This window comes from Cetorhinus maximus, unplaced genomic scaffold, assembly GCF_964194155.1.
Source record: "Cetorhinus maximus unplaced genomic scaffold, sCetMax3.hap1.1 HAP1_SCAFFOLD_558, whole genome shotgun sequence".
In the NCBI taxonomy this organism is placed as follows: domain Eukaryota; kingdom Metazoa; phylum Chordata; class Chondrichthyes; order Lamniformes; family Cetorhinidae; genus Cetorhinus; species Cetorhinus maximus.
This window is the reverse complement of record NW_027596500.1, coordinates 192,065-262,017: the sequence shown is the minus strand read 5'-3', so window position 1 is coordinate 262,017 and position 69,953 is coordinate 192,065. Positions and strand designations below refer to the sequence as shown.

The following is a 69,953-nucleotide window of genomic DNA, read 5'->3' as shown; positions in this document are numbered from 1 at the left end:
TAATAGTGGGGAGTGTTGAAGGGGGTAATAGTGGGAGTGTTGAAGGGGGTAATAGTGGGGAGTGTTGAAGGGGGTAATAGTGGGGAGTGTTGAAGGGGTAATAGTGGTGAGTGTTGAAGGGGGTAATAGTGGGGTGTGTTGAAGGGGGTAATAGTGGGGAGTGTTGAAGGGGGTAATAGTGGTGAGTGTTGAAGGGGGTAATAGTGGTGAGTGTTGAAGGGGGTAATAGTGGGGTGTGTTGAAGGGGGTAATAGTGGGGAGTGTTGAAGGGGGTAATAGTGGTGAGTGTTGAAGGGGGTAATAGTGGTGAGTGTTGAAGGGGGTAATAGTGGTGAGTGTTGAAGGGGGTAATAGTGGGGAGTGTTGAAGCGGGTAATAGTGGGGAGTGTTGAAGGGGGTAATAGTGGGGAGTGTTGAAGGGGGTAATAGTGGGGTGTGTTGAAGGGGGTAATAGTGGGGTGTGTTGAAGGGGGTAATAGTGGGGAGTGTTGAAGGGGGTAATAGTGGGGAGTGTTGAAGGGGGTAATAGTGGGGTGTGTTGAAGGGGGTAATAGTGGGGAGTGTTGAAGGGGGTAATAGTGGGGAGTGTTGAAGGGGGTAACAGTGGGGTGTGTTGAAGGGGGTAATAGTGGGGAGTGTTGAAGGGGGTAATAGTGGGGTGTGTTGAAGGGGGTAATAGTGGGGAGTGTTGAAGGGGGTAACAGTGGGGTGTGTTGAAGGGGGTAATAGTGGGGAGTGTTGAAGGGGGTAATAGTGGGGAGTGTTGAAGGGGGTAATAGTGGTGAGTGTTGAAGGGGGTAATAGTGGTGAGTGTTGAAGGGGGTAATAGTGGGGTGTGCTGAAGGGGGTAACAGTGGGAATTGTTGAAGGGGTAATAGTGGGGAGTGTTGAAGGGGGTAATAGTGGGGAGTGTTGAAGGGGGTAACAGTGGGGTGTGTTGAAGGGGGTAATAGTGGGGTGTGTTGAAGGGGGTAATAGTGGGGAGTGTTGAAGGGGGTAATAGTGGGGTGTGTTGAAGGGGGTAACAGTGGGGAGTGTTGTGAAGGGGGTAACAGTGGGGAGTGTTGAAGGGGGTAATAGTGGGGAGTGTTGAAGGGGGTAATAGTGGTGAGTGTTGAAGGGGTAATAGTGGGGTGTGTTGAAGGGGGTAATAGTGGGGAGTGTTGAAGAGGGTAATAGTGGGGTGTGTTGAAGGGGGTAATAGTGGGGAGTGTTGAAGGGGGTAATAGTGGGGAGTGTTGAAGGGGGTAATAGTGGGGAGTGTTGAAGGGGGTAATAGTGGGGTGTGTTGAAGGGGGTAATAGTGGGGTGTGTTGAAGGGGGTAATAGTGGGGAGTGTTGAAGGGGGTAATAGTGGGGAGTGTTGAAGGGGGTAATAGTGGGGTGTGTTGAAGGGGGTAACAGTGGGGAGTGTTGAAGGGGGTATTAGTGGGGAGTGTTGAAGGGGTAATAGTGGGGTGTGTTGAAGGGGGTAACAGTGGGGAGTGTTGAAGGGGGTATTAGTGGGGAGTGTTGAAGGGGGTATTAGTGGGGAGTGTTGAAGGGGGTAATAGTGGGGTGTGTTGAAGGGGGTAACAGTGGGGTGTGTTGAAGGGGGTAATAGTGGGGAAGGGGTAGCTGTATCTTTGCTCTGTCCTGTTGCCTTTAGCCTGCCAGCCCCTTGTATAACACAGTCTCCTCCTCTCTCTCTCTCTCTCTCTCTCTCCCTCTCTCTCCCCTCAGGAATCCCGCTGCTCTTCTTCCTCTTCCTGCTGCCCCTGGCCATCCCCTGGTCCCAGATCACCGTCCCCTGGCTGGCGGTGGCTCACTACCTGGCCTGTGTGTCCCCCCAGCTCGGCAGTGTGCTGTACCACCTCTTCATGAACCACGAGGGCGGGGCGCCCATCTACCACACGCTGCTCACCGTCGACATGTGCGGAGTCTGCATGATCAACACGCTGGGTAAGCAAGGCGCTTGGGGGGGTGCGGGGGCTGGTCACCAAGGGGCTCACTGGGTTCCCGAGCATGAATGAAGCAGGCGTCTGACACACGCCCACCCCCCCTATCCACCTGGTTTCAGCTGATATCTGTATCTTGGCTGTTATGGTCTCTCAGTCCCTACCTCTGGAGGCGTCTCACTATATGACTTTGTCTCTCTCTCTCTCTCTCTCTTCCTTTCTCCACCTGTCTCCCTGTCACTGCCTCAGCCTCCCTCAGTCTCAGTTTCCCTCCCCCTCCGGCCCTCTGTCTCCCCCCCGAGCCCTCTGTCTCCCCCTCCAGCCCTCCGTCTCCCCCTCCAGCCCTCCGTCTCCCCCTCCAGCCCTCCGTCTCCCCCTCCAGCCCTCCGTCTCCCCCTCCAGCCCTCCGTCTCCCCCTCCAGCCCTCCGTCTCCCCCTCCAGCCCTCCGTCTCCCCCTCCAGCCCTCCGTCTCCCCCTCCAGCCCTCCGTCTCCCCCCCCCAGCCCTCTGTCTCCCCCCCCAGCCCTCTGTCTCCCCCCCCCAGCCCTCTGTCTCCCCCTCCAGCCCTCCGTCTCCCCCTCCAGCCCTCCGTCTCCCCCTCCAGCCCTCTGTCTCCCCCTCCAGCCCTCTGTCTCCCCCCCCAAGCCCTCTGTCTCCCCCTCCAGCCCTCTGTCTCCCCCCTCCAGCCCTCTGTCTCCCCCTCCAGCCCTCTGTCTACCCCCCCCCAGCCCTCTGTCTCCCCCCCAGCCCTCGGTCTCCCCCCCCCCAGCCCTCTGTCTCCCCCTCCAGCCCTCTGTCTCCATTCCCCTCCCTCCCTCTGTCTCTCTGTCCCGTCTCCATCTCTCTCTCTCTCTCTCTCTCTCTCTCTATCTCTCCCTGTCTCTCTCTCTCTCTCTCTATCTCTCTCTCTGTCCCTCTCTCTCTGTCTCTCTCTCTCTCTATCTCTCCCTGTCTCTGTCTCTCTCTCTCTCTCTGCCTCTCTCTCTCTCTCCCCCTCTCTCTCTGTCTCTTCCCCTCTCGAGCTTACAAACAAGGAGCAGGAGTAGGCCATTCGGCCCCTCGAGCCTGCTCCGCCATTCAATAAGATGGTGGCTGATCTGACAGTAACCTCAAATATGCATCCCACCCACCCCCCGATAACCTTTCACCGGCCCCCCGACCTTGCTTATCAAAAGTCTCTCCACCTGTGCTTTAGAAATATTCAAAGACTCTGCTCCCACCGCCTTTTCAGGAAGAGAGTTCCAAAGACTCACGACCCCCAGAGTGAGAACGTTTCACCTCGTCTCCGTCTTAAACGGGCAACCCCTTATTTTTAAACAGTGATCCCCCTAATTCTAGATTCTCCCACAAGAGGAAATGCCCTCTCCACATCCACCCCTGTCCAGACCCCTCAGGATCTTATATGTTTCAATCAAATCACCCCTCCCTCTTCTAAACTCCAGTGGATACAAGCCTAACCTGTCCAACCTTTCCTCATTAGACAACCCACCCATTCCAGGTATTAGCCTGATAAACCTTCTCTGAACTGCTTCCAACGCATTTACATCCTCCCTTAAATAAGGAGACCCGTCCTGTCCACAATACTCCAGATGTGGTCTCACTCGTGCTCTGTACAACTGAAGCATCACCTCCCTACTTTTCTATTCAATCCCCCTCACAATAAATGATAATATTCTATTAGCTTTCCTCATTACTTGCTGTACCTGCACACTAGCCTTTCGCGATTCATGCACTAAGACACCCAGATCCCTCTGCATCCCATCTCTCTCTGTCTCTGCTCGACTCTCTCTCTCCTCTGTCCGACTCTCTCTCTCTTCTCTGCCCGACTCTCTCTCTGTCTCTGCCCGACTCTCTCTCTCCTCTGTCCGACTCTCTCTCTCTTCTCTGCCCGACTCTCTCTCTGTCTCTGCCCGACTCTCTCTCTGTCTCTGCCCGACTCTCTCTCTCCTCTGTCCGACTCTCTCTCTCTTCTCTGCCCGACTCTCTCTCTGTCTCTGCCCGACTCTCTCTCTGTCTCTGCCCGACTCTCTCTCTGTCTCTGCCCGACTCTCTCTCTGTCTCTGCCCGACTCTCTCTCTGTCTCTGCCCGACTCTCTCTCTGTCTCTGCCCGACTCTCTCTCTGTCTCTGCCCGACTCTCTCTCTGTCTCTGCCCGACTCTCTCTCTCTTCTCTGCCCGACTCTCTCTCTGTCTCTGCCCGACTCTCTCTCTGTCTCTGCCCGACTCTCTCTCTGTCTCTGCCCGACTCTCTCTCTGTCTCTGCCCGACTCTCTCTCTGTCTCTGCCCGACTCTCTCTCTGTCTCTGCCCGACTCTCTCTCTCTTCTCTGCCCGACTCTCTCTCTGTCTCTGCCCGACTCTCTCTCTGTCTCTGCCCGACTCTCTCTCTGTCTCTGCCCGACTCTCTCTCTGTCTCTGCCCGACTCTCTCTCTGTCTCTGCCCGACTCTCTCTCTGTCTCTGCCCGACTCTCTCTCTGTCTCTGCCCGACTCTCTCTCTGTCTCTGCCCGACTCTCTCTCTGTCTCTGCCGGACTCTTTCTCTGTCTCTGTCCGACTCTCTCTCTGTCTCTGTCCGACTCTCTCTCTGTCTCTGTCCGACTCTCTCTTTCTTCTCTGCCCGACTCTCTCTCTGTCTCTGCCCGACTCTCTCTCTGTCTCTGCCCGACTCTCTCTCTGTCTCTGCCCGACTCTCTCTCTGTCTCTGCCCGACTCTCTCTCTGTCTCTGCCCGACTCTCTCTCTGTCTCTGCCTGACTCTCTCTCTGTCTCTGCCTGACTCTCTCTGTCTCTGCCTGACTCTCTCTCTGTCTCTGCCCGACTCTCTCTCTGTCTCTGCCCGACTCTCTCTCTGTCTCTGTCCGACTCTCTCTCTGTCTCTGCCCGACTCTCTCTCTGTCTCTGCCCGACTCTCTCTCTGTCTCTGCCTGACTCTCTCTCTTCTCTGCCCGACTCTCTCTCTTCTCTGCCCGACTCTCTCTCTATTCTCTGGCCGACTCTCTTTCTTCTCTGCCCGACTCTCTCTCTGTCTCCCCCACTCTGTCTGCCTCTCCCCCACTCTCTCTGCCTCTCCCCTACTCTCTCTGCCTCTCCCCCACTCTCTCTGCCTCTCCCCCACTCTCTCTGCCTCTCCCCCACTCTCTCTGCCTCTCCCCCACTCTCTCTGCCTCTCCCCCACTCTCTCTGCCTCTCCCCCACTCTCTCTGCCTCTCCCCCACTCTCTCTCACTGTTTCATCCCCTCTCCCTCTGTCTCTGCCCGACTCTCTCTGCCTCTTCCCCACTCTCTCTGCCTCTCCCCCACTCTCTCTCTCTGTTTCATCCCCTCTCCCTCTGTCTCTGCCCGACTCTCTCTGCCTCTTCCCCACTCTCTCTGCCTCTCCCCCACTCTCTCTGCCTCTCCCCTACTCTCTCTGCCTCTCCCCTACTCTCTCTGTCTGTTTCATCCCCTCTCCCTCTGTCTCTGCCCGACTCTCTCTGCCTCTTCCCCACTCTCTCTGCCTCTCCCCCACTCTCTCTGCCTCTCCCCCACTCTCTCTGCCTCTCCCCCACTCTCTCTGCCTCTCCCCCACTCTCTCTGCCTCTCCCCCACTCTCTCTGCCTCTCCCCCACTCTCTCTGCCTCTCCCCCACTCTCTCTGCCTCTCCCCCACTCTCTCTGCCTCTCCCCCACTCTCTCTCTCACTGTTTCATCCCCTCTCCCTCTGTCTCTGCCCGACTCTCAGTGCCTCTCCCCCACTCTCTCTCTCACTGTTTCATCCCCTCTCCCTCTGTCTCTGCCCGACTCTCAGTGCCTCTCCCCCACTCTCTCTCTCACTGTTTCATCCCCTCTCCCTCTGTCTCTGCCCGACTCTCAGTGCCTCTCCCCCACTCTCTCTCTCACTGTTTCATCCCCTCTCCCTCTGTCTCTGCCCGACTCTCTCTGCCTCTCCCCCACTCTCTCTGCCTCTCCCCCACTCTCTCTGCCTCTCCCCCACTCTATCTGCCTCCCCCACCCCGCCGGCTCGGCCTCTTACCCCTCTCCCCAAGGGAGAGGCAGAGAGAGAGATACAGAGCTCGACAGGGGAGGGGGTAAAAGAGGAGGAGGTATTGCATTATTAGTTAAGGAGTCGGTTACTGCAGTAAGGAGAGATGATATCTCGGAGGGGGCATCGAATGAAGCTTTGTGGGTCGAGCTTAGGAATAAAAAAGGGGCAGACACATTGTTAGGCGTTTATTATAGACCCCTAGATAGTCAGCGGGAAATTGAGGAGCAAATATGTGCACAATTCGCGGAGGTGTGTAAAAACGATAACAATAGGGTAATTTATATTAGGTGATTTCAACTTTCCCAACATTAATTGGGATAGACATAGTGTTAAGGGCTTGGATGGAGTGGATTTCTTGAAATGTGTACAGGAGAACTTTTTAGGTCAATATGTAGAGGGTCCAACAAGGGACGGCGCATTGCTGGACCTAATTCTGGGGAATGAAGCCGGACAGGTGGCTGAGGTGGTGGTGGGGGAGCATTTTAGCAATAGCGATCACAGCATGGTACAATTTAAGCGTGTTATGGACAAAGAAATCGACAAGTTGCAAAAAAATGTTTTGGATTGGGGGAGAGCGGATTTCAGTAAAATAAGGCAGGATCTGGCCAAGGTAGACTGGGAACAGCTACTTGCGGGGAAATCTACAGAGGAACAGTAGGGGGTGTTCAAAAAGGAAATGGGGAGGGTACAGGCTCAACGTGTTCCCTCTAGGGTGATAGGAAGGAGTCACAAGCCCAGAGAACCATGGATGGCCAGAGATACTCAGGATACGATGAGAAGGAAAAGAGAGGTTTTTAGCAGGTATAAGGGGAGCAAATCAGTACAGGAAGTGCAGGGTGGAGCTTAAGAAAGCAATTAGGAGAGCAAAGAGGGGATATGAGAAAGCTCTGGCTGGTAAAAGTAGGGAAAATCCCAAGATATTCTATAAGTATATCAATGGGAAGAGGATAACCAGGGAAAAAGTAGGGCTATCTGTCACTTGCTCGTCCTGCTTTCTACCCTTAATGTCACCATTAGCACATTCCTCAGCTAATATCACCACCGTCTACACCCCTTTGTCCTTTTGTCTATGACATCTTTGGCAATCTCTTCCTTGCCTCCACCTATCACTGGCCCTCTATCCAACTCTACCTGTCCCACCCCCCTCAACCAGCTTATATTTCACCTCTTTTCTATATTTCCTTAGTTCTGATGAAGATTCATACGGACTCGAAACGTGAATTGTGTTCCTCTCCGCAGATGCTGTCAGACCTGCTGAGTTTTTCCAGCTATTTTCGTTTTTGTTAAAGAGTAGGGCCCATTAGGCACCAAGGGGGCAACCTATGGTTGGAGCCAGAGGACATCGGTAGAGTGTTGAACGAATACTTCACATCCATCTTCACCCAAGAGAATGAGGATGAAGGTATCGAACTCGGGGAGAGAGACTGCGAGGTTCTTGAGCAAATTGATATAGGGAGTGACAAGGTATTGGGGGTGTTGGCAGGGTTAAAAGTGGACAAATCTCCAGGTCCTGATGATTTGTGTCCCAGACTGCTGAGGGAGGCAAGGGAGGAGATCGCAGGGGCTCTGACCCGAATTTTTAATTCCTCTCTGGCCACGGGGGAGGTGCCAGAGGACTGGAGAACAGCTAATGTGGTTCCGCTATTTAAGAAAGGTTGTAGAGAGAAGCTAGGGAATTACAGGCCAGTGAGTCTCACGTCAGTGGTAGGGAAACTATCGGAGAAAATTCTGAAGGAGAGAATCTATCTCCACTTGGAGAGGCAAGGTTTGATCAGGGATAGTCAGCATGGCTTTGTCCGAGGGAGGTCATGCCTAACAAATTTGATTGAATTTTTTGAGGAGGTGACCAGGTGTGTAGATGAGGGTAGTGCAGTTGATGTAGTTTATATGGATTTCAGCAAAGCCTTTGACAAGGTCCCACATGGGATACAGGGTAATTTGATAAGGTGGATTCAAAATTGGTTTAGTTGTAGGAGGCAGAGGGTGATGACAGAAGGATGCTTTAGTGACTGGAAGCCAGTGTCCAGTGGCGTACCACAGGGATCTGTGCTGGGTCCCCTATTATTCGTCATTTATATAAACGACATAGATGACTATGTAGGGGGTAGGATTAGTAAGTTTGCAGATGACACAAAGATTGGCCGGGTGGTTAACAGTGAGGTTGAGTGTCTTGGGCTACAGGAAGATATAGACGGGATGGTCAAATGGGCAGATAAGTGGCAGATGGAATTTAACCCTGAAAAGTGTGAGGTGATACACTTTGGAAGGAGTAATTTGACAAGGAAGTATTCAATGAACGGCATTGGGCACTAGGAAGTTCTGGGGAACAAAGGGACCTTGGAGTGTGTGTGTTCATAGATCTCTGAAGGCGGAGGGGCATGTTAGTGGGGTGGTGAAAAAGGCATGTGGGACACTTGCCCTTATCAATCGAGGCATAGATTACAAAAGTAGGGAGGTCATGTTGGAGTTGTATAGACCCTCGGTGAGGCCACAGCTGGAATACTGTGTGCAGTTCTGGTCGCCACATTATAGGAAGGATGTGATGGCACTGGAGGGGGTGCAGAGGAGATTCACCAGGACGTTGTACCTGGGATGAAACGTTGAAGTTATGAAGAGAGGTTTGGATGGACTTGGGTTGTTTTCGTTGGAGCAGAGAAGACTGAGGGGGTGACCCTGATCGAGGTGGACAAGATTATGAGGGGGCATGGACAGGGTGGATAGGGAGCAGCTGTTCCCCCTTAGTTGAAGGGTCAGTTACGAAGGGGACATAAGTTCAAGGTGAGGAACAGGAGGTTTAGGGGGGATATGAGGAAAAACTTTTTTACCCAGAGGGTGGTGAGGGTCTGGAATGCGCTGCCTGGGAGGGTGGTGGAGGCAGGTTAGCCTCACATCCTTTAAAAAGCACCTGGATGAGCACTTGGCACCTCATAACATTCAAGGCTATGGGGCCAAGTGCTGGTCAATGGGGTTAGGTGTTTCTCACGTGTCGGTGCAGACTCGATGGGCCGAAGGGCCTCTTCTGCACTGTGTGATTCTGTGACAGAGAGACACACAAAATGGGGGAGAAAGAGGGAGACACAGAGATCGACAAACATGCAATATGGGGGAGAGACAGAGAGCGACAGAGAGAGAGGGGGAAGAGCGGGAGAGAGAGTGAGGAGGGAAGAGGGAGAGAGAGGGGAAGAGGGAGATAGAGAGCGAGAGGCAGAGATTGACAGAGAGAGAGAGAGACATGAGAGAGGGGACAACGAGGGAAAGGCAGAGATTGAAACACGGAGACACAGAATGAGAGAGAGAAAGAGAGATAGGGAGGGACTGGGAATGGCGGAGGGACTGGGAAAGGCGGAGAGACAGTGAGTGTGAAACCTGGAGCTGTTTGAGTTGTACTCAGGCTGCCCCCTTGTGCTGACTGCCAGTAGAGTGAGTGTTTGTATGTGTGTGTCCCTACAGGAGCCCTGTCCATTAACTACTGCACCCTGCTGTGTGACCCCTCACTGAGTGAGTGTGTGTGTGTGTGTGTGTGTGTCTACAGGAGCCCTGTCCATTATCTACTGCACCCTGCTGTGTGACCCTTCACTGAGTCAGTGTTTGTCCCTCTACAGGAGCCCTGCCGATTATCTACTGCACCCTGCTGTGTTACCCACCGCTGCGCAGTGTGGCCCTCCTGATCTACATCTTCCTCTCTTCGTACGTCATCTACTGCGCTGTCAGCGCCCAGAGCAACATCCGGCGTCTGCGCTCCTTCGCCTGGCAGGCCTGCTACAGGTTTTTCTTCTTCTACCTGCGCTGGATTAACGTAGGGGCAGGAAGCCCCACTTCTCTCCGTAACTACCTGGTGATGGACAGCCTGGCCATCCTGGGAGGCTTCATCAACATCATGCGCATTCCCGAGCGCTGGATGCCTGGAAAATTCGACTACTGCTGCAACAGCCACCAGATCATGCACGTGATGGTGGTCGGGAGCATCCTCTACCTGCACTGGGGAGTGGTGGACGACCTGGCTTGGATAAGCAGCCCCCGCTGCTCTCCTGAATGACCCTCCCCCTGCCCCTTCCCCCACCTCCTTCTCTCTTCCTCCTTCCCCACCTCCTTCTCTGTCTCCCTCCCTCTCTCCCCCTTCAACACCTCCATCTCCCTCCCTCCACCTTCCACCTTCCCCCTTTCTCCCTCCCTCTTCCCTCCCTCCCTCCCTCCACCTTCCCCCTTTCTCCGTCTCTCTTCCCTCCCTCCCTCCCACCGTCTCTTCCTCCCCCTCCCCATTTTGCCTCTATCTCTCCCTCCATTCCTCTCTTCCCGTCCCTGCCTCCACCCTCCGCTGCCAACCACCCCCTGCACCACTTGCAGCAAATCCTGCTCTTCACCTTCATCCCTTTCTCCACTCCTCCCTCCCTCTCTCTCCCTCCCTCTCTCTCTCTCCCTCCCTCTCTCTCTCCCTCCCTCCCTCTCCCTCTCTCTCCCTCTCTCTCTCCCTCCCTCTCTCTCCCTCCCTCTCTCTCCCTCCCTCCCTCTCTCTCTCCCTCCCTCTCTCTCCCTCTCCCTCCCTCTCCCTCTCTCTCCCTCTCTCTCTCTCCCTCCCTCTCTCTCTCTCCCTCCCTCCCTCTCTCTCCCTCCCTCTCCCTCCCACTCTCTCCCTCCCTCTCTTTCTCCCTCCCTCCCTCTCTCTCTCCCCCTCCCTCCCTCTCTCTCTCTCTCCCTCCCTCCCTCTCTCTCCCTCCCTCTCCCTCCCCCTCCCTCTCTCTCTCCCTTTACCCCACCAGAACTCTCGATCCTTTAGCTGACGTCAGCGTCCACCCCCTGCCCAGGGCGTTGGGCCCACATTCCTTTGCCAGTCGGCCGCTGCAAAACTGCACTGAACAGTCAAACACTGAAACCCCCTCCTCCCCCTCCTCCTCCTCCCCCCTCCTCCCTCCCCTCCCCTCCTCGGACTCGGGAGAGCACAGGACAAAAGCGAGGCTGCAGGAGGGACCAGCCGGACCAGGTCCTGGCCCTCCACTCGCTCTCCGCTTAACGTTCCCGGGTCCGCCCACCTCCCGCGTTCTTTAAGGGCTTTTCAATAAACCAACGCGGAGAAGTATTATCGAGAAAGGAACACGCTGGATAAAGGAAAAAAAGAAACACGGCAGAAAGGGCAGAGACGAGAGTGAAGACGGACACTGAACAGTAGCCTGGTCGATAACTCGCAATGCTGCTTCTTTTTAATTCCATAGAGCCAGACTTCGCTTTTTTTTTGTAAGAAACCAGGTCGACGGCTGGGTCGCAGGTTCTCGACCTCCAGCTGAATCAATCCACGGGACTCCCGCCCTCCCTCACCTCACCTCACCTCCATCGCCAAAACCCCCTCCCCGCCAAGTCACCCACCCTCGCTCGCCAGATGGTGGGTGGTGCAGGAGTGGGATTGTGAGCTCAGCTCTCTATCCCTCCCTCTCTCTCTCCCTCCCTCCCTCCCTCCCTCCCTCCCTCTCTCTCTCCCTCTCTCTCCCTCCCTCTCTCTCTCTCTCTCCCTCAGCATCTCTGCTCGGAGAGTTTGACTCCCCTCCCTCCCTCTCTCTCTCCCTCAGCATCTCTGCTCGGAGAGTTTGACTCCCCTCCCTCCCTCTCTCCCTCAGCGTCTCTGCTCGGAGAGTTTGACCCCCTCCCTCCCTCTCTCCCTCAGCGTCTCTGCTCGGAGAGTTTGACCCCCTCCCTCCCTCTCTCCCTCAGCGTCTCTGCTCGGAGAGTTTGACCCCCTCCCTCCCTCCCTCTCTCCCTCAGCGTCTCTGCTCGGAGAGTTTGACCCCCTCCCTCCCTCTCTCCCTCAGCGTCTCTGCTCGGAGAGTTTGACCCCCTCCCTCCCTCTCTCCCTCAGCGTCTCTGCTCGGAGAGTTTGACCCCCTCCCTCCCTCTCTCCCTCAGCGTCTCTGCTCGGAGAGTTTGACCCCTCCCTCCCTCTCTCCCTCAGCGTCTCTGCTCGGAGAGTTTGACCCCCTCCCTCCCTCTCTCCCTCAGCGTCTCTGCTCGGAGAGTTTGACCCCCTCCCTCCCTCTCTCCCTCAGCGTCTCTGCTTGGAGAGTTTGACTCCTCTCCCTCCCTCCCTCTCTCCCTCAGCGTCTCTGCTCGGAGAGTTTGACTCCCCTCCCTCCCTCCCTCTCTCCCTCAGCGTCTCTGCTCGGAGAGTTTGACTCCCCTCCCTCCCTCCCTCTCTCCCTCAGCGTCTCTGCTCGGAGAGTTTGACTCCCCTCCCTCCCTCCCTCTCTCCCTCAGCGTCTCTGCTCGGAGAGTTTGACTCCCTCCCTCCCTCCCTCTCTCCCTCAGCGTCTCTGCTCGGAGAGTTTGACTCCCTCCCTCCCTCTCTCCCTCAGCGTCTCTGCTTGGAGAGTTTGACCCCTCCCTCAGTGTCTCCGCTCAGAGAGTTTGACTCCCCCCTCCTCCCTCCCTCCCTCAGCGTCTCTGCTCGGAGACTCTGACCAGGATCGGATGGTGTCGCTCTGGCGATAACGGAGGGACAGAGTTGACCGACCCTGCCGCGTTGGTATGGGGATCGGCTGGGGAGGGGGGTCAGTCTGCTCCGGATCATCTCCTCCTCGAGCTGGGCGCGCAGACCCCAGAGCTTTTCCAGTCCCAGCGGGAGCAATGGGCTAGTCCATCACCCTCCCCCATCCCCACCCCACCCAGCTGCTGCTCCAAACCGGGCGGGGTGAGGGGGCTGGTACTGCACAGGTGATGCCACAGGGCACAGGGAGGGGGCAGCTTTCTCTCCCTCTCTCTCTCCGCCGTTCCCCCTGTCCCCCACACCAGCTTCTGGGCCACACACCCCACCCATTCCCTCCAGCCTTGGCTCTGTGACCATCTCCACAACATTCCCCCTCCTCTCCCACTCTCCATACGGGCGTCCCGATGCTTTGGAAGCAAAAAAACGAAACTGAGGAAAAAAAAAATCAATAGATATGTTTACAGATCCAATAGGATTTCAATAAATTTAATATACATTTCAGCTTGGCAGCTGTGGTGTTTGATGGGGACAGTGTACAAGGAGCTTTACTCTGTATCTAACCCCGTGCTGTATCTGTCCTGGGAGTGTTTGATGGGGACGCTGCAGAGGGAGCTTTACTCTGCACCTAACCCCGTGATGTACCTGTCCTGGGAGGGTTTGATGGGGACGGTGTAGAGGGAGCTTTACTCTATATCTAACCCCATGCTGTACCTGTCCTGGGAGCGGTTGATGGGGACAGTGTGGAGGGAGCTTTACTCTGTATCTAACCCTGTGCTGTACCTGTCCTGGGAGTGTTTGATGGGGACAGTGTAGAAGGAGCTTAACTCTGTATCTAACCCCGTGCTGTCCCTGTCCTGGGAGTGTTTGATGGGGACGGTGTAGAGGGAGCTTTATTCTGTATCGACCCCCATGTTGTACCTGTCCTGGGAGTGTTTGATGGGGACAATGTAGACGGAGCTTTACTCTGTATCTCACCCTGTGCTGTACCTGTCCTGGGATTGTTTGATGGGGACATTGGAGAGGGCATATTACTCTGTATCTAACCCCTTGCTGTACCCGACCAGGGAACGTTTGATAGGGAAAGTGTAGAGGGAGCTTTGCTCTGTATCTAACCCCGTGCTGTACCTGTCCTGGGAGTGTTTAACTGGGACAGTGTAAAGGGAGCTTTACTCTGCATCTAACCCCATGCTGTACCTATCCTGGGAGTGTTTGATGGGGACGGTGTAGAGGGAGCTTTACCCTGTATTGAACCCCCCGCTGTACCTGCCCTGGGAGCGTTGATGGGCACAGTGTAGAGGGAGCTTTACTCTGTATGTAACCACATGCTGTACCTGTCCTGGGAGCGGTTGATGGGGACAGTGTAGAGGGAGCTTTACCCTGTATCTAACCCCGTGCTGTACCTACCCTGGGTGTGTTTGATGGGGACAGTGTAGAGGGAGCTTTACTCTGTATCTAACCCCGTGCTGTACCTGTCCTGGGAGTGTTTGATGGTGACAGTGTAGAGGGAGCTTTACTCTGTATCTAACCCCGTGCTGTACCTGTCCTGGGAGTGTTTGATGGTGACAGTGTAGAGGGAGCTTTACTCTGTATCTAACCCCGTGCTGTACCTGTCCTGGGAGCGTTTGATGGGGACAATGTAGAGGGAGCTTTACTCTGCATCTAAACCCATGCTGTACCTGTCCTGGGAGTGTTTGATAGGGACAGTGGAGAGGGAGCTTTGCTCTGCATCTAACCCCGTGCTGTACCTGTCCTGCGAGAGTTTGATGGGGATGATGGAGAAGCAGTTTTACTCTGTATCTTACCCCGTGCTGTACCTGTCCTGGGAGTGTTGGATGGGGACAGTGTAGAGGGAGCTTTACTCTGTATCTCACCCCATGCTGTACCTGTCCTGGGAGTGATTAACTGGGACAGTGTAGCGGGAGCGTTACTCTGTATCTGACCCCGTGCTGTACCTGTCCTGGGAGTGTTTGACGGGGAAGGTCTAGAGGGAGCTTTACTCTGTATCATACGCCGTGCTGAAGCTGTCCTAGGAGTGTTTGATGGGGACAGTGTAGAGGGAGCTTTGCACTGTATCTAACCCTGTGCTGTAGCTGTCCTGGGAGCTTTTGATGGGTACAGTGTAGAGGGAGCTTTACCCTGTATCTAATCCCGTGCTGTATCTGTCCTGGGAGTGTTTGATGGGGACAGTGGAGAGGGAGCTTTACTCTGTATCTAACCCCGTGCTCTACATACCCTGGGAGTGTTTGATGGGGATGGTGTAGAGGGAGCCTTACTCTGCACCTAACCCCATGCTGTTCCTGTCCTGGGAGTGTTTGATGGGGACGGTGTAGATGGAGCTTTGCTCTGTATCTAACCCCGTGCTCTACATACCCTGGGAGTGTTTGATGGGGACGGTGTAGAGGGAGCTTTACTCTGCACCTAACCTCATGCTGTTCCTGTCCTGGGAGTGTTTGATGGGGATGGTGTAGAGGGAGCTTTACTCTGCACCTAACCCCATGCTGTACCTACCCTGGGTGTGTTTAATGGGGACGGTGTAGAGGGAGCTTAACTCTGTATATAACACCGCGCTGTACCTGTTTTGGGAGCGTTTGATGGGGACAGTGTAGAGGGAGCTTTACTCTGTATCTAACCTCGTGCTGTACCTGTCCTGGGAGGGTGGATGGAGACGGTGTAGAGGGAGCTTTACTCTGTATCTAACCCCGTGCTGTACCTGCCCTGGCAGTGTTTGATGGGGACGGTGTAGAGGGAGCTTTGTTCTGTATCTAACCCCGTGCTGTACCTGTCCTGGGAGTGTTTGATCGGGGATAGTGTAGAGGGAGCTTTACTCTGTATCTAACCCCGTGCTGTACCTGTCCTGGGAGTGTTTGATGGGGACGGTGTAGAGGGAGCTTTACCCTGTATTAAACACCGCACTGTACCTGCCCTGGGAGTGTTTGATGGGGACGGTGTAGCGGGAGCTTTACTCTGTATCTAACCCCATGCTGTACCTGTCCTGGGAGTATTTGATAGGGACAGTGGAGAGGGAGCTTTACTCTGTATCTAACCCCGTGCTCTACATACCCTGGGAGTGTTTGATGGGGACGGTGTAGAGGGAGCTTTACTCTGCACCTAACCCCATGCTGTACCTACCCTGGGAGTGTTTAACTGGGACAGTGTAGAGGGAGCTTTACTCTGCATCTAACCCCGTGCTGTACCTGTCCTGGGAGCATTTGATGGGGACGGTTTAGAGGGAGCTTTGCTCGGTATCTAACCCCATGCTGTTCCTGTCCTGGGAGTGTTTAACTGGGACAGTGTAGAGGGAGCTTTACTCTGCATCTAACCCCATGCTGTACCTGTCCTGGGAGAGTTTGATGGGGATGGTGGAGAAGCAGTTTTACACTGTATCTTACCCCATGCTGTACCTGTCCTGGAAGTGTTGGATGGGGACAGTGTAGAGGGAGCTTTACTCTGTATCTCAACCCATGCAGTACCTGTCCTGGGAGTGATCAACTGGGACAGTGTCGAGGGAGCTTTACCATGTATCTAACCCCGTGCTGTACCTGTCCTGGGAGTGTTTGACGGGGAAGGTGTAGAGGGAGCTTTACTCTGTATCATACCCCGTGCTGAAGCTGTCCTAGGAGTGTTTGATGGGGGCAGTGTAGAGGGACCTTTGCTCTGTATCTAACCCTGCGCTGTACCTGTCCTGGGAGTTTTTGATGGGTACAGTGTAGAGGAGGCTTTACCCTGTATCTAATACCTTGCTGTATCTGTCCTTGGAGTGTTTATCTGGGACAGCGTTGAGGGAGGTTTACACTGCATCTAACCCCATGCTGTACCTGTCCTGGGAGTATTTGATAGGGACAGTGGAGAGGGAGCTTTACTCTGTATCTAACCCCATGCTGCACCTGTCCTGGGAGTATTTGATAGGGACAGTGGAGAGGGAGCTTTACTCTGTATCTTGCACCGTGCTGTACCTGTTTTGGAAGCGTTTGATGGGAACAGTGTAGAGGGAGCTTTACTCTGTATCTAACCTCGTGCTGTACCTGTCCTGGGAGCGTTTGATGGGGACTGTTTAGAGGGAGCTTTACTCTGTATCTAACCCCGTGCTGTTCCTGTCCTGGGAGTGTTTGATGGGGACGGTGTAGAGGGAGTTTTACTCTGCACCTAACCCCATGCTGTACCTACCCTGGGAGTGTTTAATGGGGACGGTGTAGAGGGAGCTTTACTCTATATCTAACACCGTGCTCTACCTGTTTTGGGAGCGTTTGATGGGGACAGCGTAGAGGGAGCTTTACTCTGTATCTAACCTCGTGCTGCACCTGTCCTGGGAGCGTTTGATGGCGACTGTTTAGAGGGAGCTTTACTCTGTATCTAACCTCGTGCTGTACCTGTCCTGGGAGGGTGGATGGAGACGGTGTAGAGGGAGCTTTACTCTGTATCTAACCCCGTGCTGTACCTGCCCTGGCAGTGTTTGATGGGGACGGTGTAGAGGGAGCTTTGTTCTGTATCTAACCCCGTGCTGTACCTGTCCTGGGAGTGTTTGATCGGGGATAGTGTAGAGGGAGCTTTACTCTGTATCTAACCCCGTGCTGTACCTGTCCTGGGAGTGTTTGATGGGGACGGTGTAGAGGGAGCTTTACCCTGTATTAAACACCGCACTGTACCTGCCCTGGGAGTGTTTGATGGGGACGGTGTAGCGGGAGCTTTACTCTGTATCTAACCCCATGCTGTACCTGTCCTGGGAGTATTTGATAGGGACAGTGGAGAGGGAGCTTTACTCTGTATCTAACCCCGTGCTCTACATACCCTGGGAGTGTTTGATGGGGACGGTGTAGAGGGAGCTTTACTCTGCACCTAACCCCATGCTGTACCTACCCTGGGAGTGTTTAACTGGGACAGTGTAGAGGGAGCTTTACTCTGCATCTAACCCCGTGCTGTACCTGTCCTGGGAGCATTTGATGGGGACGGTTTAGAGGGAGCTTTGCTCGGTATCTAACCCCATGCTGTTCCTGTCCTGGGAGTGTTTAACTGGGACAGTGTAGAGGGAGCTTTACTCTGCATCTAACCCCATGCTGTACCTGTCCTGGGAGAGTTTGATGGGGATGGTGGAGAAGCAGTTTTACATTGTATCTTACCCCATGCTGTACCTGTCCTGGAAGTGTTGGATGGGGACAGTGTAGAGGGAGCTTTACTCTGTATCTCAACCCATGCAGTACCTGTCCTGGGAGTGATCAACTGGGACAGTGTCGAGGGAGCTTTACCATGTATCTAACCCCGTGCTGTACCTGTCCTGGGAGTGTTTGACGGGGAAGGTGTAGAGGGAGCTTTACTCTGTATCATACCCCGTGCTGAAGCTGTCCTAGGAGTGTTTGATGGGGGCAGTGTAGAGGGACCTTTGCTCTGTATCTAACCCTGCGCTGTACCTGTCCTGGGAGTTTTTGATGGGTACAGTGTAGAGGAGGCTTTACCCTGTATCTAATACCTTGCTGTATCTGTCCTTGGAGTGTTTATCTGGGACAGCGTTGAGGGAGGTTTACACTGCATCTAACCCCATGCTGTACCTGTCCTGGGAGTATTTGATAGGGACAGTGGAGAGGGAGCTTTACTCTGTATCTAACCCCATGCTGCACCTGTCCTGGGAGTATTTGATAGGGACAGTGGAGAGGGAGCTTTACTCTGTATCTTGCACCGTGCTGTACCTGTTTTGGAAGCGTTTGATGGGAACAGTGTAGAGGGAGCTTTACTCTGTATCTAACCTCGTGCTGTACCTGTCCTGGGAGCGTTTGATGGGGACTGTTTAGAGGGAGCTTTACTCTGTATCTAACCCCGTGCTGTTCCTGTCCTGGGAGTGTTTGATGGGGACGGTGTAGAGGGAGTTTTACTCTGCACCTAACCCCATGCTGTACCTACCCTGGGAGTGTTTAATGGGGACGGTGTAGAGGGAGCTTTACTCTATATCTAACACCGTGCTCTACCTGTTTTGGGAGCGTTTGATGGGGACAGCGTAGAGGGAGCTTTACTCTGTATCTAACCTCGTGCTGCACCTGTCCTGGGAGCGTTTGATGGCGACTGTTTAGAGGGAGCTTTACTCTGTATCTAACCCCATGCTGTTCCTGTCCTGGGAGTGTTTGATGGGGACGGTGTAGAGGGAGTTTTACTCTGCGCCTAACCCCATGCTGTACCTACCCTTGGAGTGTTTCATGGGGACGGTGTAGAGGGAGCTTTACTCTGTATCTAACACCGTGCTGTACCTGTTTTGGGAGCGTTTGATGGGGACAGTGTAGAGGGTGCTTTACTCTGTATCTGACCCCATGCTGTACCTGTCCTGGGAGTGTTTGATTGGCACAGTGTAGAGGGTGCTTTACTCTGTATCTAACCCACTGCTGTTCCTGTTCTGGGAGCGTTTGATGGGGACAACGTAGAGGGAGCTTTACTCTGCATCTAACCCCATGCTGTACCTGTCCTGGGAGTGTTTGATAGGGACAGTGTAGAGGGAGCTTTGGTCTGCATCTAACCCCGTGCTGTACCTGTCCTGCGAGAGTTTGATGGGGATGATGGAGAAGCAGTTTTACTCTGTATCTTACCCCGTGCTGTACCTGTCCTGGGAGTGTTGGATGGGGACAGTGTAGAGGGAGCTTTACTCTGTATCTCACCCCATGCTGTACCTGTCCTGGGAGTGATTAACTGGGACAGTGTAGCGGGAGCTTTACTCTGTATCTAACCCCGTGCTGTACCTGTCCTGGGAGTGTTTGATGGGGACGGTGTAGAGGGAGCCTTACTCTGCACCTAACCCCATGCTGTTCCTGTCCTGGGAGTGTTTGATGGGGACGGTGTAGAGGGAGCTTTACTCTGTATCTAACCCCGTGCTCTACATACCCTGGGAGTGTTTGATGGGGACAGTGTAGAGGGAGCTTTACTCTGCACCTAACCTCATGCTGTTCCTGTCCTGGGAGTGTTTGATGGGGATGGTGTAGAGGGAGCTTTACTCTGCACCTAACCCCATGCTGTACCTACCCTGGGTGTGTTTAATGGGGACGGTGTAGAGGGAGCTTAACTCTGTATATAACACCGCGCTGTACCTGTTTTGGGAGCGTTTGATGGGGACAGTGTAGAGGGAGCTTTACTCTGTATCTAACCTCGTGCTGTACCTGTCCTGGGAGGGTTTGATGGAGACGGTGTAGAGGGAGCTTTACTCTGTATCTAACCCCGTGCTGTACCTGCCCTGGCAGTGTTTGATGGGGACGGTGTAGAGGGAGCTTTGTTCTGTATCTAACCCCGTGCTGTACCTGTCCTGGGAGTGTTTGATCGGGGATAGTGTAGAGGGAGCTTTACTCTGTATCTAACCCCGTGCTGTACCTGCCCTGGGAGTGTTTGATGAGGACAGTGTAGAGGGAGCTTTACCCTGTATTGAACACCGCACTGTGCCTGCCCTGGGAGTGTTTGATGGGGACGGTGTAGCTGGAGCTTTACTCTGTATCTAACCCCGTGCTGTACGTACCCTGGGAGCGTTGATGGGGACGGTGTAGAGGGAGCTTTACTCTGTATCTAACCCCATGCTGTACCTGTCCTGGGAGTATTTGATAGGGACTGTGTAGAGAGAGCTTTACTCTGTATCTAACCCCGTGCTCTACATACCCTGGGAGTGTTTGATGGGGACGGTGTAGTGGGAGCTTTACTCTGCACCTAACCTCATGCTGTTCCTGTCCTGGGAGTGTTTGATGGGGATGGTGTAGAGCGAGCTTTACTCTGCACCTAACCCCATGCTGTACCTACCCTGGGTGTGTTTAATGGGGACGGTGTAGAGGGAGCTTAACTCTGTATATAACACCGCGCTGTACCTGTTTTGGGAGCATTTGATGGGGACAGTGTAGAGGGAGCTTTACTCTGTATCTAACCTCGTGCTGTACCTGTCCTGGGAGGGTTTGATGGAGACGGTGTAGAGGGAGCTTTACTCTGTATCTAACCCCGTGCTGTACCTGCCCTGGCAGTGTTTGATAGGGACGGTGTAGAGGGAGCTTTGTTCTGTATCTAACCCCGTGCTGTACCTGTCCTGGGAGTGTTTGATCGGGGATATTGTAGAGGGAGCTTTACTCTGTATCTAACCCCGTGCTGTACCTGTCCTGGGAGTGTTTGATGGGGACGGTGTAGAGGGAGCTTTACCCTGTATTGAACACGGCACTGTACCTGCCCTGGGAGTGTTTGATGGGGACGGTGTAGCTGGAGCTTCACTCTGTATCTAACCCCGTGCTGTACGTACCCTGGGAGCGTTGATGGGGACGGTGTAGAGGAAGCTTTACTCTGTATCTAACCCCATGCTGTACCTGTCCTGGGAGTATTTGATAGGGACAGTGGAGAGGGAGCTTTACTCTGTATCTAACCCCGTGCTCTACATACCCTGGGAGTGTTTGATGGGGACGGTGTAGAGGGAGCTTTACTCTGCACCTAACCCCATGCTGTTCATGTCCTGGGAGTGTTTGATGGGGACGGTGTAGAGGGAGCTTTACTCTGCATCTAACCCCATGCTGTACCTACCCTGGGAGTGTTTAACTGGGACAGTGTAGAGGGAGCTTTAGTCTGTATCTAACCCCGTGCTGTACCTGTCCTGGGAGTGTTTGATGGTGACAGTGTAGAGGGAGCTTTACTCTGTATCTAACCCCGTGCTGTACCTGTCCTGGGAGCGTTTGACGGGGACGGTTTAGAGGGAACTTTGCTCTGTATCTACCCCCATGCTGTTCCTGTCCTGGGAGTGTTTAACTGGGACACTGTAGAGGGAGCTTTACTCTGCATCTAACCTCATGCTGTACCTGTCCTGGGAGAGTTTGATGGGGATGGTGGAGAAGCAGTTTTACTCTGTATCTCACCCCATGCAGTACCTGTCCTGGGAGTGATCAACTGGGACAGTGTAGAGGGAGCTTTACCATGTATCTAACCCCGTGCTGTACCTGTCCTGGCAGGGTTTAACTGGGACAGGGTAGAGGGAGCTTCACTCTGTATCTGACCCTGTGCTGTACCTGTCCTGGGAGTGTTTGACGGGGAAGGTGTAGAGGGAGGTTCAGTCTGTATCATACCCCGTGCTGAATCTGTCCTAGGAGTGTTTGATGGGGACAGTATAGAGGGAGCTTTGCTCTGTATCTAACCCCGCGCTGTACCTGTCCTGGGAGTTTTTGATGGGTACAGTGTAGAGGAAGCTTTACCCTGTATCTAATACCTTGCTGTATCTGTCCTTGGAGTGTTTATCTGGGACAGCGTTGAGGGAGGTTTACACTGCATCTAACCCCATGCTGTACCTGTCCTGGGAGTATTTGATAGGGACAGTGGAGAGGGAGCTTTACTCTGTATCTAACCCCATGCTGTACCTGTCCTGGGAGTATTTGATAGGGACAGTGGAGAGGGAGCTTTACTCTGTATCTTGCACCGTGCTGTACCTGTTTTGGGAGCGTTTGATGGGGACAGTGTAGAGGGAGCTTTACTCTGTATCTAACCTCGTGCTGTACCTGTCCTGGGAGCGTTTGATGGGGACGGTTTAGAGGGAGCTTTACTCTGTATCTAACCCCATGCTGTTCCTGTCCTGGGAGTGTTTGATGGGGACGGTGTAGAGGGAGCTTTACTCTATATCTAACACCGTGCTCTACCTGTTTTGGGAGCGTTTGATGGGGACAGTGTAGAGGGTGCTTTACTCTGTATCTAACCTCGTGCTGTACCTGTCCTGGGAGCGTTTGATGGCGACTGTTTAGAGGGAGCTTTACTCTGTATCTAACCCCATGCTGTTCCTGTCCTGGGAGTGTTTGATGGGGACGGTGTAGAGGGAGTTTTACTCTGCGCCTAACCCCATGCTGTACCTGCCCTTGGAGTGTTTCATGGTGACGGTGTAGAGGGAGCTTTACTCTGTATCTAACCCCGTGCTGTACCTGTCCTGGGAGTGTTTGATTGGCACAGTGTAGAGGGTGCTTTACTCTGTATCTAACCCACTGCTGTTCCTGTTCTGGGAGTGTTTGATGGGGACAGTGTCAAGGGAGCTTTTCTCTGTATCGAAACCCAGTGCTGTACCTGCCCTGGGAGTGTTTGATGGGTACAGTGTAGAGGGAGCTTTTCCCTGTATCTAATCCCGTGCTGTATCTGTCCTTGAAGTGTTTATCTGGGACAGCGTAGAGGGAGGCTTACTCTGCGTCTAACCCCATGCTCTACCTGTCCTGGGAGTATTTGATAGGGACAGTGGAGAGGGAGCTTTACTCTGTATCTAACCCCGTGCTCTACATACCCTGGGAGTGTTTGATGGGGACGGTGTAGAGGGAGCTTTACTCTGCACCTAACCCCATGCTGTTCCTGTCCTGGGAGTGTTTGATGGGGACTGTGTAGAGGGAGCTTTACTCTGTATCTAACCCCATGCTGCACCTGTCCTAGGAGTGTTTGACAGGGACAGTGTAAAGGGAGCTTTAATGTGTATCATACCCCGTGCTGAAGCTGTCCTAGGAGTGCTGATGGGGGCAGTGTAGAGGGAGCTTTGCTCTGTATCTAACCCTGTGCTGTACCTGTCCTGGGAGCTTTTGATGGGTACAGGGTAGAGGGAGCTTTACCCTGTATCTAATCCCGTGCTGTATCTGTCCTTGGAGTGTTTATCTGGGACAGCGTTGAGGGAGGTTTACTCTGCGTCTAACCCCATGCTGTACCTGTCCTGGGTGTATTTGATAGGGACAGTGGAGAGGGATCTTTACTCTTTATCTAACCCCGTGCTCTACGTACCCTGGGAGTGTTTGATGGGGACGGTTTGGAGCGAGCTTTACTCTGTATCTAACCCCATGCTGTTCCTGTCCTGGGAGTGTTTAACTGGGACAGTGTAGATGGAGCTTTACTCTCTTTCTAACCCCGTGCTGTCCCTGTCATGGGCGTGGTTGATGGGGACAGTGTAGAGAGAGCTTTACTCTGTATCTGACCCCATGCTGTACCTGTGCTGGGAGTGTTTGATGGGGACAGTGTAGAGGGAGCTTTACTCTGTATCAAACCCCATGCTGTACCTGTTCTGGGAGTGTTTGATGGTGACGGTGTAGAGGGATCATTACTCTGTATCTAACCCTCTGCTGTACCTGTCCTGCGAGTGTTTGATGGGGACGGTGTCAAGGGAGCTTTTCTCTATATCTAACCCTGTGCTGTACCTGCCCTGGGAGTGTTTGATGGCGACGGTATAGTTGGATCTTTGCTCTGTATCTAACACCGTGCTGTACCTGTCCTAGGAGCGTTTGATAGGGACGGTTTAGAGGGAGGTTTACTCTGTATCTAAGCCCATGCTGTTCGTGTCCTGGGAGTGTTTAACTGGGACAGTGTAGAGGGAGCTTTACTCTGCATCTAACTCTATGCTGAACCTGTCCTGGGAGCGTTTGATAGGGACGGTTTAGCGGGAGCTTTACTCTGTATCTAACCCCATGTTGTTCGTGTCCTGGGAGTGTTTAACTGGGACATTGTAGAGGGATCTTTACTCTGTATCTAACCCTCTGCTGTACCTGTTCTGGGTGTGTTTGATGGGGACGGTGTCAAGGGAGCTTTTCTCTGTATCGAAACCCAGTGCTGTACCTGCCCTGGGAGTGTTTGATGGGTACAGTGTAGAGGGAGCTTTTCCCTGTATCTAATCCCGTGCTGTATCTGTCCTTGAAGTGTTTATCTGGGACAGCGTAGAGGGAGGCTTACTCTGCGTCTAACCCCATGCTCTACCTGTCCTGGGAGTATTTGATAGGGACAGTGGAGAGGGAGCTTTACTCTGTATCTAACCCCGTGCTCTACATACCCTGGGAGTGTTTGATGGGGACGGTGTAGAGGGAGCTTTACTCTGCACCTAACCCCATGCTGTTCCTGTCCTGGGAGTGTTTGACGGGGACAGTGTAAAGGGAGCTTTAATGTGTATCATACCCCGTGCTGAAGCTGTCCTAGGAGTGCTGATGGGGGCAGTGTAGAGGGAGCTTTGCTCTGTATCTAACCCTGTGCTGTACCTGTCCTGGGAGCTTTTGATGGGTACAGGGTAGAGGGAGCTTTACCCTGTATCTAATCCCGTGCTGTATCTGTCCTTGGAGTGTTTATCTGGGACAGCGTTGAGGGAGGTTTACTCTGCGTCTAACCCCATGCTGTACCTGTCCTGGGTGTATTTGATAGGGACAGTGGAGAGGGATCTTTACTCTTTATCTAACCCCGTGCTCTACGTACCCTGGGAGTGTTTGATGGGGACGGTTTGGAGCGAGCTTTACTCTGTATCTAACCCCATGCTGTTCCTGTCCTGGGAGTGTTTAACTGGGACAGTGTAGATGGAGCTTTACTCTCTTTCTAACCCCGTGCTGTCCCTGTCATGGGCGTGGTTGATGGGGACAGTGTAGAGAGAGCTTTACTCTGTATCTGACCCCATGCTGTACCTGTGCTGGGAGTGTTTGATGGGGACAGTGTAGAGGGAGCTTTACTCTGTATCAAACCCCATGCTGTACCTGTTCTGGGAGTGTTTGATAGTGACGGTGTAGAGGGATCATTACTCTGTATCTAACCCTCTGCTGTACCTGTCCTGCGAGTGTTTGATGGGGACGGTGTCAAGGGAGCTTTTCTCTGTATCTAACCCTGTGCTGTACCTGCCCTGGGAGTGTTTGATGGCGACGGTATAGTTGGATCTTTGCTCTGTATCTAACACCGTGCTGTACCTGTCCTAGGAGCGTTTGATAGGGACGGTTTAGAGGGAGGTTTACTCTGTATCTAAGCCCATGCTGTTCGTGTCCTGGGAGTGTTTAACTGGGACAGTGTAGAGGGAGCTTTACTCTGCATCTAACTCTATGCTGAACCTGTCCTGGGAGCGTTTGATAGGGACGGTTTAGCGGGAGCTTTACTCTGTATCTAACCCCATGTTGTTCGTGTCCTGGGAGTGTTTAACTGGGACATTGTAGAGGGATCTTTACTCTGTATCTAACCCTCTGCTGTACCTGTTCTGGGTGTGTTTGATGGGGACGGTGTCAAGGGAGCTTTTCTCTGTATCTTACCCAGTGCTGTACCTGCCCTGGGAGTGTTTGATGGCGACGGTGTAGTTGGATCTTTACTCTGTATCTAACACAGTGCTGTACCTGTCCTGGGAGCGTTTGATGGGGACGGTTTAGAGGGAGATTTACTCTGTATCTAACCCCATGCTGTTCGTGTCCTGGGAGTGTTTAACTGGACAGTGTACAAGGAACTTTACTCTGTATCTAACCCCGTGCTGTACCTGTTCTGGGAGCGATTGATGGGGAAGTTTTGAGGAAGTTTTGCTCTGTATTTAACCCCATGCTGTACCTGTCCTGGGAGTGTTTAACTGGGACAGGGTAGAGGGAGCTTCACTCTGTATCTGACCCCGTGCTGTACCTGTCCTGGGAGTGTTTGACGGGGAAGGTGTAGAGTGAGCTTTACTCTGTATCTAACCCCGTGCTGTACCTGTCCTAGGAGTGTTTGACGGGGACAGTGTAAAGGGAGCTTTACTCTGTATCATACCCCGTGCTGAAGCTGTCCTAGGAGTGTTTGATGGGGGCAGTGTAGAAGGAGCTTTGCTCTGTATCTAAACCTGTGCTGTACCTGTCCTGGGAGCTTTTAATGGGTACAGTGTAGAGGGAGCTTTACCCTGTATCTAATCCCGTGCTGTATCTGTCCTTGGAGTGTTTATCTGGGACAGCGTAGAGGGAGGCTTATTCTGCGTCTAACCCCATGTTGTACCTGTCCTGGGAGTGTTTGATGGGGATGGTGGAGAACGAGCTTTACTCTGTATCTAACCCCGTGCTGTACCTGTCCTGGGAGATTTTGATTGGGACAGTGTAGAGGGAGTTTCACTCTTTATCTAACCCCGTGATGTACCTGTCCTGGGAGTATTTGATGGGGACAGTGTAGAGGGAGCTTTGCTCTGTATCTAACCCCGTGCTGTACCTATCCTGGGAGTGTTTGATGGGGACAGTGCAGATGGATCTTTACTCTGTATATAACCTCGTACTGTACCTGTCCAGGGAGGGTTTCTTGGGGACGGTGTAGAGGGAGATTTACTCTGTATCTAACCCCATGCTGTACATGTCCTGTGACTGTTTAACTGTGACAGTTTGGAGGGAGCTTTACTCTGTATCTAACCCCGTGTAAACCTGTCCTGGGATTGTTTGAAGGGGACGGTGCAGAGGGAGCTTTATTCTGCATCTAACCCCATGCTGTACCTGCCCTGGGAGCGTTTGATGAGGACACTGTAGAGGGAGCTTTACTCTGTATCTAATCCCGTCTTATAGATGTCCTGGGAGTGTTTGATGGGTAAAGTGCAGAGGGAGATTTACTTTGTATCTAACCCTGTGCTGTACCTGTCCTGCGAGTGTTTGTTGGTGACAGTGTAGAGGGAGCATTACTCTGCATCTAACCCCATGTTGTAACTGTCTTGGGAGTGTTTCATACGGACTGTGCAGAGGGAGCTTTGTTCTGCATCTAACCCCGTGCTGTACCTGTCCTGAGAGAGTTTGATTGGGACGATGTAGAGGGAGCTTTACCCTGTATCTAAGCCCGTGCTGCACCTGCCCTGGGAGGGTTTGATGGGGACAGTGTAGAGGGAGCTTTACTCTGTATCTAACCCCATGTTGTACCTGCCCTGGGAGTGTTTAACTTGGACAGGGTAGAGGGAGCTTTACTCTGTATCTAACCCCGTGCTGTACCTGTCCTGGGATTCTTTGATAGGGACGGTGTAGAGGGAGCTTTACTCTGTATCTAACCCCGTGCTGTACCTGTCCTGGGAGTGTTTAACTTGGACAGGGTAGAGGGAGCTTTACTCCGTATCTAACCCCGTGTGGTACCTGTCCTGGGATTCTTTGATGGGGACAGTGTAGAGGGATCTTTACTCTGTATCTAACCCCGTGCTCTCCCTGTCCTGGGAGTGTTTGATGGGGACGGTGTAGAGGGAGCTTTACTCTGTATCTAACTCCGTGCTGTACCTGCCCTGGGAGTGTTTGATGGGGACGGTGTAGAGGGAGCTTTACTCTGTATCTAACCCCGTGCTGTACCTGTCCTGGGAGTGTTTGATGGGGACGGTGTAGAGGGAGTTTAACTCTGTATCTAACCCTGTGCTGTACCTGTCCTTGGAGTGTTTGATGGGGACGGTGTAGAGGGAGCTTTACCCTGTATCTAACCCCGTGCTGTACCTGTCCTGGGAGTGTTTGATGGGGACGGTGTAGAGAGAGCTTTACTCTGTATCTAACCCTATGTTGTACCTGTCCGAGGAGTGTTTAACTTGGACAGGGTAGAGGGAGCTTTACTCTGTATCTAATCCCATGCTGTACCTTTACTGAGAGCGTTTGATTGGCACAGTATAGATGGAGCTTTACCCTGTATCTAATCCCGTGCTATATCTGTCCTGGTAATGCTTATCTGGGACAGTGTAGAGGGAGCTATACTCTGTATCTAACCCCGTGCTGTACTTACCCTGGGAGTGTTTGATGGGGACAGTGTAGAAGGAGCTTTACTCTGTATCTAACCCCGTGCTGTACCTGTCCTGGGAGTGTGTGATGGGGACGGTGTAGAGGGAGCTTTACTCTGCATCTAACCCCATGCTGTACCTGCCCTGGGAGCGTTTGATGGGGACACTGTACAGGGATCTTTAGTCTGTATCCAAACCCGTGCTGTACCTGCCCTGGGAGCGTTTGATGGGGACACTGTAGAGGCAGCTTTTCTCAGTATCTAACCCCTTGTTGTAACTGTCCTGGGAGTGTTTGATGGGGACAGTGCAGAGGTAGATTTACTCTGTATTTAACCTGTGCTGTACCTGTCCTGGGAGTGTTTGATGGTGTCAGTGTAGAGGGAGCTTTACTCTGTATCTAACCCCATGCTGTACCTGTCCTGGGAGTATTTGATCGGGACAGTGTAGAGGCAGCTTTACTCTGTATCTAACCCCGTGCTGTACCTGCCCTCAGAGCGTTTGATGGGGACAGTGTAGAGGGAGCTTTACTCTGTATCTAACCCCATGCTGTGCCTGTCCTGGGCGTATTTGATAGGGGCAGTGTAGAGGCAGCTTTACTCTGTATCTAACCCCGTGCTGTACCTGCCCTCAGAGCGTTTGATGGGGACGGTGTAGAGGGAGCTTTACTCTGTATCTAACCCTGTGCTGTACCTACCCTGGGAGTGTTTGATGGGGACAGTGTAGATGGATCTTTCTTCTGTATCTAACCCCGTGCTGTCTCTGTCCTGGGAGTGTTTGATGGGTACAGTGTAGAGGGATCTTTACTCTGTATCTAACCCCGTGTTGTAGCTGTCCTGGGAGTGTTTGATGGGGACAGTGTAGAGGGAGATTTAGTCTGTATCTAACCCTGTGCTGTACCTGTCCTGGGAGTGTTTGATGGTGTCAGTGTAGAGGGAGCTTTACTCTGTATCTAACCCCATGCTGTCCCTGCCCTGGGAGTGTTTGATGGGGACGGTGTAGAGGGAGCTTTACTCTGTATCTAACCCCATGCTATACCTGTCCTCGGATTGTTTAACTGGGACAGGGTAGAGGGAGCTTTACTCTGTATCTAACCCCTTTCTGTACCTGTCCTTAGAGTGTTTGACGGGGACAGTGTAAAGGGAGCTTTACTCTGCATCTAACCCCATGCAGTACCTGCCCAGGGAGTGTTTGATGGGGACAGTGTCGAGGGAGCTTTACTCTGTATCTAACCCCGTGCTGTACCTGTCCTGGGAGCGTCTGATGCGGAGAGTGTAGAGGGAGCTTTACTCTGTATCTAACCCCGTATTGTAGCTGTCCTGGGAGTGTTTGATGGGGACAGTGCAGAGGGAGATTTTCTCTGTATCTAACCCTGTGCTGTACCTGTCCTAGGAGTGTTTCATGGGGACAGTGAGGAGGGAAATTTACTCTGTATCTAACCCTGTGCTGTGCCTGTCCTGCGAGTGTTTGTTGGTGACAGTGTAGAGGGAGCTTTACTCTGTATCTAACCCCGTGCTGTACCTGTCCTGGAAGCGGTTGATGGGGACAGTGTGTAGGGAGGTTTACCCTGTATCAAACCCCGTGCTGTCCCTGTCCTGGGAGTGTTTGATGGGGACGGTGTAGAGGGAGCTTTACTCTGTATCTAACCCCGTGCTGTACCTGCACTGGGTGCGTTTGATGGGGACAGTGTAGAGGGAGCTTTTCTCTATATCTAACCCCGTGTTGTAGCTGGCCTGGGAGTGTTTGATGGCGACATTGCAGAGGGAGATTTACTCTGTATCTAAACCTGTGCTGTCCCTGTCCTGGGAGTGTTTGATGGGGACGGTGTAGAGGGAGCTTTACTCTGTATCTAACCCCGTGCTGTACTTGTCCTGGGAGCGTTTGATGGGGACACTGTACAGGGATCTTTACTCTGTATCTAACCCCATGCCGTACCTGCCCTCGGAGCGTTTGATGGGTACAGTGTTGAGGGAGCTTTTCTCTGCATCTAACCCCGTGTTGTAGCTGTCCTGGGAGTGTTTGATGGTGTCAGTGTAGAGGGAGCTTTACTCTGTATCTAACACCGTGCTGTACCTGCCCTGGGAGCATCTGATGGGGACAGTGTTGAGGGAGCTTTTCTCTGTATCTAACCCCGTGTTGTAGCTGTCCTGGAAGTGTTTGATGGGGACAGTGCAGAGGGGGATTTACTCTGTATCTAACCCTGTGCTGTACCTGTCCTGGGAGTGTTTGATGGGGACGGTGTAGAGGGAGCTTTACTCTGTATCTAACCCCATGCTATACCTGTCCTTAGAGTGTTTGACGGGGACAGTGTAAAGGGAGCTTTACTCTGCATCTAATCCCATGCAGTACCTGCCCTGGGAGTGTTTGATGGGGACAGTGTCGAGGGAGCTTTACTATGTGTCTAACCCCGTGCTGTACCTGTCCTGGGAGCGTCTGATGCGGAGAGTGTAGAGGGAGCTTTACTCTGTATCTAACCCTGTGTTGTAGCTGTCCTGGGAGTGTTTGATGGGGACAGTGCAGAGGGAGATTTACTCTCTATCTAACCCTGTGCTGTACCTGTCCTGGGAGTGTTTGATGGGGACGGTGTAGAGGGAGCTTTACTCTCTATCTAACCCCGTGCTGTACATGTCCTCGAAGTGTTTAACTGGGACAGTGTAGAGTGAGCTTTACTCTGCATCTAACCTCGTGCTGCACCTGTCCTGGGAGTGTTTGATGGGGACAGTGTAGAGGGAGCTTTACTCTGTATCTAACCCCCTGCTGTACCTGTCCTGGAAGTGTTTGATTGGGACAGGGTAGAGGGAGTTTAACTCTGTATCTAACCCCGTGCTATACCTGTCCTGGGAGGATTTGATGGGGACGGTGTAGAGGAAGATTTACTCTGTATCTAACCCCGTGCTGTACCTGCCATCGGAGCGTTTGATGGGGACGGTGTAGAGGAAGATTTATTCTGTATCTAACCCCGTGCTGTACCTGTCCTGGGAGTGTTTGATGGGGACGGTGTAGAGGGAGCTTTACCCTGTATCTAACCCCGTGCTGTACCTGTCTTGGGAGTGTTTGATGGGGACGGTGCAGAGGGAGCTTTACTCTGCATCTAACCCCATGCGGTACCTGCCCTGGGAGTGTTTCAAGGGGACACTGTAGAGGGAGCTTTACTCTGTATCTAACCCCGTGCTGTACCTGCCCTGGGAGCGTTTGATGCGGACAGTGTAGAGGGAGCTTTACTCTGTATCTAACCCCGTGTTGTAGCTTTCCTGGGAGTGTTTGATGGGGACAATGGAAAGGGAGCTTTACTCTGTATCTAACCCTGTGCTGTACCTGTCCCGAGAGTGTTTGAAGGGGGCGGTGTAGAGGGAGCTTTATTCTGTATCTAACCCCATGCTGTACCTCTCCTGGGAGTGATTGATAGGGACAGTGTAGATGGAGCTTTACCCTGTATCTAATCCCGTGCTGTACCTGTCCTGGGAGGGTTTGATGGGGACAGTGTAGAGGGAGATTTACTCTGTATCTAACCCCGTGCTGTACCTGCCCTCGCAGCGTTTGATGGGGACGGTTTAGAGGGAGATTTACTCTGTATCTAAACCCGTGCTGTACCTGTCCTGGCAGTGTTTGATGGGGACGGTGCAGAGGGAACTTTGCTCTGCATCTAACCCATGCGTTGCCTGCCCTGGGAGTGTTTCAAGGGGACACTGTAGAGGGAGCTTTACTCTGTATCTAACCCCATGCTGTACCTGCCCTCGGAGCGTTTTATGCGGACAGTGTAGAGAGAGCTTTACTCTGTATCTAACCCTGTGCTGTACCTGTCCTGGGAGTGTTTGTTGGTGACAGTGTAGAGGGAGCTTTACTCTGTATCTAACCCCGTGCTGTTCCTGTCCGGGGAGCGTTTGATGGGGACGGTGTAGAGTGAGCTTTACTCTGCATCAACACCGTGCTGTACCTGTCTTGTGAGCGTTTGATAGGGACGGTGTAGAGGGAGCTTTACTCTGTATCTCACCCCATGCTGTACCTGCCCTGGGAGCGTTTGATGGGGACAGTGTAGAGGGAGCTTTATTCTGTATCTAACCTCGTGCTGTACCAGTCCTGCGAGGGTTTGATGGGGACGGTGTAGAGGGAGCTTTACTCTGTATCTAACCCCGTGCTGGACCTGTGCTGGGAGTATTTGATGGGGACGGTGTAGAGGAATCTTTACTCTGTATCTAACACCGTGCTGTACCTGCCCTGAGTGCGTTTGACGGGGAAGGTGTAGAAGGAGCTTTACTCTGTATCTAACCCCGTGCTGTACCTGTCCTGGGAGTGTTAGATGGGGACGGTGTAGAGGGAGCTTTACCCTGTATCTAAGCCCGTGCTGTATCTGTCCTGGGAGTGTTTGATGGGGACAGTGAGGAGGGAGCTTTACTCTGTATCTAACCCTGTGCTGTACCTGTCCTGGGATCGTTTGATGGTGACGTTGTAAAGGGAGTTTTGCTCTGTGTCCAACCACGTGCTGTACCTGTCCTTGGAGAGTTTGACAGGGAAGGTGTTGAAGGAGCTTTACTCTGTATCTAACCCCGTGCTGTACCTGCCCTGGCAGCGTTTGTTGGGGTCGGTTTAGAGGGAGCTTTACTCTGCACCTAACCCGGTGCTGTACCTGTCCTGGGATTGTTTGATGGGGACGGTGTAGATGGAGTTTTACTCGGCATCTAACCCCATGCAGTACCAGCCCTGGGAGCGGTTGATGGGGATAGTGTAGAGGGAGCTTTACTCTGTATCTAACCCCGTGCTGTACCTGTCCTGGGAGTGTCAATCTGGGACAGGGTAGAGGGAGCTTTACTCTGTATCTAACCCCGTGCTGTACCTGTCCTGGGAGTGTTAATCTGGGACAGTGTAGAGCAAGGTTTACTCTGTATCTAACCCCGTGCTGTACCTACCCTGGGAGTGTTTGATGCGGTCAGTGTACAAGGAGATTTACTCTGTATCTAACCCCATGCAGTACCAGCCCTGGGAGCGGTTGATGGGGACAGTGTAGAGGGAGCTTTACTCTGTATCTAACCCCGTGCTGTACGTGTCCTGGGAGTGTTTAACTGGGACAGGGTAGAGGGAGCTTTACGCTGTATCTAACCCCGTGCTGTACCTGTCCTGGGACTGTTAATCTGGGACAGTGTAGAGCAAGGTTTACTCTGTATCTAACCCCGTGCTGTACCTACCCTGGGAGTGTTTGATGCGGTCAGCGTACAAGGAGATTTATTCTGTATCTAACCCCGTGCTGTACCTACCCTGGGAGTGTTTGATGCGGTCAGTGTACAAGGAGATTTACTCTGTATCTAACCTCGTGCTGTACCTGCCCTGGGAGGGTTTAATGGTGACGGTGTAGAGGGAGCTTTACTCTGTATCTAACCCGTGCTGTACGTGTCCTGGGAGTGCATGATGGGAACAGTATAGAAGGAGCTTTACTCTGTATCTAACCCTGTGCAGTACCTGTCCTGGGAGTGTTAGATGGGGACGATGTGGAGGGAGCTTTACTCTGCACCTAACCCCATGCTGTACCTGTCCTGGGAGTGTTTGATAGGGATAGTGTAGAGGGAGATTTACTCTTTATCTAACCCCATTCTCTACCTGTCCTGGGAGTGTTTGATAGGGACAGTGTAGAGGCAGCTTTACTCTGTATCTAAACCCGTGCTGTACCTGCCCTCGGAGCGTTTGATGGTGACAGTGTAGAGGGAGCTTTGCTCTTCATCTAACCCCATAATGTACCTGTCCTGGGAGTGTTTGATAGGGACAGTGTAGAGGCAGCTTTGCTCTGTATCTAAACCCGTGCTGTACCTGCCCTCGGAGCGTTTGATGGGGACAGTGTAGAGGGAGCTTTGCTCTTCATCTAACCCCATGCTGTACCTGTCCTGGGAGTTTTTGATGGGGACAGTGTAGAGGGAGCTTTACTCTGTATCTAACCCCGTGCTGTACCTGTCCTGGGAGTGTTTGATGGGGACAGTGTAGAGGGAGCTTTACTCTGTATCTAACCCCCTGCTGTACCTGTCCTGGGAGTGTTTGATTGGGACAGTGTAGAGGGAGTTTATCTCTGTATCTAACCCCGTGCTGTATCTGTCCTGGGAGTGTTTGATGGGGACGGTGTAGTGGGAGCTTTACCCTGTATCTAAGCCCGTGCTGCACCGGCCCTGGGCGTCTTTGACGGGGACTGTGTAGAGGGAGCTTTGCTCTGTATCTAACCCCGTGCTGTACCTGTCCTGGGAGTGTCTGATGGGGACGGTGCAGAGGGAGCTTTACTCTGCAGTTAACCCCATGCTGCACCTGTCCTGGGAGTGTTTGATAGGGACAGTGTAGATGTAGCTTTACTCTGTATCTAACCCCGTGCTGTACCTGTCCTGGGAGTGTTTGATGGGGACAGTGTAGAGGAAGCTTTATTCTGTATCTAACCCCGTGCTGTTCCTGCCCTCGGATCATTTGATGGGGACAGTGTAGAGGGAGCTTTACTCTGCATCTAACCCAATGCTGTTCCTGTCCTGGGAGTGTTTTATAGAGACAGTGTAGAGGAAGCTTTGCTCTGCATCCAACCCCGTGCTGTACCTGTCCTGGGAGAGTTTGATTGGGACAGTGTAGAGGGAGCTTTACTCTGTATCTAACCCTGTGCTGCACCTGTCCTGTGATTGTTTGATGGTGACGGTGTAGAGGGAGCTTTACTCTGTATCTAACCCCGTGCTGTTCCTGCCCTGGCAGCGTTTGTTGGCGTCGGTGTAGAGCGAGCTTTACTCTGTATCTAACCCCATGCTGTACCTGTCCTGGCAGTGTTTGATGGGGACGGTGTACAAGGAGATTTACTCTGTATCTAACCCCGTGCTGTACCTGTCCTGGGAGTATTTGATGGGGATGGTGTACAGTGACCTTTACTCTGCATCTAACCCCGTGCTGAACCTGTCCTGTGAGCGTTTGAGAGGGACGGTGTAGAGGGAGCTTTACTCTGTATTTAACCCCATACTGTACCTGAACTGGGAGTGTTTAACTGGGACAGGGTAGAGGGAGCTTTACTCTGTATCTAACCCCCTGCTGTATCTGTCCTGGGAGTGCTTGATGGGGACGGTGTAGAGCGAGCGTTACTCTGTATTTAACCCCGTGCTGTCCCTGTCCTGGCCGTGTTTGATCGGACGGTGTAGAGGGAGCTTTACTCTGTATTTGACCCCTTGCTGTACCTGCCCTGGGAGTTTTTTCTGGGGACAGTGTAGAGGGTGCTTTACTCTGTATTTGACCCCGTGCTGTCCCTGTCCTTGGATTGTTTGATGGGGACGGTGTAGAGGGAGCTTTACTCTGTATCTAACCCCGTGCTGTACCTGTCCTGGGAGTGTTTAACTGGGACAGGGTAGAGGGAGCTTTATTCTGTATCTAACCCCATGCTGTACCTTTCCTTGGAGTGTTTGATGGGGACAGTGAGGTGGGAGCTTTACTCTGTATCTATCCCCGTGCTGTCCCAGTCCTGGGAGTGTTTGATGGGGACTGTGTAGAGGGACCTTTACTCTGTATTTGACCCCGTGCTGTCCCTGTCCTTGGAGTGTTTGATGGGGACAGTGTAGAGGGAGCTTTACTCTGTATCTAACCCCGTGCTGTACCTGTCCTGGGAGTGTTTAACTGGGACAGGGTAGAGGGAGCTTTATTCTGTATCTAACCCCATGCTGTACCTGTCCAGGGAGTGTTTGATGGGGACAGTGAGGTGTGAGCTTTACTCTGTATCTATCCCCGTGCTGTCCCAGTCCTGGGAGTGTTTGATGGGGACGGTGTAGAGGGAGCTTTACTCTGTATCTAGCCTCGTGCTGTACCTGTCCTGGTTGTGTTTCACTGGGACAGGGTAGAGGGAGCTTTACTCTGTATCTAACCCCATGCAGTGCCTGTCCTGGGAGTGTTTAATGGGGTCAGTGTAGAGGGATCTTTACTCTGTATCTAACCCCGTGCTGTACCTGTCCTGGGAGTGTTTGATGGGGACGGTGTAGAGGGAGCTTTACTCTGTATCTAACCCCGTGCTGTCCCAGTCCTGGAAGTGTTTGATGGGGACAGTGTAGAGGGAGCTTTACTCTGTATCTAACCCCGTGCTGTACATGCCCTGCGAGCGTTTGATGGTGATACTGTAGAACGAACTTTACACTCTATCTAACCGTATGCTGTACCTGCCCTGGGAGCGTTTGGTGGGGACAGTGTAGAGGGAGCGTTACTCTATATCTAACCCTATGCTGTACCTGTCCTGGGAGTGTTTGATGTGGTCAGTGTAGTGGGAGCTTTACTCTATATCTAACCCTATCCTGTACCTGTCCTGGGAGTTTTTGATGGGGTCAGTGTAGAGGGAGCTTTACCCTGTATCTAATCCCGTGCTGTACCTGTCCGGGGAGGGTTTGATGGGGAGGGTGTAGAGGGAGATTTACTCTGTATCTAACCCCATTCTCTACCTGTCCTGGGAGTGTTTCATAGGGACAGTGTAGATGCAGCTTTTCTCTGTATCTAAACCCGTGCTGTACCTGCCCTCGGAGCGTTTGATGGGGACAGTGTGGAGGGAGCTTTGCTCTGCATCCAACCCTGTGCTGTACCTGTCCTGGGAGAGTTTGATTATGACAGTGTAGAGGGAGTTTAACTCTGTATCTAACCCTGTGCTGTACCTGTCCTTGGAGTGTTTGATGGGGACGGTGTAGAGGGAGCTTTACCCTGTATCTAAGCCCGTGCTGTACCTGTCCTGGGAGTGTTTGATGGGGACGGTGTAGAGGGAGCTTTACTCTGTATCTAACCCCGTGCTGTACCTGTCCTGGGAGTGTTTGATCGGGACGGTGTAGAGGGAGCTTTACTCTGTATCTAACCCCATGCTGTACCTGTCCTGGGAGTGTTTGATGGGGACAGTGTAGAGGAAGCTTTATTCTGTATCTAACCCCGTGCTGTACCTGCATTGGGAGTGTTTGACGGGAACAATGTAAAGGGAGCTTTACTCTGTATCTAACCCCGTGATGTACCTGTCCTGAGAGTGTTTGAAGGGGGCTGTGTAGAGGGAGCTTTACACTGTATCTAATCCTGTGCTGTATCTGTCCTGGAAGTGTTTATCTGGGACAGTGTAGAGGGAGCTTTACTCTGTATCTATCCCCATTCTGCACCTGTCCTGGGAGTGTTTGATAGGGACAGTGTAGAGGGTGCTTTACTCTGTATCTAACCCCGTGCTGTACCTGTCCTGGCAGGGTTTGATGGGGACGGTGTAGAGGGAGATTTAATCTGTATCTAACCCCGTGCTGTACCTGTCCTGGGAGTGTTTGATAGGGACAGTGTAGAGGCAGCTTTACTCTGTATCTAACCCCGTGCTGTACATGCCCTCGGATCATTTGATGGGGACAGTGTAGAGGGAGTTTTACTCTGCATCTAACCCCGTGCTGTACCTGTCCTGGGAGTGTTTTATAGGGACAGTGTAGAGGAAGCTTTGCTCTGCATCCAACCCCGTGCTGTACCTGTCCTAGGAGAGTTTGATGGGGTCAGTGTAGAGGGAGCTTTACTCTGTATGTAACCCCGTGCTGTACCTGTCCTGGGAGTGTTTGATGGGGACGCTGTAGATGGAGCTTTATTCTGTATCTAACCCCGTGCTGTACCTGTCCTGCGAGAGATTGATGGGTATAGTGCAGAGGGAGCTTTACACTGTATCTAATCCTGTGCTGTATCTGTCCTGGAAGTGTTTATCTGGGACAGTGTAGAGGCATCTTTACTCTGTATCTAATCCCGTTCTGTCCCTGTCCTGGGAGTGTTTGGTGGGTCAGTGTAGAGAGGGCTTTACTCTTTATCTAACCCCGTGCTGTACCTGCCCTGCGAGGGTTTGGTGGGGACAGTGTAGAGGGTGCTTACTCTATATCTAACCCAATGCTATACCTGTCCTGGGATTGTTTGATGGGGACCGTGTAGAGGGAGCTTTACTCTATATCTAACCCTATGCTGTACCTGTCCTGGGAGTGTTTGATGGGGATGGTATAGAGGGATCTTTACTCTGTATCTAACCCCGTGCTGTCCGTGTCCTGGGAGTGTTTGATTGGGACGGTGTAGAGGGAGCTTTACTCCGTATCAAACTCCTTGCTGTACATGCCCTGGGAGTGTTTGATGTGCACGGTGTAGAGGGAGCGTTACCCTGTATCTAACCCCGTGCTGTACCTCTCCTTAGAGTGTTTGATAGGGATGGTGTAGAGGGAGCTTTACTCTGTATTTAACCCCGTGCTATACCTGCCCTGGGAGTGTTTGATAGAGACGGTGTAGAGGGAGCATTACCCTGTAGCTAACCCCGCGCTGTATCTGTCCGGAGAGCGTTTGATGGGGACCGTGTAGACGGAGCTTTACTTTGTATTTAACTCTGTGCTGTACCTGTCCTGGGAGTGTTTGATGGGGACGATGTAGAAGGAGCTTTACTCTGTATCTACTCCCATGCTGTACCTGTCCTGGGAGCGTTTGATGGGTACAGTGTAGAGGGAGCTTTACCCTGTATCTAATCCCGTGCTGTATCTGTCCTGCGAGTGTTTATCTGGCACAGTGTAGAGGGAGCTTTACTCTGTATCTAACCCCGTGCTGTACCTGTCCTGGGAGTGTCTGATGGGGTCAGTGTAGAGGGAGCTTTACTCTGTATCTAACCCTGTGCTGTACCTGTCCTGGGATTGTTTGATGGTGACGGTGTATAGGGAGGTTTACCCTGTATCTAACCCCGTGCTGTACCTGTCCTTCGAGTGTTTGACGGGGAAGGTGTAGAGGGAGCTTTACTCTGTATCTAACCCCGTGCTGTTCCTTCCCTTTTAGCGTTTGTTGGCTTCGGTGTAGAGGGAGCTTTACTCTGTATCTAACCCCATCCTGTACCTCTCCTGAGAGCGGTTGTTGCGGACAGTGTGGAGAGAACTTTTCCCTGTATCTAAACCCGTTCTGTATCTGTCCTGGGAGTGTTTGATGGGGACAGTGTGGAGGGAGCTTTACTCTGTACCTTACCCCGTGCTGTACCTGTCCTGAGATTGTTTGTTGGAGACGATGTAGAGGGAGCTTTACTCTATATTTGACCCCGTGCTGTCCCTGTCCTTGGAGTGTTTGATGGGGACGGTGTAGAGGGAGCTTTACTCTGTATCTAACCCCGTGCTGTACCTGTCCTGGGAGTGTTTAACTGGGACAGGGTAGAGGGAGCTTTACTCTGTATCTAATCCCGTGCTGTACCTGTCCCGAGAGTGTTTGACGGGGACGGTGTAACAGGAGATTTACTCTGTATCTAATCCCGTGCTTTACCTGTCCTTGGAGTGTTTGACGGGGACAATGTAAAGGGAGCTTTACTCTGTATCTTACCCCGTGCTGTACCTGTCCCGAGAGTGTTTGAAGGGGGCTGTGTAGAGGGAGCTTTACACTGTATCTAATCCTGTGCTGTATCTGTCCTGGAAGTGTTTATCTGGGACAGTGTAGAGGGAGCTTTACTCTGTATCTATCCCCATTCTGCACCTGTCCTGGGAGTGTTTGATAGGGACAGTGTAGAGGGTGCTTTACTCTGTATCTAACCCCGTGCTGTACCTGTCCTGGGAGTGTTTGATGTGGACGGTGTAGAGGGAGCTTTACTCTGTATCTAACCCCATGCTGTACCTGTCCTGGGAGTGTTTGATAGGGGCAGTGTAGAGGCAGCTTTACTCTGTATCTAACCCCGTGCTGTGCCTTCCCTCGGATCATTTGATGGGGACAGTGTAGAGGGAGCTTTACTCTGCATCTAACCCCATGCTGTACCTGTCCTGGGAGTGTTTTATAGGGACAGTGTAGAGGAAGCTTTGCTCTGCATCCAACCCCGTGCTGTACCTGTCCTGGGAGAGTTTGATTGGGACAGTGTAGAGAGAGTTTAACTCTGTATCTAACCCCGTGCTGTACCTGTCCTTCGAGTGTTTGACGGGGAAGGTGTAGAGGGAGCTTTACTCTGTATCTAACCCCGTGCTGTACCTGCCCTGGCAGTGTTTGATGAGGTCGGTGGAGGGGCAGCTTTACTCTGTATCTAACCCCGTGCTGTTCCTGCCCTGGCAGTATTTGTTGGCGTCTGTGTAGAGGGAGCTTTACTCTGTATCTAACCCCGTGCTGTACCCGTCCTTGCAGTGTTTGATGGGGACGGTGTACAAGGAGATTTACTCTGTATCTAACCCCGTGCTGTACCTGTCCTGGGAGTATTTGATGGGGATGGTGTACAGTGAGCTTTACTCTGCATCTAACCCCGTGCTGAACCTGTCCTGTCAGCGTTTCATAGGGACGGTGTAGAGGGAACTTTACTCTGTATTTAACCCCATGCTGTACCTGACCTGGGAGTGTTTAACTGGGACAGGGTAGAGGGAGCTTTACTCTATCTAACCCCGTGCTGTACCTGTCCTGGGCGTGTTTGATCGGACGTTGTAGAGGGAGCTTTACTCTGTATTTGACCCCGTGCTGTCCCTGTCCTTGGAGTGTTTGATGAGGACGGTGTAGAGGGAGCTTTATTCTGTATCTAACCCCATGCTGTACCTGTCCTGGTTGTGTTTCACTGGGACAGGGTAGAGGGAGCTTTACTCTGTATCTAACCCCATGCTGTACCTGTCCTGGGAGTGTTTAATGGGGTCAGTGTAGAGGGATCTTTACTCTGTATCTAACCCCGTGCTGTACCTGTCCTGGGAGTGTTTAACTGGGTCAGTGTACAGGGAGCTTTACTCTGTATCTAACCCTGTGCTGTACCTGTGCTGGGAGTGTTTGACGGGGTCGGTGTAGAGGGAGCTTTACTCTGTATCTAACCCCGTGCTGTACCTGTCCTGGGAGTGTTTGATGGGGACAGTGTAGAGGGAGCTTTACTCTGTATCTAACCCTGTGCTGTACCTGCCTTGGGAGCGTGTGATGGGGATGTTGCAGAGGGAGCTTTACTCTGTATTTGACCCCGTGCTGTCCCTATCTTGGGAATGTTTGATGGGGACAGTGTAGAGTGAGTTTTACTCTGTATCTAAGCCCGTGCTGTACCTGCCCTGGGAGTGTTTGATGTGGACGGTGTAGAGGAAGCTTTACTCTGTATCTAAGCCCGTGCTGTACCTGTCCTGAGGAGTGTTTGATGGGGACGGTGTAGAGGGAGCTTTACTCTGTATCTAACACCGTGCTTTACCTGTCCTGGGAGTATTTAACTGGGGATAGTGTAGAGGGAGCTTTACCCTGTATTTGACCCCGTGCTTTCCCTGTCCTGGGAGTGTTTGATGGGGACGGTGTAGAGGGAGATTTACTCTGTATTGGACCCCGTGCTTTCCCTGTCCTGGGAGTGTTTGATGGGAACGGTGTAGTGGGAGATTTACTCAGTATGTAACCCCGTGCTGTACCTGTCCTGGGAGTGTTTGATGGGGAGGGTGTAGGGGGAGCTTTACTCTGTATCTAACCCCATGCTGTACCTGTCCTGGTTGTGTTTCACTGGGACAGGGTAGAGGGAGCTTTACTCTGTATCTAACCCCATGCTGTACCTGTCCTGGGAGTGTTTAATGGGGTCAGTGTAGAGGGATCTTTACTCTGTATCTAACCCCGTGCTGTACCTGTCCTGGGAGTGTTTGATGGGGACGGTGTAGCGGGAGCTTTACTCTATATCTAACCCAGTGCTGTCCCAGTCCTGGAAGTGTTTGATGGGGACGGTGTAGAGGGAGATTTACTCTATATCTAACCCCGTGTTGTACCTGCCCTGGGAGTGTTTGATGGGGACGGTGTAGAGGGAGCTTTACTCTGTATCTAACCCCGTGCTGTACCTGTCCTGGCTGTGTTTGATGGGGACGGTGTAGAGGCATCTTTACTCTGTATCTAATTCCGTTCTGTCCCTGTCCTGGGAGTGTTTGATTGTGACAGTGTAGAGGGAGCTTTACTCTGTATCTAACCCCGTGCTGTACCTGCCCTGGGAGCGTTTGATGGGGACAGTGTAGAGGGAGCTTTAGTCTATATCTAAGCCTATGCTGTACCTGTCCTGGGAGTGTTTGATGGGGTCAGTGTAGAGGGAGCTTTACTCTATATCTAACCCTATGCTGTACCTGTCCTGGGAGTTTTTGATGGGGTCAGTGTAGAGGGAGCTTTACTCTGTATGTAACCCCGTGCTGTACCTGTCCTGGGAGTGCTTGATGGGGACGGTGTAGAGGGAGCTTTATTCTGTATCTAATCCCGTGCTGTACCTCCTGGGAGGGTTTGTTGGGGACGGTGTAGCGGCTTCTTTACTCTGTATCTAATCCCGTTCTGTCCCTGTCCTGGGAGTGTTTGGTGGGTCAGTGTAGAGAGGGCTTTACTCTTTATCTAACCCCGTGCTGTACCTGCCCTGCGAGGGTTTGGTGGGGACAGTGTAGAGGGTGCTTACTCTATATCTAACCCTATGCTATACCTGTCCTGGGAGTGTTTGATGGGGACCGTGTAGAGGGAGCTTTACTCTATATCTAACCCTATGCTGTACCTGTCCTGGGAGTTTTTCATGGGGTCAGTGTAGAGGGATCTTTACTCTGTATGTAACCCCGTGCTGTACCTGTCCTGGGAGTGCTTGATGGGGACGGTGTAGAGGGAGCTTTATTCTGTATCTAACCCCGTGCTGTACCTGTCCTGCGAGAGATTGATGGGTATAGTGCAGAGGGAGCTTTACACTGTATCTATCCCCATTCTGCACCTGTCCAGGGAGTGTTTGATAGGGACAGTGTTGGTGGAGCTTAACTCTGTATCTAACCCCGTGCTGTACCTGTCCTGGGAGTGTTTGATGGGGACGGTGTAGAGGGAGCTTTACTCTGTATCTAATCCCGTGCTGTACCTCCTGGGAGGGTTTGATGGGGACGGTTTAGAGGCATCTTTACTCTGTATCTAACCCCGTGCTGTACCTGCCCTGGGAGTGTTTGATGTGGACGGTGTAGAGGGAGCTTTACTCTGTATCTAACCCTGTGCTGTACCTGTCCTGGCTGTGTTTGATGGGGACGGTGTAGAGGCATCTTTACTCTGTATCTAATTCCGTTCTGTCCCTGCCCTGGAGTGTTTGATGGGGACAGTGTAGAGGGAGCTTTACTCTGTATCTAACCCCGTGCTGTACATGCCCTGGGAGCGTTTGATGGGGATACTGTAGAACGAACTTTACACTCTATCTAACCGTATGCTGTACCTGCCCTGGGAGCGTGTGGTGGGGACAGTGTAGAGGGAGCTTTACTCTATGTCTAACCCTATGCTGTACCTGTCCTGGGAGTTTTTGATGGAGTCAGTGTAGAGGGATCTTTACTCTGTATCTAACCCCTTGCTGTACCTGTCCTGTGAGTGTTTGATGGGGACGGTGTAGAGGGAGCTTTATTCTGTATCTAACCCCGTGCTGTACCTGTCCTGCGAGAGATTGATGGGTATAGTGCAGAGGGAGCTTTACACTGTATCTATCCCCATTCTGCTCCTGTCCAGGGAGTGTTTGATAGGGACAGTGTTGATGGAGCTTAACTCTGTATCTAACCCCGTGCTGTACCTGTCCTGGGAGTGTTTGATGGGGACGGTGTAGAGGGAGCTTTACTCTGTATGTAACCCCTTGCTGTACCTGTCCTGGGAGTGCTTGATGGGGACGGTGTAGAGGGACCTTTATTCTGTATCTAATCCCGTGCTGTACCTCCTGGGAGGGTTTGTTGGGGACGGTGTAGCGGCATCTTTACTCTGTATCTAATCCCGTTCTGTCCCTGTCCTGGGAGTGTTTGGTGGGTCAGTGTAGAGAGGGCTTTACTCTTTATCTAACCCCGTGCTGTACCTGCCCTGCGAGGGTTTGGTGGGGACAGTGTAGAGGGTGCTTACTCTATATCTAACCCTATGCTATACCTGTCCTGGGAGTGTTTGATGGGGACCGTGTAGAGGGAGCTTTACTCTATATCTAACCCTATGCTGTACCTGTCCTGGGAGTTTTTCACGGGGTCAGTGTAGAGGGATCTTTACTCTGTATGTAACCCCGTGCTGTACCTGTCCTGGGAGTGCTTGATGGGGACGGTGTAGGGGGAGCTTTACTCTGTTTTTGACCCCGTGCTGTCCCTGTCCTGGGAGTGTTTGATGCGCACAGTGTACAGGGAGATTTATTCAGTATCTAACCCCGTGCTGTACCTGTCCTGGGAGTGTTTGATAGGGACGGTGTAGAGGGAGCTTTACTCTGTATTTGACCCCGTGCTTTCCCTGTCCTGGGAGTGTTTGATGGGGTCGGTGTAGCGGGAGCTTTACTCTGTATCCATCCCCGTGCTGTACCTGTCCTGGGAGTGTTTCACGGGGACAGTGTAAAGGGAGCTTTACTCTGTATCTAACCACGTGCTGTACCTATCCTGGGAGTGTTTGACGGGGACAGTGTAGAGGGAGCTTTACTCTCTATCTAACCCCATGCTGTACCTACCCTGGGAGTGTTTGATGGGGACAGCGTAGAGGGAACTTTACCCTGTATCTAATCCCGTGCTGTATCTGTCCTGGGAGTGTTTGACGGGACCGGTGTAGAGGGAGCTTTACTCTGTATTTGACCCCGTGCTTTCCCTGTCCTGGGAGTGTTTGATGGGGACGGTGTAGAGGGAGCTTTACTCTGTATTTGACCCCGTGCTTTCCCTGTCCTGGGAGTGTTTGATGGGGACGGTGTAGAGGGAGCTTTACTCTGTGTTTGACCCCGTGCTTTCCCTGTCCTGGGAGTGTTTGATGGGAACGGTGTATAGGGAGATTTGCACAGTATCTAACCCCGTGCTGTACCTGTCCTGGGAGTGTTTGATGGGAAAGTTGGAGAAGGTGCTTCACTCTGTATCTAACCCTGTGCTGTATCTGTCCTGGGACTGTTTGATAGGGACGGTGTAGAGGGAGCTTTACTCTGTATCTAGTCCGGTGCTGTACCTGTCCTGCAAGTGTTTGATGGGGACGGTGTAGAGGGAGCTTTACTCTGTATCTAACCCCGTGCTTTACCTGCCCTGGGAGTGTTTAATGCGTACGGTGTAGAGGGAGCTTTACTCTGTTTTTGACCCCATGCTGTCCCTGTCCTGGGAGTGTTTGGTGGGAACGGTGTAGAGGGAGATTTACTCAGTATCTAACCCCGTGCTGTACCTGTCCTGGGAGTGTTTGATACGGACGGTGTAGAGGGAGCTTTACTCTGTATCTAACCCCGTGCTGTACCTGTCCTGGGAGTGTTTGACGGGGTTGGTGTAGAGGGAGCTTTACTCTGTATCTAACCCTGTGCTGTACCTGTCCTGGGAGTATTTAACTTTGGGCAGTGTAGAGGGAGCATTATTCTGTATCTAACCCTGTGCTGTACCTGTCCTGGGAGTGTTTGATGGGGCCGGTATAGAGGGAGCTTTACTCTGTATTTAACCCCGTGCTGTACCTGTGCTGGGACTGTTTGACGGGGTCGGTGTAGCGGGAGCTTTACTCTGTATCTAACCCCGTGCTGTACCTGTCCTGGGAGCGTTTGATAGGGACGGTGTCGAGGGAGCTTTACTCTGTATCTAACCCTGTGCTGTACCTGACCTGGAAGTGCTTGATCGGGCCAGTGTAGAGGGAGCTTTACACTATATTTGACCCCGTGCTTTCCCTGTCCTGGGAGTGTTTGATAGAGACGGTGTAGAAGGAGCTTTACTCTGTATCTATCCCCGTGCTGTACCTGTGCTGGGAGTGTTTGATGGGGACGGTGTAAAGGGAGCTTTACTCTGTATTTAACCCCGTGCTGTACCTGACCTGGGAGTGTTTAACTGGGACACGGTAGAGGGAGTTTGGTCTGTGTCTTACCCCGTGCTGTCCCTGTACTGGGAGTGCTTGATCGGGACAGTGTAGAGGGAGCTTTACTCTGTATTTGACCACGTGCTTTCCCTGTCCTGGGAGTGTTTGAAGGGAACGGTGTAGAGGGAGATTTACTCAGTATCTAACCCCGTGCTGTACCTGTCCTGGGAGTGTTTGATGGGGACGGTGTAGGGGGAGCTTTACTCTGTATCTAACCCCGTGCTGTACCTGTCCTGGTATAGTTTGATGGAGACGGTTTAGAGGGAGCTTTTCTCTGTATCTAACCCCGTGCTGTACCTGTCCTGGGAGTGTTTGATGGGGACAGTGTAGAGGGAGCTTTACTCTGTATCTAACCCCGTGCTGTACCTGTCCTGGGAGTATTTAACTTTGGACAGTGTAGAGGGAGCTTTACTCTGTATCTAACCCCGTGCTGTACCTGTCCTGGGAGTGTTTAACTGGGGTCTGTATACAGGGAGCTTTACTCTGTATCTAACCCCGTGCTATACCTGTCCTGGGATTGTTTGATGGGGACGGTGTCGAGGGAGCTTTACTCTGTATCTAATCCCGTGCTGTACCTGTCCTGGGAGTGTTTGATAAGGACGGTGTAGAGGGATCTTTACTCTGTATTTGACCCCGTGCTTTCGCTGTCCTGGGAGTGTTTGATGGGAACGATGTCACGGGAGATTTACTCTGTATCTAACCCCGTGCTGTACCTGTCCTGGGAGTGTTTGATGGGGACAGTGTAGAGGGAGCTTTACTCTGTATCTAACCCCGTGCTGTACCTGTCCTGGGAGTGTTTGATGGGGACAGTGTAGAGGGAGCTTTACTCTGTATCTAACCCCGTGCTGTACCTGTCCTGGGAGTGTTTGATGGGGACGGTGTAGAGGGAGCTTTACTCTGTATTTGACCCCGTGCTGTCCCTATTTTGGGAATGTTTGATGGGGACAGTGTAGAGTGAGCTTTACTCTGTATCTAAGCCCGTGCTGTACCTGCCCTGGGAGTGTTTGATGTGGACGGTGTAGAGGAAGCTTTACTCTGTATCTAAGCCTGTGCTGTACCTGTCCTGAGGAGTGTTTGATGGGGACGGTGTAGAGGGAGCTTTACTCTGTATCTATCCCCGTGCTGTACCTGTCCTGGGAGTATTTAGCTTTGGACAGTGTAGTGGGAGCTTTATTCTGTATCTAACCCCGTGCTGTACCTTTCCTGGGAGTGTTTAACTGGGTCAGTGTACAGGGAGCTTTACTCTGTATCTAACCCTGTGCTGTACCTGTGCTGGGAGTGTTTGACGGGGTCGGTGTAGAGGGAGCTTTACTCTGTATCTAACCCCGTGCTGTACCTGTCCTGGGAGTGTTTGATGGGGACAGTGTAGAGGGAGCTTTACTCTGTATCTAACCCTGTGCTGTACCTGCCTTGGGAGCGTGTGATGGGGATGTTGCAGAGGGAGCTTTACTCTGTATTTGACCCCGTGCTGTCCCTATCTTGGGAATGTTTGATGGGGACAGTGTAGAGTGAGTTTTACTCTGTATCTAAGCCCGTGCTGTACCTGCCCTGGGAGTGTTTGATGTGGACGGTGTAGAGGAAGCTTTACTCTGTATCTAAGCCCGTGCTGTACCTGTCCTGAGGAGTGTTTGATGGGGACGGTGTAGAGGGAGCTTTACTCTGTATCTAACACCGTGCTTTACCTGTCCTGGGAGTATTTAACTGGGGATAGTGTAGAGGGAGCTTTACCCTGTATTTGACCCCGTGCTTTCCCTGTCCTGGGAGTGTTTGATGGGGACGGTGTAGAGGGAGATTTACTCTGTATTGGACCCCGTGCTTTCCCTGTCCTGGGAGTGTTTGATGGGAACGGTGTAGTGGGAGATTTACTCAGTATGTAACCCCGTGCTGTACCTGTCCTGGGAGTGTTTGATGGGGAGGGTGTAGGGGGAGCTTTACTCTGTATCTAACCCCATGCTGTACCTGTCCTGGTTGTGTTTCACTGGGACAGGGTAGAGGGAGCTTTACTCTGTATCTAACCCCATGCTGTACCTGTCCTGGGAGTGTTTAATGGGGTCAGTGTAGAGGGATCTTTACTCTGTATCTAACCCCGTGCTGTACCTGTCCTGGGAGTGTTTGATGGGGACGGTGTAGCGGGAGCTTTACTCTATATCTAACCCAGTGCTGTCCCAGTCCTGGAAGTGTTTGATGGGGACGGTGTAGAGGGAGATTTACTCTATATCTAACCCCGTGTTGTACCTGCCCTGGGAGTGTTTGATGGGGACGGTGTAGAGGGAGCTTTACTCTGTATCTAACCCCGTGCTGTACCTGTCCTGGCTGTGTTTGATGGGGACGGTGTAGAGGCATCTTTACTCTGTATCTAATTCCGTTCTGTCCCTGTCCTGGGAGTGTTTGATTGTGACAGTGTAGAGGGAGCTTTACTCTGTATCTAACCCCGTGCTGTACCTGCCCTGGGAGCGTTTGATGGGGACAGTGTAGAGGGAGCTTTAGTCTATATCTAAGCCTATGCTGTACCTGTCCTGGGAGTGTTTGATGGGGTCAGTGTAGAGGGAGCTTTACTCTATATCTAACCCTATGCTGTACCTGTCCTGGGAGTTTTTGATGGGGTCAGTGTAGAGGGAGCTTTACTCTGTATGTAACCCCGTGCTGTACCTGTCCTGGGAGTGCTTGATGGGGACGGTGTAGAGGGAGCTTTATTCTGTATCTAATCCCGTGCTGTACCTCCTGGGAGGGTTTGTTGGGGACGGTGTAGCGGCTTCTTTACTCTGTATCTAATCCCGTTCTGTCCCTGTCCTGGGAGTGTTTGGTGGGTCAGTGTAGAGAGGGCTTTACTCTTTATCTAACCCCGTGCTGTACCTGCCCTGCGAGGGTTTGGTGGGGACAGTGTAGAGGGTGCTTACTCTATATCTAACCCTATGCTATACCTGTCCTGGGAGTGTTTGATGGGGACCGTGTAGAGGGAGCTTTACTCTATATCTAACCCTATGCTGTACCTGTCCTGGGAGTTTTTCATGGGGTCAGTGTAGAGGGATCTTTACTCTGTATGTAACCCCGTGCTGTACCTGTCCTGGGAGTGCTTGATGGGGACGGTGTAGAGGGAGCTTTATTCTGTATCTAACCCCGTGCTGTACCTGTCCTGCGAGAGATTGATGGGTATAGTGCAGAGGGAGCTTTACACTGTATCTATCCCCATTCTGCACCTGTCCAGGGAGTGTTTGATAGGGACAGTGTTGGTGGAGCTTAACTCTGTATCTAACCCCGTGCTGTACCTGTCCTGGGAGTGTTTGATGGGGACGGTGTAGAGGGAGCTTTACTCTGTATCTAATCCCGTGCTGTACCTCCTGGGAGGGTTTGATGGGGACGGTTTAGAGGCATCTTTACTCTGTATCTAACCCCGTGCTGTACCTGCCCTGGGAGTGTTTGATGTGGACGGTGTAGAGGGAGCTTTACTCTGTATCTAACCCTGTGCTGTACCTGTCCTGGCTGTGTTTGATGGGGACGGTGTAGAGGCATCTTTACTCTGTATCTAATTCCGTTCTGTCCCTGCCCTGGGAGTGTTTGATGGGGACAGTGTAGAGGGAGCTTTACTCTGTATCTAACCCCGTGCTGTACATGCCCTGGGAGCGTTTGATGGGGATACTGTAGAACGAACTTTACACTCTATCTAACCGTATGCTGTACCTGCCCTGGGAGCGTGTGGTGGGGACAGTGTAGAGGGAGCTTTACTCTATGTCTAACCCTATGCTGTACCTGTCCTGGGAGTGTTTGATGGGGACGGTGTAGAGGGAGCTTTACTCTGTATGTAACCCCTTGCTGTACCTGTCCTGGGAGTGTTTGGTGGGTCAGTGTAGAGAGGGCTTTACTCTTTATCTAACCCCGTGCTGTACCTGCCCTGCGAGGGTTTGGTGGGGACAGTGTAGAGGGTGCTTACTCTATATCTAACCCTATGCTATACCTGTCCTGGGAGTGTTTGATGGGGACCGTGTAGAGGGAGCTTTACTCTATATCTAACCCTATGCTGTACCTGTCCTGGGAGTTTTTCACGGGGTCAGTGTAGAGGGATCTTTACTCTGTATGTAACCCCGTGCTGTACCTGTCCTGGGAGTGTTTGATGGGGACGGTGTAGGGGGAGCTTTACTCTGTTTTTGACCCCGTGCTGTCCCTGTCCTGGGAGTGTTTGATGCGCACAGTGTAGAGGGAGATTTACTCAGTATCTAACCCCGTGCTGTACCTGTCCTGGGAGTGTTTGATAGGGACGGTGTAGAGGGAGCTTTACTCTGTATTTGACCCCGTGCTTTCCCTGTCCTGGGAGTGTTTGATGGGGTCGGTGTAGCGGGAGCTTTACTCTGTATCCATCCCCGTGCTGTACCTGTCCTGGGAGTGTTTCACGGGGACAGTGTAGAGGGAGCTTTACTCTCTATCTAACCCCATGCTGTACCTACCCTGGGAGTGTTTGATGGGGACAGCGTAGAGGGAACTTTACTCTGTATCTAACCCCGTGCTGTACCTGTCCTGGGAGTGTTTGATGGGGACGGTGTAGAGGGAGCTTTACTCTGTATTTGACCCCGTGCTTTCCCTGTCCTGGGAGTGTTTGATGGGGACGGTGTAGAGGGAGCTTTACTCTGTATCTAACCCCGTGCTTTCCCTGTCCTGGGAGTGTTTGATGGGAAAGTTGGAGAAGGAGCTTCACTCTGTATCTAACCCTGTGCTGTATCTGTCCTGGGAGTGTTTGATGGGGACAGTGTAGAGGGAGCTTTACTCTGTATCTAACCCCGGGCTGTACCTGTGCTGGGACTGTTTGACGGGGTCGGTGTAGCGGGAGCTTTACTCTGTATCTAACCCCGTGCTGTACCTGTCCTGGGAGTGTTTGATAGGGACGGTGTCGAGGGAGCTTTACTCTGTATCTAACCCCGTGCTGTACCTGTCCTGGGAGCGTTTGATAGGGACGGTGTCGAGGGAGCTTTACTCTGTATCTATCCCCTTGCTGTACCTGTCCTGGCAGTGTTTAACTGGGACACGGTAGAGGGAGTTTGGTCTGTGTCTTACCCCGTGCTGTCCCTGTACTGGGAGTGTTTGATGGGGACGGTGTAGAGGGAGATTTACTCAGTATCTAACCCCGTGCTGTACCTGTCCTGGGAGTTTTTGATGGAGACAGTGTAGAGGGAGCTTTACTCTGTATCTAACCCCGTGCTGTACCTGTCCTGGGAGTGTTTGATGGGGACGGTGTAGGGGGAGCTTTACTCTGTATCTAACCCCGTGCTGTACCTGTCCTGGTATAGTTTGATGGAGACGGTTTAGAGGGAGCTTTTCTCTGTATCTAACCCCGTGCTGTACCTGTCCTGGGAGTGTTTGATGGGGACAGTGTAGAGGGAGCTTTACTCTGTATCTAACCCCGTGCTGTACCTGTCCTGGGAGTATTTAACTTTGGACAGTGTAGAGGGAGCTTTACTCTGTATCTAACCCCGTGCTGTACCTGTCCTGGGAGTGTTTAACTGGGGTCTGTATACAGGGAGCTTTACTCTGTATCTAACCCCGTGCTATACCCGTCCTGGGATTGTTTGATGGGGACGGTGTCGAGGGAGCTTTACTCTGTATCTAACCCCGTGCTGTACCTGTCCTGGGAGTGTTTGATAAGGACGGTGTAGAGGGATCTTTACTCTGTATTTGACCCCGTGCTTTCGCTGTCCTGGGAGTGTTTGATGGGAACGATGTCACGGGAGATTTACTCTGTATCTAACCCTGTGCTGTACCTGTGCTGGGAGTGTTTGACGGGGTCGGTGTAGAGGGAGCTTTACTCTGTATCTAACCCCGTGCTGTACCTGTCCTGGGAGTGTTTGATGGGGACAGTGTAGAGGGAGCTTTACTCTGTATCTAACCCTGTGCTGTACCTGCCTTGGGAGCGTGTGATGGGGATGTTGCAGAGGGAGCTTTACTCTGTATTTGACCCCGTGCTGTCCCTATCTTGGGAATGTTTGATGGGGACAGAGTAGAGTGAGCTTTACTCTGTATCTAAGCCCGTGCTGTACCTGCCCTGGGAGTGTTTGATGTGGACGGTGTAGAGGAAGCTTTACTCTGTATCTAAGCCCGTGCTGTACCTGTCCTGAGGAGTGTTTGATGGGGACGGTGTAGAGGGAGCTTTACTCTGTATCTAACACCGTGCTTTACCTGTCCTGGGAGTATTTAACTGGGGATAGTGTAGAGGGAGCTTTACCCTGTATTTGACCCCGTGCTTTCCCTGTCCTGGGAGTGTTTGATGGGGACGGTGTAGAGGGAGATTTACTCTGTATTGGACCCCGTGCTTTCCCTGCCCTGGGAGTGTTTGATGGGGAGGGTGTAGGGGGAGCTTTACTCTGTATCTAACCCCGTGCTGTACATGTCCTGGTAGAGTTTGATGGAGACAATTTAGAGGGAGCTTTACTCTGTATCTAACCCCGTGCTGTACCTGTCCTGGGAGTGTTTGATGGGGACGGTGTAGAGGGAGCTTTACTCTGTATCTAACCCCGTGCTGTACATGTCCTGGTAGAGTTTGATGGAGACAATTTAGAGGGAGCTTTACTCTGTATCTAACCCTGTGCTGTTACTGTCCTGGGAGTGTTTGATGGGGACGGTGTAGAGGGAGCTTTACTCTGTATCTAACCCTGTGCTATACCTATCCTGGGATTGCTTGATGGGGACGGTGTAGAGGAAGCTTTTCTCTGCATCTAACCCCGTGCTGTACCTGTGCTGGGACTGTTTGACGGGGTCGGTGTAGCGGGAGCTTTATTCTTTATCTAACCCCGTGCTGTACCTGTCCTGGGAGTGTTTGATGGGGATGGTGTAGAGGGAGCTTTACTCTGTATCTAACCCCGTGCTGTACTTGTCCTGGGAGTGTTTCACGGGGACAGTGTAAAGGGAGCTTTACTCTGTATCTAACCCCGTGCTGTACCTACCCTGGGAGTGTTTGATGGGGACAGTGTAGAGGGAGCTTTACCCTGTATCTAATCCCGTGCTGTATCTGTCCTGGGAGTGTTTGACGGGGACGGTGTAGAGGGAGCTTTACTCTGTATTTGCACCGTGCTTTCCCTGTCCTGGGAGTGTTTGATGGGGACGGTGTAGAGGGAGCTTTACTCTGTTTTTGACCCCGTGCTGTCCCTGTCCTCGGAGTGTTTGATGGGAACGGTGTAGAGGCAGATTTACTCAGTATCTAACCCCGTGCTCTACCTGTCCTGGGAGTGTTTGATAAGGACGGCATAGAGGGTGCTTTTCTCTGTATTTGACCCCGTGCTTTCCCTGTCCTGGGAGTGTTTGATGGGAACGATGTCGAGGGAGATTTACTCATTATCTAACCTCGTGCTGTTACTGTCCTGGGAGGGTTTGATGGGGGACGGTGTAGAGGGAGCTTTACTCTGTATCTAACCCCGTGCTGTACCTGTCCTGGGAGTGTTTGATGGGGACAGTGTAGAGGGAGCTTTTCTCTGTATCTAACCCCGTGCTGTTCCTGTCCTGGGAGGGTTTGATGGGGACAGTGTAGAGGGAGCTTTACTCTGTATCTAACCCCGTGCTGTACCTGTCCTGGGAGTGTTTGATGGGGACGGTGTAGAGGGAGCTTTACTCTGTATCTAACCCCGTGCTGTACCTGTCCTTGGTGTATTTAACTTTGGACAGTGTAGAGGGAGCTTTACTCTGTATCTAACCCCGTGCTGTACCTGTCCTGGGATTTTTTGATGGGGACTGTGTAAAGGCACCTTTACTCTACATGTAACCCCGTGCTGTACCTGTCCCTGGAGTGTTTGACGGGGTCGGTGTAGAGGGAGCTTTACTCTGTATCTAACCCTGTGCTGTACCTGTCCTGGGAGTATTTAACTTTGGGCAGTGTAGAGGGAGCATTATTCTGTATCTAACCCCGTGCTGTACCTGTCCTGGGAGTGTTTGACGGGGTCGGTGTAGCGGGAGCTTTACTCTGTATCTAACCCCGTGCTGTACCTGTCCTGGGAGCGTTTGATAGGGACGGTGTCGAGGGAGCTTTACTCTGGTTCTAACCCTGTGCTGTACCTGACCTGGGAGTGCTTGATCGGGCCAGTGTAGAGGGAGCTTTACACTATATTTGACCCCGTGCTTTCCCTGTCCTGGGAGTGTTTGATAGAGACGGTGTAGAAGGAGCTTTACTCTGTATCTATCCCCGTGCTGTACCTGTGCTGGGAGTGTTTGATGGGGACGGTGTAAAGGGAGCTTTACTCTGTATTTAACCCCGTGCTGTACCTGACCTGGGAGTGTTTAACTGGGACACGGTAGAGGGAGTTTGGTCTGTGTCTTACCCCGTGCTGTCCCTGTACTGGGAGTGCTTGATCGGGACAGTGTAGAGGGAGCTTTACTCTGTATCTAACCCCGTGCTGTACCTGTCCTGGTATAGTTTGATGGGGACAGTGTAGAGGGAGCTTTACTCAGTATCTAACCCCGTGCTGTACCTGTCCTGGGAGTGTTTGATCGGGACGGTGTAGAGGGAGCTTTACTCAGTATCTAACCCCGTGCTGTACCTGTCCTGGGAGTATTTAACTTTGGACAGTGTAGAGGGAGCTTTACTCTGTATCTAACCCCGTGCTGTACCTGTCCTGGGAGTGTTTAACTGGGGTCTGTATACAGGGAGCTTTACTCTGTATCTAACCGCGTGCTGTACCTGTCCTGGGATTGTTTGATGGGGACGGTGTAAAGGCACCTTTACTCTACATGTAAACCCGTGCTGTACCTGTCCCGGGAGTGTTTGTTGGGGACGGTGTAGAGGGAGCTTTACTCTGTATCTAACCCTGTGCTGTACCTGTCCTGGGAGTATTACCTGGGGACAGTGTAGAGGGAGCTTTAGTCTTTATCTAACCCCATGCTGTACCTGTCCTGGGAGTGTTTAACTGGGGACAGTGTAGAGGGAGCTTTACTCTGTATCTAACCCCGTGCTGTACCTGTCCTGGGAGTGTTTGATGTGGACAGTGTAGAGGGAGCTTTACTCTGTTTTTGACCCCGTGCTGCCCCTGTCCTCGGAGTGTTTGATGGGAACGGTGTAGAGGCAGATTTACTCAGTATCTAACCCCGTGCCTTCCCTGTCCTGGGAGTGTTTGATGGAAACGATGTCGAGGGAGATTTACTCATTATCTCACCTCGTGCTGTCCCTGTACTGGGAGTGCTTGATCGGGACAGTGTAGAGGGAGCTTTACTCTGTATCTAACCCCGTGCTGTACCTGTCCTGGGAGTGTTTGATGGGGACAGTGTAGAGGGAGCTTTTCTCTGTATCTAACCCCGTGCTGTTCCTGTCCTGGGAGTGTTTGATGGGGACAGTGTAGAGGGAGCTTTACTCTGTATCTAACCCCGTGCTGTACCTGTCCTGGGAGTGTTTGATGGGGACAGTGTAGAGGGAGCTTTACTCTGTATCTAACCCCGTGTTGTACCTGTCCTGGGAGTGTTTGATGGGGACGGTGTAGAGGGAGCTTTACTCTGTATCTAACCCCGTGCTGTACCTGTCCTTGGAGTATTTAACTTTGGACAGTGTAGAGGGAGCTTTATTCTGCATCTAACCCCGTGCTGTTCCTTTCCTGGGAGTGTTTATCTGGGTCAGTGTACAGGGAGCTTTACTCTGTATCTAACCCTGTGCTATACCTATCCTGGGATTGCTTGATGGGGACGGTGTAGAGGAAGCTTTTCTCTGCATCTAACCCCGTGCTGTACCTGTGCTGGGAGTGTTTGACGGGGTCGGTGTAGCGGGAGCTTTACTCTGTATCTAACCCCGTGCTGTACTTGTCCTGCGAGTGTTTCACGGGGACAGTGTAAAGGGAGCTTTACTCTCTCTCTAACCCCATGCTGTACCTGTCCTGGGAGTGTTTGATGGGGACGGTGTAGAGGGAGCTTTACCCTGTATCTAACCCCGTGCTGTATCTGTCCTGGGAGTGTTTGACGGGGACGGTGTAGAGGGATCTTTACTCTGTATTTGCACCGTGCTTTCCCTGTCCTGGGAGTGTTTGATGGGGACGGTGTAGAGGGAGCCTTTCTCTGTATTTGACCCCGTGCTGTTCCTGTCCTGGGAGTGTTTGATGGGGACAGTGTAGAGGGAGCTTTACTCTGTATCTAACCCCGTGCTGTACCTGTCCTGGGAGTATTTAACTTTGGACAGTGTAGAGGGAGCTTTACTCTGTATCTAACCCCGTGCTGTTCCTTTCCTGGGAGTGTTTAACTGGGTCAGTGTACAGGGAGCTTTACTCTGTATCTAACCCTGTGCTATACCTATCCTGGGATTGCTTGATGGGGACGGTGTAGAGGAAGCTTTTCTCTGCATCTAACCCCGTGCTGTACCTGTGCTAGGAGTGTTTGACGGGGTCGGTGTAGCGGGAGCTTTATTCTTTATCTAACCCCGTTCTGTACTTGTCCTGGGAGTGTTTCACGGGGACAGTGTAAAGGGAGCTTTACTCTGTATCTAACCCCGTGCTGTTCCTATCCTGGGAGTGTTTGACGGGGACAGTGTAAAGGGCTTTACTCTCTATCTAACCCCATGCTGTACCTACCCTGGGAGTGTTTGATGGGGACGGTGTAGAGTGAGCTTTACTCTGTATCTAGTCCCGTGCTGTACCTGTCCTGCAAGTGTTTGATAGGGACGGTGTAGAGGGAGCTTTACTCTGTATCTAACCCCGTGCTGTACCTGTCCTGGGAGTATTTAACTGGGGACAGTGTAGAGGGAGCTTTAGTCTTTATCTAACCCCATGCTGTACCTGTCCTGGGAGTGTTTAACTGGGGACAGTATAGAGGGAGATTTACTCTGTATCTAACCCCGTGCTGTACCTGTCCTGGGATTGTTTGATGGGGACGGTGTAGTGGCAGCGTTACACTACATCTAACCCCGGGCTGTACCTGTCCTCGGAGCGTTTGATAGGGATGGTGTCGAGGGAGCTTTACTCTATATCTAACCCCGTGCTATACCTGACCTGGGAGTGCTTGATCGGGCCAGTGTAGAGGGAGCTTTACACTGTATTTGACGCCGTGCTGTCCCTGTCCTGGGAGTGTTTGATGGGAACGGTGTAGAGGGAGATTTACTCAGTATCTAACCCCGTGCTGTACCTGTCCTGGGAGTGTTTGATAAGGACGGTGTAGAGGGATCTTTACTCTGTATTTGACCCCGTGCTTTCCCTGTCCTGGGAGTGTTTATTGGGAACGATGTCACGGGAGATTTACTCTGTATCTAACCCCGTGCTGTACCTGTCCTGGGAGTGTTTGATGGGGACAGTGTAGAGGGAGCTTTACTCTGTATCTAACCCCGTGCTGTACCTCTCCTGGGATTGTTTGATGGGGACAGTGTAGAGGGAGCTTTACTCTGTATCTAACCCCGTGCTGTACCTGTCCTGGGAGTGTTTGATGGGGACAGTGTAGAGGGAGCTTTCCTCTGTATCTAACCCCTTGCTGTACCTGTCCTGGGAGTGTATGATGGGGACGGTGTAGAGGGAGCTTTACTCTGTATCTATCCCCGTGCTGTACCTGTCCTGGGAGTATTTAACTTTGGACAGTGTAGAGGGAGCTTTATTCTGTATCTAACCCCGTGCTGTACCTTTCCTGGGAGTGTTTAACTGGGTCAGTGTACAGCGAGCTTTATTCTGTATCTAACCCTGTGCTATACCTGTCCTGGAATTGTTTGATGGGGACGGTGTTGAGGAAGCTTTACTCTGTATCTAACCCCATGCTGTACCTGTGCTGGGAGTGTTTGACGGGGTCGGTGTAGAGGGAGCTTTACTCTGTATCTAACCCCGTGCTGTACTTGTCCTGGTAGCGTTTCATGGGTACAGTGTAAAGGGAGCTTTACTCTGTATCTAAGCCCGTGCTGTCCCTTTCCTGGGAATGTTTGATGGGGACAGTGTAGAGGGAACTTTACTCTGTATCTAACCCTGTGCTGTACCTGTCCTGGGAATGTTTGATGGGGACAGTGTAGAGGGAGCTTTACTCTGTATCTAAGCCCGTGCTGTCCCTTTCCTGGGAATGTTTGATGGGGACAGTGTAGAGGGAACTTTACTCTGTATCTAACCCTGTGCTGTACCTGCCTTGGGAGCGTGTGATGGGGACGTTGCAGAGGGAGCTTTACTCTGTATTTGACCCCATGCTGTCCCTATCTTGGGAATGTTTGATGGGGACAGTGTAGAGGGAGCTTTACTCTGTATCTAAGCCCGTGCTGTACCTGTCCTGGGAGTGTTTGATGGGGACGGTGTAGAGGGAGCTTTACTCTGTATCTAACACCGTGCTTTACCTGTCCTGGGAGTATTTAACTGGGGACAGTGTAGAGGGAGCTTTACTCTTTATCTAACCCCGTGCTGTACCTGTCCTGGGAGTGTTTAACTGGGGATAGTGTAGAGGGAGATTTACTCAGTATCTATCCCCGTGCTGTACCTGTCCTGGGAGTGTTTGATGGGGAGGGTGTAGGGGGAGCTTTACTCTGTATCTAACCCCGTGCTTTACATGTCCTGGGAGTGTTTGATGGGGATAGTGTAGAGGGAGCTTTACCCTGTATCTAACCCCGTGCTGTACCTGTCCTGGGAGTGTTTGATGGGGAGGGTGTAGAGGGAGCTTTACTCTGTATCTAACCCCGTGCTTTACATGTCCTGGTAGAGTTTGATGGAGACAATTTAGAGGGCGCTTTTCTCTATATCTAACCCCGTGCTGTACCTGTCCTGGGAGTGTTTGATGGGGACAGTGTAGTGGGAGCTTTACTCTGTTTTTGACCCCGTGCTGCCCCTGTCCTCGGAGTGTTTGATGGGAACGGTGTAGAGGCAGATTTACTCTCTATCTAACCCCGTGCTGTACCTGTCCTGGGAGTGTTTGATGGGGATGGTGTAGAGGCAGATTTACTCAGTATCTAACCCCGTGCTCTACCTGTCCTGGGAGTGTTTGATAAGGACGGTGTAGAGGGAGCTTTTCTCTGTATCTAACCCCGTGCTGTTCCTTTCCTGGGAGTGTTTGATGGGGACAGTGTAGAGGGAGCTTTACTCTGTATCTAACCCCGTGCTGTACCTGTCCTGGGAGAGTTTGATGGGGACGGTGTAGAGGGAGCTTTACACTGTATTTGACCCCATGCTGTCCCTGTCCTGGGAGTGTTTGATGGGGACGGTGTAAAGGGAGCTTTACTCTGTATTGGACCCCGTGCTTTCCCTGACCTGGGAGTGTTTGATGGGGACGATGTAGGGGGAGCTTTACTCTGTATCTAACCCCGTGCTGTCCCTGACCTGGGAGTGTTTGATGGGGACGGTGTAGGGGGAGCTTTACTCTGTATCTAACCCCGTGCTGTACCTGACATGGGAGTGTTTGATGGGGACGGTGTAGAGGGAGCTTTACTCTGTATTTGCCCCCGTGCTTTCCCTGTAATGGGAGTGTTTGATGGGGACGATGTAGAGGGAGCTTTACTCTGTATCTAACCCCGTGCTGTACCTGTCCTGGGCGTGTTTGATGGGCACGGTGTAGAGGGATCTTTACTCTGTATCTAACCCCGTGCTGTACCTGTCCTGGGAGTATTTAACTTTGGACAGTGTAGAGGGACCTTTATTCTGTATCTAACCCCGTGCTGTACCTACCCTGGGAGTGTTTGATGCGGTCAGTGTACAAGGAGATTTACTCTGTATCTAACCCCGTGCTGTACCTACCCTGAGAGTGTTTAACTGGGACAGTGTTGAGGGAGCTTTGTTCTGTATCTAACCCTGTGCTGTCACTGTCCTGGGAGTGTTTGATGGGGAAGGTGTAGAGGGAGCTTTACTCTGTATCTAACCCCGTGCTGTACCTGTCCTGGGAGTGTTTGATGGGGACAGTGTAGAGGGAGCTTTACTCTGTATCTAACCCCGTGCTGTACCTCTCCTGGGATTGTTTGATGGGGACAGTGTAGAGGGAGCTTTACTCTGTATCTAACCCCGTGCTGTACCTGTCCTGGGAGTGTTTGATGGGGACAGTGTAGAGGGAGCTTTCCTCTGTATCTAACCCCTTGCTGTACCTGTCCTGGGAGTGTATGATGGGGACGGTGTAGAGGGAGCTTTACTCTGTATCTATCCCCGTGCTGTACCTGTCCTGGGAGTATTTAACTTTGGACAGTGTAGAGGGAGCTTTATTCTGTATCTAACCCCGTGCTGTACCTTTCCTGGGAGTGTTTAACTGGGTCAGTGTACAGCGAGCTTTATTCTGTATCTAACCCTGTGCTATACCTGTCCTGGAATTGTTTGATGGGGACGGTGTTGAGGAAGCTTTACTCTGTATCTAACCCCATGCTGTACCTGTGCTGGGAGTGTTTGACGGGGTCGGTGTAGAGGGAGCTTTACTCTGTATCTAACCCCGTGCTGTACTTGTCCTGGTAGCGTTTCATGGGTACAGTGTAAAGGGAGCTTTACTCTGTATCTAAGCCCGTGCTGTCCCTTTCCTGGGAATGTTTGATGGGGACAGTGTAGAGGGAACTTTACTCTGTATCTAACCCTGTGCTGTACCTGTCCTGGGAATGTTTGATGGGGACAGTGTAGAGGGAGCTTTACTCTGTATCTAAGCCCGTGCTGTCCCTTTCCTGGGAATGTTTGATGGGGACAGTGTAGAGGGAACTTTACTCTGTATCTAACCCTGTGCTGTACCTGCCTTGGGAGCGTGTGATGGGGACGTTGCAGAGGGAGCTTTACTCTGTATTTGACCCCATGCTGTCCCTATCTTGGGAATGTTTGATGGGGACAGTGTAGAGGGAGCTTTACTCTGTATCTAAGCCCGTGCTGTACCTGTCCTGGGAGTGTTTGATGGGGACGGTGTAGAGGGAGCTTTACTCTGTATCTAACACCGTGCTTTACCTGTCCTGGGAGTATTTAACTGGGGACAGTGTAGAGGGAGCTTTACTCTTTATCTAACCCCGTGCTGTACCTGTCCTGGGAGTGTTTAACTGGGGATAGTGTAGAGGGAGATTTACTCAGTATCTATCCCCGTGCTGTACCTGTCCTGGGAGTGTTTGATGGGGAGGGTGTAGGGGGAGCTTTACTCTGTATCTAACCCCGTGCTTTACATGTCCTGGGAGTGTTTGATGGGGATAGTGTAGAGGGAGCTTTACCCTGTATCTAACCCCGTGCTGTACCTGTCCTGGGAGTGTTTGATGGGGAGGGTGTAGAGGGAGCTTTACTCTGTATCTAACCCCGTGCTTTACATGTCCTGGTAGAGTTTGATGGAGACAATTTAGAGGGCGCTTTTCTCTATATCTAACCCCGTGCTGTACCTGTCCTGGGAGTGTTTGATGGGGACAGTGTAGTGGGAGCTTTACTCTGTTTTTGACCCCGTGCTGCCCCTGTCCTCGGAGTGTTTGATGGGAACGGTGTAGAGGCAGATTTACTCTCTATCTAACCCCGTGCTGTACCTGTCCTGGGAGTGTTTGATGGGGATGGTGTAGAGGCAGATTTACTCAGTATCTAACCCCGTGCTCTACCTGTCCTGGGAGTGTTTGATAAGGACGGTGTAGAGGGAGCTTTTCTCTGTATCTAACCCCGTGCTGTTCCTTTCCTGGGAGTGTTTGATGGGGACAGTGTAGAGGGAGCTTTACTCTGTATCTAACCCCGTGCTGTACCTGTCCTGGGAGAGTTTGATGGGGACGGTGTAGAGGGAGCTTTACACTGTATTTGACCCCATGCTGTCCCTGTCCTGGGAGTGTTTGATGGGGACGGTGTAAAGGGAGCTTTACTCTGTATTGGACCCCGTGCTTTCCCTGACCTGGGAGTGTTTGATGGGGACGGTGTAGGGGGAGCTTTACTCTGTATCTAACCCCGTGCTGTCCCTGACCTGGGAGTGTTTGATGGGGACGGTGTAGGGGGAGCTTTACTCTGTATCTAACCCCGTGCTGTACCTGACATGGGAGTGTTTGATGGGGACGGTGTAGAGGGAGCTTTACTCTGTATTTGCCCCCGTGCTTTCCCTGTAATGGGAGTGTTTGATGGGGACGATGTAGAGGGAGCTTTACTCTGTATCTAACCCCGTGCTGTACCTGTCCTGGGCGTGTTTGATGGGCACGGTGTAGAGGGATCTTTACTCTGTATCTAACCCCGTGCTGTACCTGTCCTGGGAGTATTTAACTTTGGACAGTGTAGAGGGACCTTTATTCTGTATCTAACCCCGTGCTGTACCTACCCTGGGAGTGTTTGATGCGGTCAGTGTACAAGGAGATTTACTCTGTATCTAACCCCGTGCTGTACCTACCCTGAGAGTGTTTAACTGGGACAGTGTTGAGGGAGCTTTGTTCTGTATCTAACCCTGTGCTGTCACTGTCCTGGGAGTGTTTGATGGGGAAGGTGTAGAGGGAGCTTTACTCTGTATCTAACCCCGTGCTGTACCTGTCCTGGGAGTGTTTGATAGGGACGGTGTAGATGGAGCTTTACTCTGTATCTAACCCCGTGCTGTACCTGTCCTGGGAGTGTTTGATAGGGACGGTGTAGATGGAGCTTTACTCTGTATCTAACCCCATGCTGTACCTGCCCTGGGAGCATTTGGTGGGCACAGTGTAGAGGGAGCTTTACTCTATGTCTATCCCCATGCTGCACCTGTCCTGGGAGTGTTTGATGGGGAAAGTGTAGAGGGAGCTTTACTCCGCATCTAACCCCGTGCTGTACTTGCCCTGGGAGTGTTTGATGGGGACAGTGCAGAGGGAGCTTTACTTTGTATCTATCCCCGTGCTGTACCTTTCCTGGGAGGGTTTGATGGGGACGGTGTAGAGGGAGCTTTACTCTGTATCTATCCCCATGCTGCACCTGTCCTTGGAGTGTTTGATAGGGACAGTGTAGAGGGAGCTTTACTCTGTATCTAACCCCGTGCTGTACCTGTCCTGGGAGCGTTTGATAGGGTCGGTGTCGAGGAAGCTTTACTCTGTATCTAACCCCGTGCTGTACCTGACCTGGGTGTGTTTGATGTGGACGGTGTAGAGGGAGCTTTACTCTGTATCTAACCCCGTGTTGTACCTGTCCTGGGAGTGTTTGATGGGGACAGTGTAGAGGGAGCTTTACTCTGTATCTAACACCGTGCTTTACCTGTCCTGGCAGTATTTAACTGGGGACAGTGTAGAGGGAGCTTTACTCTGTATCTAACCCTGTGCTGTACCTGCCTTGGGAGCGTGTGATGGGGACGGTGCAGAGGGAGCTTTACTATGTATTTGACCCTGTGCTGTCCCTATCCTGGGAATGTTTGATGTGGACGGTGTAGAGGAAGCTTTACTCTGTATCTAAGCCCGTGCTGTACCTGTCCTTGGAGTGTTTGATGGGAACAGTGTAGAGGCAGCTTTACTCTGTATCTAACACCGTGCTGTACCTGTCCTGGGAGTGTTTAACTGGGGACAGTGTAGAGGGAGCTTTACTCTGTATCTAACCCCGTGCTGTCCCTGTCCTGGGAATGTTTGATGGGGACGGTGTAGAGGGAGCTTTACTCTGTATCTAACCCTGTGCTGTACCTGCCTTGGGAGCGTGTGATGGGGACGGTGCAGAGGGAGCTTTACTCTGTGTCTAACCCTGTGCTGTACCTGCCCTGGGAGTGTTTGATGTGGACGGTGTAGAGGAAGCTTTACTCTGTATCTAAGCCCGTGCTGTACGTGTCGTTGGAGTGTTTGATGGGAACAGTGTAGAGGGAGCTTTACTCTGTATCTAACACCGTGCTGTACCTGTCCTGGGAGTGTTTGATAGGGACGGTGTGGAGGGAGCTTTACTCTGTATATAACCCCGTGCTTTCCCTGTCCTGGGAGCGTTTGATGGGGACGGTGTAGAGGGAGCTTTACTCAGTATCTAACCCCGTGCTGTACCTGTCCTGGGAGTGTATGATGGGAACGATGTCACGGGAGATTTACTCAGTATCTAACCTCGTGCTGTACCTGTCCTGGGAGTGTTTAACTTTGGACAGTGTAGAGGAAGCTTTATTCTGTATCTAACCCCGTGCTGTACCTGTCCTGCGAGTATTTAACTTTGGACAGTGTAGAGGAAGCTTTATTCTGTATCTAACCCCGTGCTGTTCCTTTCCTGGGAGTGTTTAACTGGGTCAGTGTACAGGGAGCTTTACTCTGTATCTAACCCTGTGCTATACCTATCCTGGGATTGCTTGATGGGGACGGTGTAGAGGAAGCTTTTCTCTTCATCTAACCCCGTGCTGTACTTGTCCTGGGAGTGTTTCATGGGTACATTGTAGAGGGAGCTTTACTCGGTATCTAACCCCGTGCTGTACCTGTCCTGGGAGTGTTTGATGTGGACGGTGTAGAGGGAGCTTTACTCTGTTTTTGACCCCATGCTGTCCCTGTCCTGGGAGTGTTTGGTGGGAACGGTGTAGAGGGAGATTTACTCAGTATCTAACCCCGTGCTGTACCTGTCCTGGGAGTGTTTGATACGGACGGTGTAGAGGGAGCTTTACTCTGTATCTAACCCCGTGCTGTACCTGTCCTGGGAGTGTTTGATGGGGACGGTGTAGAGGGAGCTTTACTCTGTATCTAACCCCGTGCTGTACCTGTCCTGGGAGTGTTTGATGGGGACAGTGTAGAGGGAGCTTTACTCTGTATCTAACCCCGTGCTGTACCTGACCTGGGAGTGTTTGATAGGGACGGTGTAGAGGGAGCTTTACACTGGATTTGATCCAGTGCTGTCCCTGTCCTGGGAGTGTTTGATGGGGGACAGTGTAGAGGGAGCTTTACTCTGTATCTATCCCCGTGCTGTACCTGTCCTGGGAGTGTTTGATGGGGACGGTGTAGAGGGAGCTTTACTCTGTATCTAACCCCGTGCTGTACCTGTCCTGGGAGTGTTTAACTGCGGACAGTGGAGAGGGAGCTTTACACTGTAGTTGACCCCGTGCTTTCCCTGTCCTGGGAGTGTTTGATGGGAACGGTGTAGAGGGAGATTTACTCAGTATCTAACCCCGTGCTGTACCTGTCCTGGGAGTGTTTGATGGGGACAGTGTAAAGGCACCTTTACTCTACATGTAACCCCGTGCTGTACCTGTCCCGGGAGTGTTTGATGGGGACGGTGTCGAGGGAGCTTTACTCTGTATCTAACCCCGTGCTGTACCTGTCCTGGGAGTGTTTGATAGGGACGGTGTAGAGGGAGCTTTACACTGTATCTAACCCCGTGCTGTACCTGTCCTGGGAGTGTTTCACGGGGACAGTGTAAAGGGAGCTTTACTCTGTATCTTACCCCGTGCTGTACCTATCCTGGGAGTGTTTGACGGGGACATTGTAGAGGGAGCTTTAGTCTTTATCTAACCCCGTGCTGTACCTGTCCTGGGAGTGTTTGATGGGGACAGTGTAGAGGGAGCTTTACTCTGTATCTAACCCCGTGCTGTACCTGTCCTGGGAGTGTTTGATGGGTACAGTGTAGAGGGAGCTTTCCTCTGTATCTAACCCCTTGCTGTACCTGTCCTGAGAATGTATAATGGGGACGGTGTAGAGGGAGCTTTACTCTGTATCTATCCCCGTGCTGTACCTTTCCTGGGAGTGTTTAACTGGGTCAGTGTACAGCGAGCTTTACTCTGTATCTAACCCTGTGCTATACCTGTCCTGGGATTGTTTGATGGGGACGGTGTTCAGGAAGCTGTTCTCTGTATCTAACCCCGTGCTGTACCTGTCCTGCGAGTATTTAACTTTGGACAGTGTAGAGGGAGCTTTATTCTGTATCTAGCCCCGTGCTGTACCTTTCCTGGGAGTGTTTAACTGGGTCAGTGTACAGCGAGCTTTACTCTGTATCTAACCCTGTGCTATACCTGTCCTGGGAGTGTTTGATGGGGACGGTGTTGAGGAAGCTGTTCTCTGTATCTAACCCCGTGCTGTACCTGTCCTGGGAATGTTTGATGGGGACAGTGTAGAGGGAGCTTTACTCTGTATCTAACCCTGTGCTGTACCTGCCTTGGGAGCGTGTGATGGGGACGTTGCAGAGGGAGCTTTACTCTGTATTTGACCCCGTGCTGTCCCTATCTTGGGAATGTTTGATGGGGACAGTGTAGAGGGAGCTTTACTCTGTATCTAACCCCGTGCTGTCCCTATCTTGGGAATGTTTGATGGGGACAGTGTAGAGGGAGCTTTACTCTGTATCTAAGCCCGTGCTGTACCTGCCCTGGGAGTGTTTGATGTGGACGGTGTAGAGGAAGCTTTACTGTGTATCTAAGCCCGTGCTGTACCTCTCCTGGGAGTGTTTGATGGGGACGGTGGAGAAGGAGCTTTACTCTGTATCTAACCCCGTGCTTTACCTGCCCTGGGAGTGTTTAACTGGGTCAGTGTACAGGGAGCTTTACTCTGTATCTAACCCTGTGCTATACCTATCCTGGGATTGCTTGATGGGGACGGTGTAGAGGAAGCTTTTCTCTGCATCTAACCCCGTGCTGTACCTGTGCTGGGAGTGTTTGACGGGGACAGTGTAAAGGGAGCTTTACTCTGTAACTAACCCCGTGCTGTACCTATCCTGGGAGTGTTTGACGGGGACAGTGTAAAGGGAGCTTTACTCTCTATCTAACCCCGTGCTGTACCTGTCCTGGGAGTGTTTGACGGGGACAGTGTAAAGGGAGCTTTACTCTCTATCTAACCCCGTGCTGTACCTGTCCTGGGAGTGTTTGATGGGGACAGTGTAGAGGGAGCTTTACCCTGTATCTAATCCCGTGCTGTATCTGTCCTGGGAGTGTTTGACGGGGACGGTGTAGAGGGAGCTTTACTCTGTATTTGACCCCGTGCTTTCCCTTTCCTGGGAGTTTTTGATGGGGACAGTGTAGAGGGAGGTTTACTCTGTATCTAACCCCGTGCTGTACCTGTCCTGGGAGTGTTTGATGGGGACAGTGTAGAGGGAGCTTTACTCTGTATCTAACCCCGTGCTGTACCTGTCCTGGGAGTGTTTGATGTTGACAGTGTAGAGGGAGCTTTACTCTGTATCTAACCCCGTGCTGTACCTGTCCCGGGATGTTTGATGGGGACGGTGTAGAGGGAGCTTTACTCTGTATCTAACCCCGTGCTTTACCCGCCCTGGGCGTGTTTGATGGGGACCGTGTAGAGGGAGCTTTACTCTGTATCTAACCCCGTGCTGTACCTGTCCTGGGAGTATTTAACTTTGGACCGTGTAGAGGGAGCTTTACTCTGTATCTAACCCCGTGCTGTACCTGTCCTGGGAGAGTTTGATGGGGACGGTGTAGAGGGAGCTTTACTCAGCATTTGACCCCGTGCTGTCCCTATCTTGGGAATGTTTGATGGGGACAGTGTAGAGGGAGCTTTACTCTGTATCTAAGCCCGTGCTGTACCTGTCCTGGGAGTGTTTGATGGGGACGGTGTAGAGGGAGCTTTACTCTGTATCTAACACCGTGCTTTACCTGTCCTGGGAGTATTTAACTGGGGACGGTGTAGAGGGAGCTTTACTCTGTATTTGACCCCGTGCTTTCCCTGTCCTGGGAGTGTTTGATGGGAACGGTGTAGAGGGAGATTTGCACAGTATCTAACCCCGTGCTGTACCTGTCCTGGGAGTATTTGATGGGGACAGTGTAGAGGGGGCTTTACTCTGTATTTCACTCCATGCTTTCCCTGTCCTGGGAGTGTTTGATGGGAACGGTGTAGAAGGAGATTTACTCTGTATCTAACCCCGTGCTGTCCCTGTCCTGGGAGTGTTTGATGGGGACACTTTAGAGGGAGCTTTACTCTGTATCTAACCCCGTGCTCTACCTGTCCTGGGAGAGTTTGATGGGGACAGTTTAGAGGGAGCTTTACTCTGTATCTAACCCCGTGCTCTACCTGTCCTGGGAGAGTTTGATGGGGACAGTTTAGAGGGAGCTTTACTCTGTATCTAACCCCGTGCTGTACCTGTCCTGGGAGTATTTAACTTTGGACAGTGTAGAGGGAGCTTTACTCTGTATCTAACCCCGTGCTGTACCTGTCCTGGGAGTGTTTAACTGGGGTCTGTATACAGGGAGCTTTACTCTGTATCTAACCCCGTGCTATACCTGTCCTGGGATTGTTTGATGGGGACGGTGTCGAGGGAGCTTTACTCTGTATCTAATCCCGTGCTGTACCTGTCCTGGGAGTGTTTGATAAGGACGGTGTAGAGGGATCTTTACTCTGTATTTGACCCCGTGCTTTCGCTGTCCTGGGAGTGTTTGATGGGAACGATGTCACGGGAGATTTACTCTGTATCTAACCCCGTGCTGTACCTGTCCTGGGAGTGTTTGATGGGGACAGTGTAGAGGGAGCTTTACTCTGTATCTAACCCCGTGCTGTACCTGTCCTGGGAGTGTTTGATGGGGACAGTGTAGAGGGAGCTTTACTCTGTATCTAACCCCGTGCTGTACCTGTCCTGGGAGTGTTTGATGGGGACGGTGTAGAGGGAGCTTTACTCTGTATTTGACCCCGTGCTGTCCCTATTTTGGGAATGTTTGATGGGGACAGTGTAGAGTGAGCTTTACTCTGTATCTAAGCCCGTGCTGTACCTGCCCTGGGAGTGTTTGATGTGGACGGTGTAGAGGAAGCTTTACTCTGTATCTAAGCCTGTGCTGTACCTGTCCTGAGGAGTGTTTGATGGGGACGGTGTAGAGGGAGCTTTACTCTGTATCTATCCCCGTGCTGTACCTGTCCTGGGAGTATTTAGCTTTGGACAGTGTAGTGGGAGCTTTATTCTGTATCTAACCCCGTGCTGTACCTTTCCTGGGAGTGTTTAACTGGGTCAGTGTACAGGGAGCTTTACTCTGTATCTAACCCTGTGCTGTACCTGTGCTGGGAGTGTTTGACGGGGTCGGTGTAGAGGGAGCTTTACTCTGTATCTAACCCCGTGCTGTACCTGTCCTGGGAGTGTTTGATGGGGACAGTGTAGAGGGAGCTTTACTCTGTATCTAACCCTGTGCTGTACCTGCCTTGGGAGCGTGTGATGGGGATGTTGCAGAGGGAGCTTTACTCTGTATTTGACCCCGTGCTGTCCCTATCTTGGGAATGTTTGATGGGGACAGTGTAGAGTGAGTTTTACTCTGTATCTAAGCCCGTGCTGTACCTGCCCTGGGAGTGTTTGATGTGGACGGTGTAGAGGAAGCTTTACTCTGTATCTAAGCCCGTGCTGTACCTGTCCTGAGGAGTGTTTGATGGGGACGGTGTAGAGGGAGCTTTACTCTGTATCTAACACCGTGCTTTACCTGTCCTGGGAGTATTTAACTGGGGATAGTGTAGAGGGAGCTTTACCCTGTATTTGACCCCGTGCTTTCCCTGTCCTGGGAGTGTTTGATGGGGACGGTGTAGAGGGAGATTTACTCTGTATTGGACCCCGTGCTTTCCCTGTCCTGGGAGTGTTTGATGGGAACGGTGTAGTGGGAGATTTACTCAGTATGTAACCCCGTGCTGTACCTGTCCTGGGAGTGTTTGATGGGGAGGGTGTAGGGGGAGCTTTACTCTGTATCTAACCCCATGCTGTACCTGTCCTGGTTGTGTTTCACTGGGACAGGGTAGAGGGAGCTTTACTCTGTATCTAACCCCATGCTGTACCTGTCCTGGGAGTGTTTAATGGGGTCAGTGTAGAGGGATCTTTACTCTGTATCTAACCCCGTGCTGTACCTGTCCTGGGAGTGTTTGATGGGGACGGTGTAGCGGGAGCTTTACTCTATATCTAACCCAGTGCTGTCCCAGTCCTGGAAGTGTTTGATGGGGACGGTGTAGAGGGAGATTTACTCTATATCTAACCCCGTGTTGTACCTGCCCTGGGAGTGTTTGATGGGGACGGTGTAGAGGGAGCTTTACTCTGTATCTAACCCCGTGCTGTACCTGTCCTGGCTGTGTTTGATGGGGACGGTGTAGAGGCATCTTTACTCTGTATCTAATTCCGTTCTGTCCCTGTCCTGGGAGTGTTTGATTGTGACAGTGTAGAGGGAGCTTTACTCTGTATCTAACCCCGTGCTGTACCTGCCCTGGGAGCGTTTGATGGGGACAGTGTAGAGGGAGCTTTAGTCTATATCTAAGCCTATGCTGTACCTGTCCTGGGAGTGTTTGATGGGGTCAGTGTAGAGGGAGCTTTACTCTATATCTAACCCTATGCTGTACCTGTCCTGGGAGTTTTTGATGGGGTCAGTGTAGAGGGAGCTTTACTCTGTATGTAACCCCGTGCTGTACCTGTCCTGGGAGTGCTTGATGGGGACGGTGTAGAGGGAGCTTTATTCTGTATCTAATCCCGTGCTGTACCTCCTGGGAGGGTTTGTTGGGGACGGTGTAGCGGCTTCTTTACTCTGTATCTAATCCCGTTCTGTCCCTGTCCTGGGAGTGTTTGGTGGGTCAGTGTAGAGAGGGCTTTACTCTTTATCTAACCCCGTGCTGTACCTGCCCTGCGAGCGTTTGGTGGGGACAGTGTAGAGGGTGCTTACTCTATATCTAACCCTATGCTATACCTGTCCTGGGAGTGTTTGATGGGGACCGTGTAGAGGGAGCTTTACTCTATATCTAACCCTATGCTGTACCTGTCCTGGGAGTTTTTCATGGGGTCA

The 69,953-nt window shown here is 52.0% G+C and overlaps 1 protein-coding gene and 1 long non-coding RNA gene across 3 annotated transcripts; one reads left to right on the top strand and one right to left on the bottom strand.

Annotated features, from left to right (window-relative positions):
• Positions 1 to 1,722: 1,722 nt before the first annotated feature.
• Positions 1,723 to 9,994, top strand: paqr4a (progestin and adipoQ receptor family member IVa; the record flags this gene model as incomplete). Its single annotated transcript, XM_078535619.1, has 2 exons — positions 1,723 to 1,941; positions 9,561 to 9,994. Coding segments are annotated over 2 exons (653 nt in total), but the record flags the coding sequence as incomplete, so codon positions are not given.
• A 15,046-nt stretch (positions 9,995 to 25,040) lies between these two features.
• LOC144674116 (uncharacterized) lies at positions 25,041 to 46,619 on the bottom strand. 2 transcript variants are annotated; one of them, XR_013574473.1, is made up of 3 exons: positions 46,583 to 46,619; positions 40,863 to 40,932; positions 25,041 to 25,074 (listed from the first exon to the last, which is right to left on the bottom strand). It is a non-coding gene; the product is annotated as an uncharacterized LOC144674116 (long non-coding RNA). The 2 variants fall into 2 exon arrangements; XR_013574472.1 differs by lacking the exon at positions 25,041 to 25,074 and adding an exon at positions 31,946 to 32,037.
• Between the last annotated feature and the right edge of the window lie 23,334 nt (positions 46,620 to 69,953).